Below are 72,089 nucleotides of genomic sequence, written 5' to 3'. Positions count from 1 at the left end.
AGATTAACTTAAATTAAAATAATAATCTAATTACAATTAAAATGACAAGTTATCAAAATATTCCTTCAGATTATACATGGTCTTATTAGTAGAAACAACCATGACCGAGTCCGTATATATTTACGTGCAGGGTCTGTCGATGTGTGCACACTCGTTGTCGGGCGCGGAGGTGGCGGGCGTGCGCGCGGCGGGTGGCGCGCACGTGCCGGCGCCGACGCTGGCCGGCGCGCTGTGTGCGCGCGGCGCTCGCGAGCTGCTCGCCTGCCGCCTGCTGCTCGCCGCCGGCGACGACGCGGCGCTGCTGGTGCAGCAAGGAGGTGCTCACTTATGATATACAGTCCGCAGCAATAGTTGCTAAGCGGGCGAGGTATTCAAATTGATCTCTACGCGACTTCATTGTTAAGAGAATAAGAGCGCGTCAAGGTAATTTTGAACACCTCGCCCGCTTAGCATCTATTGCTGCTGACTGTACCACTGCCTGTGTGTTTGTGTACACCCTCTAAAACATTTAGAAATAGAGTTCTATCTCACCAATTTGCATTTAAAACTGCATACCTGACACATTCCCTGCTTTACATACATATCTTTATATGTAAAACTGTTAGGGACTTAGAGAGTGGTAGTCGCGTAGTCCCATCATATAATTACTAATTAGCCCATAATCACGAGTACACTGTAACTAGCAAGAGAAGATAGAAAACGGAGAATTTAATCAACCCGAGCATAAACGAAAAACTTCATGATGGCATCCACTTTTTACATTTCGGATTCGTGTTTAAAATATGTATTAAATTAAAATCCTGCTACCGAATCTGTTTGGTATTGTAGCATAATGAAAATTGAGCTAGACATATTAAATTTGGTAGTTATATATTTGTGCAATAGAACTGACATTTTAGTACCTAAATAAGATATGAAAACAGGGTTTAACTGTTTCTAACTGTTATTCTATGTCAAAAGAAAGCTTTATTTGTATTAGTCATTGATTTTGTGGTCTAACTTGTAACAGGTCGCGTGCTATGGACGCGCGAGGAGGCGCTGGCAAACGTGGTAGCGGCGCAGTTCGTGGACCTGCCCGTGTCGGACCTCGACGCCGCCATCGAGGCCGAGTTCGACCACAAGGAAGGTATGTTCAGAGCAGGGATGTTGCGGATGCAGATTTTTTGACATCCGCGGATGCGGATGCGGATATTTAAAGGCTCACATCCGCGGATGCGGATGCGGATGTCAAGATTAGGTACTTAGAAAACGTCAAATATTACATTTTTAGTATTTTTTTTATTAAAAAAAACGAAACGTTTAGTATTTGAGCAAGAATATAGGTGCGTTATATTTAATAAACAGTAACTTCGCCGACTTTTCTGGATATAGACGATTTCGTTATAGGTAATTAGTGATGGGTAGGACATCAATTTAAAATGAGTTTGTATGAGTACCTCATTTTCTAAAATGAGGTGTTACAATGTCTTACTTCAAATGAGGTGAGGTACTAGCATATTTTCAGCATCGACTATTCCATTAATTCCAACAGCGACAATTTTTTTATGGAAGGTTTATGTATAATTTGTTAATCCGTGCGAAGCCGGGGCGGGTCGGTAGTTATTATATAGAAGTGACTAACTTACCACCTCAGATTAATGTGATGCGCGCGAGTAAATGAGTAAAATGAATAGAGGAGTAAAGTAAGACATTTTTGCGGTACGAAGTACTGCGACAAATTAACAAAATGAGTGGTACAAATGAGGTGCCTCACGAGTGAGCGACTCAACACTATAGGTAATGACGAAATTACCTAGCACTTACGCTGCCGCTAAGACGTTCCTGTACCGACTTGTTCGACATCCGCATCCGCATAAGCTCCGCATCGATTTTATGCGGATGCGGATACAGATGCGGATGTTGAAAATAATGCGGAAGTTCCGCGGATGCGGATGCGGATGTTCGCAACATCCCTGGTTCAGAGAACAACTTATATAGGGTGGATTTTCATTTTGGGTCAGTGAGGGCATCTACCAGATCACGTGCTGCTACGAGAAAACGGTCTTAGAAGACCTTCCCTCGATTTCAAATTAATGAAGATTGGCTTTTATAGATTTTAGAAAAAACATACAGGGTCTTCTAAGACCGTTTTCTCGTAGCAGCACGGGAGCTGGTAGCTGCCCTCACTGACCCAAAAAGAAAATCCACCCTGTATACTAAGGGCTCATTTATGGCTCCTCTACACGATGGGCCAACGCCGGCCACTCCAAGGGACGCATTTATGCGTTAGAGGGAGCAAGTGATATTGCTATCTCATTCTACCGCATGGCTGCGTCCCTTGGAGTGGCCGGCGTTGGCCCATCGTGTAGCTGTAGAGGAGCCATTAGACGGCGCGCGAACTCGTATACGATTTTAGTTACATTGCGGACCATTGAGGTTACATCAACACAGCCGCCCGATCAAATGACGCAATGTAATGAAACTCGCATGCGAGTTCTCGCACCGTCTAAATGAGCCCTAAGCTAAAAGATACCTAGAAGAAGTGGCTGCCTCCCGCAATAATGTAAAAAAAAACCCTGCGTTATATGCCAATACAATCCATTTCATGACAAAAATGCCTTACATTATTATGGAAAAGAGCTGATACTCTTCAAACTTCTAGGTCGATTTCTATGCTCACTCGCTATGTTTCTATGTCGCAAGAAAACTCGCTTTCACGTAAAAAAATTCGCATCGAAATTGGCCCATCCGTTGGAGATCTACTATGCCACAGACAGACATTGGCGTCAAACATAGACTCCTCTTTTTGCGCCGGGATTTAAAAACCGGCCAAGTGCGAGTCGGAAGGACGAAGGGTTCCGTACCATTACGGTAAAAATCAAGTCAGTTCAAGTTTTTACTATGTACTTTTTTTTTTCAAATATGTAGATACATTTTTATTACCGATTGACTTACTGAGATTCTTTGTGTTTATAGCTGCCAAGATGTATGGTAAGTGTAGTAGTTGTGACTTGTGATGTGTTGTTACTGGTACCCGAGTATTGTAGATATTGGACAAGAGACTCCCAATTGTTATAGTGCTAAGTGCTAACTCTAAATGTGTATTTGTGGCCTTCAATAATGAACAGTTGAACACTGTAATTATTTCTGTTTTACCTTAACTTCACATGTTTACACTGAGACAGTCACATGTGAAAGAGATACATTCTGTACAACTCGTTCTTGTCTGCTCCATGTTTGTAGCTTGACCAGCAAATCATGGCAGAAAATAGCTGTGGAAGTACTAACCAAATTTACCAATATTCTTATCTGATCATCAGTAAACCTTGTCTTTACAATAAGCTTTAGCAGTCCTCAGTCAACGGTTAACTCTTCTTGTTACTCGCGTAAAAACGCTTAGCGAAAACAGTCCCGTCAACCGGGGTGAATAGTAATGGCTGGGGTAAATAGGGACAAAACTTAAAATGTGATTTACCTGTCAATTTCCCACACAAAGTGTATCATTCGATTGAAAATAATAGTAGATTGTGTATGATATAATTCGTGTGCGTAGTTAATAAGAAATTGTCAGGTAAATCACATTTAAAGTAAAATACAATAAATGACTTTTTACTTTTTATTTTACTTTTAATGTTTTGTCCCTATTCACCCCAGCCATCCCTATTCACCCCGTTTGACGGTGCATAATGGTTTGTCCGGTAGGTTCTGTGTGGGGCGCGTTCACCCGCCGACTCCGCACGCAGTACCAGCAGCTGCAGACGCTGCTGCGCGGGCTGAGCGGCGAGCGCGCCGCTAGCGAGCCCTCGCCGCTAGTGCGCGACTACTTCAACCTGCACAAGATCATCGTGCTGGTCACCCAAGCGGGCAAGGTGACGATTTTATTAGTGATTTGTCTCCGGGTGGAGGTGTTTCTACTGAATGTTGCTGTGTTTTTCATGACATTATATGTCTGTAAACATCGTGAAATGTGTAAGTATTGACTTGTGAAAGAGCAGAGCCATTGAGGCCTACTTACAGAGTAAATTTTAGAATTTCGATTTCTGGGGCGTTACCATGATGTCCTTCTTGCGATTCTGTTTAGGACCTAAACTGAATCGCCAAAGGACGGAGCTATATAAGTTATATAGTCGCAATAAGGACACCATGGCAAGGCCCCCGATAGGTTGTATAACTTAGTTGCATTCTAGTCTCGCACGTGCTACGAGTATATCGGTCGATGATTGTGACGCCTCTTACTGCAACTAGATTTGCGCCAGTCGCACCGTACTCGTCTCTTACTAGTTTTATCTTGAAATCAAACAGTATATGTAATCATAATTAGACATTAGCATTTGCCATAGTGGCTGGAATTATAGTATAAATGAACATTAACAACGGATCTGTATCCCCAGATATTTGGCATGGACAACTTGTCGGGCGCGATCCTGTGGCAGCGCTTCGAGCCGCGGCTGGACGCGGACGGCGCGCGCATGTTCCTGCGCCGCGCCGCGCGACACCCGCCGCACGACGCCTGCCTCACCATCGTTGGCAAGCAGGTCAGTTCATATTATGGACAACTCGCCGGGTGCGATCCTGTGGTTCAGCCATTGACTTATATCTCAGGACGGGCCTTACGGGCACTAAAAATGGTACTAGTTCAGCGGTGTCATTCACCAATTAGAGCCAATCGTGCAGTCTAACGCAACCAGTTGCGATCAATAGCGCGTGTGATGCGAACTCATCAACTAATCGCGTTGTAACAGTGCATGTCAGACCGCTGTACTGGCCCCATTCGTGCCCCATTCTTATTGCCCGTAAGGCCAGTCCTCACAGTCCTGAGATATACGTCAATGAGTTCAGCAAGCAGGCGGTGAGTACCTATCTCTTAGAGCAATTCTGAGTTTAATGTGGTCGTTCCTAATATGCTTAACGTGCGACAAACGACTAATAAAGCGTGCTATGAGCCTCGCCGCTGCGATGCAACGAGCGCAGTGTTTTAGAGCATCTGGCGACGGCGGCGTGCGCTGCGGGAACAATAACATCGGTCAGCGCTGGCGATTTATGTTTACTCTAATTATCTCTACCGATTGTAAAGACTGCTATGCTTGAAAAATAGGAAGTCTAACGACTTCATAGTTTCTAAAAGTTGTTAAATAAAAGTTTTACCATTTGAGGAGTACAGTCAGCAGCAGAAGTTGCTAAGCGGGCGTGGTGTTCAAAATTACCTTGAGACGCTCTTATTCTCTTAGCAAAGTTGCGTCAAGTTCATTTTTAACACTTCGCCCGTGTAGCAACTTCTGCTGCTGACTGTACAATATATGTTTAAATTATTTGCTCGTTTTACAGGACCTACCCGGTATACCTAAGTGGATATAAGGCAGAGCCTAGTTTATTACTTCCTGACTTATCTCAATTACGCGCGACTAGCTATGTCTGTCTGATTATGTCTTATATGTTATGTTATTTAATACGGAGCATAGCATAGCATAAAGCTATTAGAAGTAGCTTTTAAGAGCCAACAGGAGCTGAGATTTAAATATTTTAGGTAAATATACCCGTCTCGCTAACGGAAGCGGCTCCTGTAACTAGTGCGATAAGGACAAGGCGAAAAATCCTGCGTAAAAATCTCAAAAACCGAGGTTTCGTACTCGACTGTTTCCTCCTCCAAAACTTAACCAATCGTAACCAAATTTGGAAATCTAAATGATTATGAAATTATCTGTGTCGGACCGTTTTGCTTTTTTGGCTAATCGATATCAGTTTTGAATACCACGCCTCTCATTGCGGCATAGTCAATTAGGCCATTTTGGCCATTTCTGAAGGGCTCTAGCGCCTTAAATAACAAAAATATCAAAAAAAGCAAAACGGTCCGACACAGATATTGACAATATTATTCTGTGTTGAAAAAATCATTGCTCTAGCTTCAAAACCCACGGAGGAAACAGTCGAGCACGTTTGTATGGAGGAATGACCACTCATGTTGGCTCTTAACGATTATACGTTGTACAGGATGACGGCAACGGGCTGGTGATCAACTTGAACCCGATCCGCGGCACACCGACGGGCGGGGGCGCGGTGCCGCTGGACTCGCGGGTGCTGCAGGCCGCCGCGCTGCCGCAGCCCGACCGCGACGGGCTGCACGCGCTGCTGCTGCTCGACGCCGACGAGACGGTGCAGGTACGACTACACTACGACGCGTTCGCGGCCCTGGGGGGCGATTTTTGAATTTCGATCGCTCAATTTCGTCACTCGGAAATCGGGGGAAAACGGCGAAATGCTGATTTTTAGGGTTCCGTACCCAAAGGATAAAAACGGGACCCTATTACTAAGACTCCGCTGTCCGTCCGTCCGTCCGTCCGTCCGTCCGTTCGTCTCTCACCAGGCTGTATCTCACGAACCGTGATAGCTAGACAGTTGAAATTTTCACAGATGATGTATTTCTGTTGCCGCTATAACAACAAATACTAAAAACAGAATAAAATAAAGATTTAAGTGGGGCTCCCATACAACAAACGTGATTTTTGACCGAAGTTAAGCAACGTCGGGCGGGGTCAGTACTTGGATGGGTGACCGTTTTTTGCTTGTTTTGCTCTATTTTTTGTTGATGGTGCGGAACCCTCCGAGCGCGAGTCCGACTCGCACTTGGCCGGTTTTTTGAATTTCGATCGCTCAATTTCGTCACTCGGAAATCGGCGGAAAAAGGCGAAATGCTGATTTTTGAAATACGAGCGATAGAAATTGGGAATCGAGTGATATTGACCACTCGTTATCAATTCTATTAGTAGAATTTAAATGTAGTAGTGAATATATTATTGAACGAAATACACGAAATCGAGCAGTCGAAATTCAAAAATCCCCTGTACTGGAACTGTAATGCTTGTCAGCATATTAAATTATATCATCCATCTGTACATCTTCTATTGCGCTCAATTTATTTTTAATTATATTACCACTATTACCAGTTCCTAATGTAAACTTAATAATCTGCAGATTTTCCCGTTATCCGCGGCGCCGCTAGTCGAGAACATGTTTATGTACGTAGCGGATAGAAATACGGCCAAGGTTCAGGGCTACGCTCTCCGATATGACGGAAAGGTGAGTTTTACTTCTGAATTTTGTAAATATCACTTACACTAATAGGGAATATTACGCAAAACTCTGTGTAGAGGGCGTCACTAGCACAATCATAGTAATAGGGGTGTAGTGTAGTCACAGTTCATACACAGCTGCTATCAGCTGATACAGCTGATACCTATCTCCCACATATGTACTTTACTACTTTACAGAACATTAAGTTAACGATGCCATAAACCTTGACTTACTGTAATTTGATATACAATGGTTAATGACCATTGCCATAACTTCCACTCGATTAAGCCTGTTAAAACTTTAGTATATAAGGCCAGCGCTTTCTACCAATAGATCCAGTATTTACTCGACTCTTGTGTTATCATTATAACCCCTGAACGCCGAACACTTCAGGGGCCTATCTGGGGGGCTTAGAAGCCAACCAGTAATTATATAATTTTCAGATACAGATGCATAACTTCTTGCTACCGTTGTATTATTTGACTTTGCAGACTGTAGTAGCGGAGAAAACGTGGTCGCTGAACCTAGGTGGGTCCGAAGGCTCCGGACACCGCATCGTGTCAGCGGTGGGCAAGCGGCCCGACGAGCGCGTGCACTCGCCCGGCCGCGTGCTCGGAGACCGCTCCGTGCTCTACAAGTACTCCAACCCCAACCTGGTGCTGTTCCTGTCCGAGGGCCCGGACCCGCTGCACAAGGGTGAGGATATAGTCGGAGGAAAACTATCAGTGATAGTCCATGACTAAAACGTGGTCGCTGAACCTGGGTGGGTCCGAAGGCTCCGGGCACCGCATCGTGTCGGCGGTGGGCAAGCGGCCCGACGAGCGCGTGCACTCGCCCGGCCGCGTGCTCGGAGACCGCTCCGTGCTCTACAAGTACTCCAACCCCAACCTGGTGCTGTTCCTGTCCGAGGGTCCAGACCCGCTGCACAAGGGTGAGGATATAGTCGGAGGAAAACTATCAGTAAAGCTTTGGATTCCTCCGAAAACGGTGCCGTCATATTACGGCCGCTATATAGCGTTGACTGACGTCACTAGAACGTTGTCTATGTAAACAAGATGGCGCGGTTTCCTAGACGGCGTTACGTTACGTTGATTGTCAACGTAACGTAAGATGACGGCCGTCATGACGGTGTCGATAGTTTCGTGAACGTTTTATTAGATAGCGGTGACGCCATTTTGAATAAATGACACGAGATTTCAATAAATGATTCCGTACTACGATTATTTTCCTCTTCTGATGATATTTCATCCTCCAAGTAAATTATAGATGATCAAGCAAATCTTGTCTGTAGGAAAAGGCGCGAAATTCAAATTTTCTGTGGGACGTTATCCCAATTTCATTTCCATTCATTTTAGTAACCACACGTACGTATCAAATGCGGATGCATTATGTTCAACTTTTTCTCGTAATATAAGGACACAAACAGTTTATCACTCCCATGGCTTGCCTACTCAAACTGTATAACCCTTATTACAAACAAACTTACTGGCATATGGATAAAAAAGGAAGGACACATTAGTTCCAATTTATACGCATAATTTTGAAGCGCCGTCACTGCAATCTATGAGTACGTTAAAACTATATAACTAAACAGCCCACCCAAATCTTACAGTCCATTTCAATCATGTATTCGCTTACTTTTGCCAAGATTATTATATAATTCAAATTTTCTATGGGACGATATCCCTTCGCGCCTACATTTTTCAAATTTGCCGCCTTTTTCTACTGACAAGATCTGCTTGACCAAGTATACAGTGTGTAAATCCAATACGGGCGAATATTTAAACGGTGGTTAGCATAGGACCTAAAAAGTATATTGAGATAGATTTTACTTAGAAATGCATTGAAAATTATAACCATACAAAATAATTCGGCCCGCAATGTAATACACCACACACGTTACGGGATACGAGCTTTTTAAAGTAACTGTCAACGCTTGTTCGTATCTCGTATCTCGTAATGTCATTATCATCTTGTTTCTTAATGTTTACAGTACATTGCTGCTCGGTACATGTGGAAAAAATTAATCACGGGGTCATAATTAAGTGTAACTTAAAAAAGCATCTTAATTAATGATAAGACGGGTAAATTCTATATCTGGTTTAATTTATTGCCCGTATTTGACTTACACACTGTATTTGCTCGTGGGTCAGTGTTCGCATACCAAATTAGATATTATTTCCAGACGTAGTGGTAGCGACGTTGGTGGACGGCGTGTCGGGCGCGGTGGTGGCCGCGCAGGCGCAGCGCCGCGCGCGCGCCGAGCCGCTGGCCGTGCACTCGGACAACTTCGTCGCCTACGTCTACTACAGCGACCGCCAGCGACGCTACGAAGTCTGTGAGTCCCATTCCCTACCACTTTGTGCACTTTCTGACTGGAATTACACAAGTCTTATGCCGGAATCACACTTCGCTATGCGTTATTTGTTATGCGCGTTATTCGGCCGCATACGACGAAGTGTGGAGGGTTCATTCGTCTATATTTGCTATATTTGCCCGCATAACGCATAAGCGCGAATAGCAAATACGCCTATCCGTCCACCTGTCGGTTTTTTGACACACTTCAAAGGACACGAATAAGCCGAATATGCGTCTCGACTGCCCACACTTCGTTCACTCATTCACTCGCTTACGCTGTTCAAAGTCAAAACGCACCACATATGTTTGGCACACCGGCACCAAGTTTGGCACACCGGCACGAAGTGTGGATGCCGTGTTTGTTGTTCGCTCACATAACAAATATTTGAGCGAATACAGCGTAGTCGCATAACAAATAACGCATAGCGAAGTGTGGTTCCGGCATTAGCTATGATAGATCCATTTCTGCGACTCAATCTGAATCGACGCTGCCTCATTCTTTGATTTTGTAATACAGAAAAATAATATAGAATGATATTTCAGCGACCATGGAGCTGTACGAGGGCAAGCAGCGGTGGCTGCCGGCCGGCGCGGCGTTCAGCTCGCTGCGGTCAGAGCGAGCGCCGTCCGTGGAGCGGCAGACCTACATCCTCACCGCCGCACCCACCGCCGCCGCCACCACGCACACCGAGCGCTCGCTCACCGACAAGCACGTGCTGCGTGAGTACTGTAGGAGCCTACATCCTCACCGCCGCACCCACCGCCGCCGCCACCACGCACACCGAGCGCTCGCTCACCGACAAGCACGTGCTGCGTGAGTACTGTAGGAGCCTACATCCTCACCGCCGCACCCACCGCCGCCGCCACCACGCACACCGAGCGCTCGCTCACCGACAAGCACGTGCTGCGTGAGTACTGTAGGAGCCTACATCCTCACCGCCGCACCCACCGCCGCCGCCACCACGCACACCGAGCGCTCGCTCACCGACAAGCACGTGCTGCGTGAGTACTGTAGGAGCCTACATCCTCACCGCCGCCGCCACCACGCACACCGAGCGCTCGCTCACCGACAAGCACGTGCTGCGTGAGTACTGTAGGAGCCTCCGTAGAAACTTTGCCAGGACCCGAAATCGATTTTGAGGGCGATCGGCCCATAAACGAAAATAATATCTGGGAGACCGAGCTTTGCTCGGAAAACATATAAAATCTCAAAAATGCGCGATTTCCCAGAGATAAAACCTAGCTAGATCGATTTTTCGCCCCTGAAAACCCCCATATAGCAAATTTCATCGAAATCGTTAGAGCCGTTCCCGAGATCCCCGAAATATACATAATAAATATATAAACATATAAATAAATATGCAAGAATTGCTCGTTTAAAGGTATTAGATTTAAAATGACGGCCACATTTTACGATGTCAGTTCTACTTCACGAATTTATATTTGGAAACCTTCAAATGTTGGTCATTAAATTAAATACTATTATGTACTTTTAGATCCATTAACTTAAATTGGTTTATCATTTGTTTAGTGGCATTATCGACGGGCGCGATAGTGGAGCTACCTTGGGCGTTCCTGGAGCCCCGGCGGTCGGCGACGCTGAGCCCGGAGCAGCGCGAGGAGGGGCTCATCCCGTACGCGCCGGAGCTGCCGCTGCCGGCCGAGGCCGTCGTCAACTACAACCGCAGTCTCCACCGCGTCACGGCGCTCTACACCGAGGCCGCCGGCCTCGAGAGCACCAGCTTAGTGCTCGCCACTGGACTCGGTGAGTCTTACTCGTTCAATTAAAATTTTTGTTGCAGCGAGTCACGTCTATGGTAAATTGTGTGAACTTTTATGGTTGACACCACCGGTGAAATTATCGTTGCCATTGTAAATATACTTTCAAAGGAGTTCCAATCTATTTTATGTACGGGTTATTCCCACTAGCTACCACCAAGTTGTTACCAGTGGTAACTACTGGGAGTTTTTTTCCCACCTTTTACCACTGGTAACTACTGGGAAAAATAATTCCCAGTAGTTACCACCAAAATTTTGTTCGAGTTAAATACTAATAAAAACAGTATAAATAGTAGAGTATAAATATAGAGTGATTTAATAAATAATTATAAGTCGATTAGTGTTTTAGTAAACTACCTTGAAAGTGACTAAAAAGATTGAAACAGTTTAACCGGTACTAGTACAAAAACTATAATATACGTAAGATAAATTTGATAATCCATTTAGATTATTTTTACCATACTATTTATACTGTTTTTATTAGTATTTAACTCTAACAAAAAATTTTGTTACCACCAAACCGAGTTGGTGGTAACTACTGGGAATAATTTTTCCCAGTAGTTACCAGTGGTAAAAGGCGGGAAAAAAATTCCCAGTAGTTACCACTGGTAACAACTTGGTGGTAACTAGTGGGAATAATCTTAGGATGTACTTTTAAAAGTTTTAATGATTGGCTAATGATTGGGTGGTGTAGTAGTTATATAATGGTTATATATTTAATTATAAAAAAAACATTGTTTTTGTTCTTCAAACAGATCTGTTCTACACGCGAGTGGCGCCCTCAAAAACATTTGATCTCCTGAAAGACGACTTCGACTACTACCTGATCACGCTGGTGCTCGCCGGGCTCATCGTCGCCACCTACAGCTCCAAGTACTTCGCCTCACGGAAAACCTTAAAGAATGCGTGGAAGTGATGCGGTGTTAAGAAATTTTGACTGTATAGCTGGAGCGTTAGGGTTGAAATTTGAATGATAGTTTTGATTCATATTTTGAGCGTCCGTATTGAGAGTATTCAATACGATGCGCAAATATTGGACTGGATGTGTGTAACCCCTCAGTTAGGGGAATATCAAATAGGGTGAGGTTAGTAGGTGTTATCTTTGTGATACATCAACGGGTAGTTAGTAAGGTATAAACTACTCTGTATGTATAATGTTTCTCCGTTTTGTTACCCAGTAATAGTAAGTGAATTGACTTTGCACCAGCAAAGCCAAGCAGTTCGATATGCAGTGTGCAATATTTATTATCAATATAAAATAAATTCTAAAAATTCGTTATACTCAAAATAACACTTTCATATACATTATCAATGAATAGTATTTATAGCATACATGGTCGACTATATAGCATTACTGAGCACTATTCAAAACACCAAATCACCTAGTCGAACAACGCCATCTAGTTTCATGTGCAATAAGTAGGTACTTTAGACATAAATATGTTTATAAAGTTTGATGAAACTAAGCCTCACGACGGTGCATTTACTTTAAAATAACACTGCCATCTATACAGTCCAGATTTCATTTCCAAAGCAATTATCAAGGTAGAAATTTAACCGCAAGTGTTCCACAAATCGAAGTTAAGAGTGTATATTATTCACTTGTTTTGTTGTAGTGTAGGATGATTTCATGATTATAGTGGAAGCTACGGACTACTTCGGGGCGAAGCGATATTGAAAAAAAGATGAGCGTTGTGAAATGGGGCACAATTCGACATTGTTTTTTGGCAGAACGTGACATCGTTATTCTTGTAAATTATTAGTATGTCAGGAGATTGGTCATATCATATTATTTATTTTCTATGAAATCGAATTATTTGTATCGTTGTTCTGCTTTTAGTTAATGTTACGACCTGTTTCACCTTGTCGGTGACAAGTTGTCACAGACAGTAAACTAGGGCAGTAGCACAGAATAAGTAGTAGTATTATCATACAGAACGGACACGCACCGCCCCGCCCCGACTCGGATTACCTCGCCCGCGACAGGCCGCGACATGAATGTGTGCGTAAGTCGCTCTACTGAGATTCCGTCAGAAACTCAATGACGCGTGTACAGACGTGCCGCGCACACATATAAACGCAAATCATTTTTGATGTATGGCGTGTCCGCCCTGTGGCAGTAGCTAGGATGCCAAAAAATGGCGTGTGCTAGTAAATAGTACAGTTGCAAGCAAACATTAGAAGCATTTTATCCAAGGCAGAACAGCAGCTTGCATAAACGTAATTGGCTACAGTATCCTCCTACCTGCACACTGCACACGCCACTTTGCAGTCTGATCAATTTTCCAATGAAACAGATATTGAATAATACACGTACATATACATGAATACTCCTGACCCAGGAAATAATTGTGCATAACATGAATATTTGCATGCCTACTCGTATGTGTATTCCCGGCTTGAAACAAGCTGAATTGAGCCCCTCACCTGATATGGCCTTATATAGTAACTGCCAAAAATTACTAGAGCGATAAAAGCATGTGACATATTAGTATCAGTTTTATATGTAGTAAAATTGTAATAGTTTAGCTAGCCCAATTTAACAATGTTAAGTTTAAGCTATTTACTATTATGTATTGGCCTGAAAAAAATGATTGGTTCCGAATAGGCAAATATTTAATTTACTTTGCTATCCATTCCAATATGGTCCTAATATCTACTGATTAAAGTAGTCATATTTTAATTTGTGTATAGCACTTCTGACTATCTTATATCTAATATATTTTAAATAATGTTTAGGATACACGCACAGTCTTAACTATCCTGCCTAGATCGACTGTTCGTTTCTGTATATTTCAATACCGCTCATACATATTTGCCAATTAAAAAATAAAGACATACTTTTTTAGGGTTCCGTAGCCAAATGGCAAAAAACGGAACCCTTATGGATTCGTCATGTCTGTCTGTCTGTCCGTCCCGTATGTCACAGCCATTTTTTTCCGAAACTATAAGAACTATACGGTTGAAACTTGGTAAGTAGATGTATTCTGTGAACCGCATTAAGATTTTCAAACAAAAATAGAAATAAAAAACAAAAATTTTTGGGGGTTCCCCATACTTAGAACTGAAACTCAATTTTTTTTTCATCAACCCCATACGTGTGAGGTACCTATGAGGTCTTCAAAAATGATATTGAGGTTTCTAATATCTTATAGTTTTAGACTAGTGGGAAAATATTTATGAGTGGTAACATGTTTTTGTATTTGTTTGGGTGACGATGACGGTCTCCTTATTATATTTACTGCATTCATGAAGTTATGTTATAGTCCCAATATAAATCAATTTAAATTATTCTTAAGCGATATTAGTCAAGCGTGGAAGACGCACTTATGGTTAAATTAACGTAACTTCTTGAATAATATCACTATTAGTATATTGCGATGGTAATACTTTGCTTATTAGGCTCCTGTTCCATATTTTCATATGAACAAAGAATAATTAGATTGCACTGATTTTTTGTTTACTTTGTATACTTAAAACTTATTGTTACAACTCTATATAAATACAAAAAAAAAATAGTGTATCTAAATATCACTATTGCTCACACAATACGTTGTTTTAGTGGTTAAGGTTAAGTATTACGAATTTGTTTATTTATGAATTGTTTTTACGTTAAATAATTACGATTAATGTATTTTATCTTTACCCCACTACGGTACCTACATTATGTGACACCCATACAATATAACTATTGTTATGTATTTACATTGTTTGTGATTACTGATTAAGTCTGAGACAAGTCAGTAGCTACAATGTATTCGTGCGTTCCAGGAAACATACAGCGGCAGCGACTATAACAAATATTTAATTCGCTTTTAACTGTAAATATTTGAATAGACTTTAAACGAAATACCTAGCCGCATGTCTGCCATCTATGTGTTCTATTAGCAAAGTTACGAAAGTGATTTAAAACCTCATAACCAATTCCTAATTTTGTTTCAAATGTTTAACCCCCTTATGCATGAATTAGTTTTATCCCTTTCTTAGAAATACATGTCAAAATGACGGATAAAGACAAACGATTTATAGCTAATTCAGGCTTGTAACGCGTTTATGAATAACGCTATAAGACACTACAAATAGTTAATATTTTTATCGGTTCAAGATAATTAATTGACTTGCTGTACACTACATTTATTTATATTTCATTACTGTTCTAAGTTTATAAACGACCTTTTACTGTAAAATATATAGCATAGGATGGCCAACTTTATTCGATTTAAATATTTGAATATGACACCATTACCGTTATAGACTAAGGGCTCATTTAGACGATGCGAGAACTCGCATGCGAGTTTCATTACATTGCGGGTTTTGATCGGTCGGTTGAATTGGACGTAACCAACAGTCCGCAATGTAACCAAAATCGCATGCGAGTTCGCGCGCCGTCTACATCAGCCCTAATTCGTATGCGGTATCCATTTACAAACGCTCTTTTATCATGCAGTCTATTGAAATAAAAATAAATAATTATATGTATAAAGTTTATGAAATATGCTGTGGTCATTTTAAGCACATAAGGTTACCAATTCAGTTAAGATTTTTTTGCAATTGTACGGTTCTAACGATTCTGCTATGGTAGATTAAGAGTTATATTTCATCTACTTATTTTTCCAAGTTACAGTTGAAATAACTATTATTTTGGAGTTTACAGTTAAACCCACTAAAGAATTTGAAAAACTGAGTAGGTGGATGATAGCTTTTTGTAGTCTCGGTTTTATAAAGATTCGTAATAAGTCTTGACAAAAACTATATGTACCTACAGCTAATCATTTAGTTGGGTGTGGACATGGATCTAAATTGGGGACTAGAGAGTACAGTTAAATCAATAATTATTGAGTAGGTAATATTACTGTGACTACAGATTTTTTATGAAATACAGTTGAATTACCTACATGAAATTGTTTTACTTAATATATCCATGAATTGCCTAACTATTCCTATAATTCTGGACCGTCAGTGCAGTGTAGACTATTAGTGAACATTTATGATATTGACATTACGTTTCTTACATGTTATTCAATGGTTGCGACTCCGCGGGGTAAACATTCAGAGCAAATAGTAATGAGCGACGACGGCCGATAACTTGTCTTATACAGTATGCTACCAGAAAACACCACCTAAATAAAATAGAGTACCTGGAGGTTGGTCGAAATCCTATACACATATTTGTTTCTATTTCACAAATTTATACGTAACGTATGTTATTTTTGCCTTCACGGGCGTCGTTGAACTCGGGGACGTATGAAATTCCACAGCTAATGTACACTTGTCCAGGATACGCGTAGGTATTTCTGGAAATGTGGGCTTTACGAGAGACAATATTTTTCTAAAAATATAACTACATACTGTATTCTAAGAAATACAGTTGCAACTCAAGTTATCTTGAAGAACGAGTATCGTACGTTTGGTTAGTTCAATGAAGTTGATTGTAAATGTTCTTGTCTATTTAGAAAGAGCTATGCACTGTGCTCAAAATTACAAATCTGAAAATGTTGACGAAAAATTACTTCCCCAAATACAGACTGTTGATAAAACTGAAACAGATATTGAAAGAACTAATATTCCGAGAAAAGGGCTCACCGAAAGATTAAAATATCTGAAATCAAACATAACTGTGGAGCCCATTATGGTTGGTCTGGTTATACCAGCGGCCTTGGCAAAACTCGCTATTCAAAATTTAAATTTGGCTAAAGCTTGTCTCGTAAAACTAAATTACGGTCCTGAAATATGTAATCCCTTAATTGATAATCATGGCAGCAACTTGACTGAATATGAGCGAGAAATACAGAAAGTAATTTCGTCGATAGAAACATGGAGAAGCATAATTTCTACCGCCTTGCCAACGCTCGTCGTGATGTTTATGGGAGCATGGAGCGACAGAACTGGCAACAGAAAAATCTGCATGTTGCTTCCTATTTTCGGAGACTTATTGATGACTGTAAGCAGTATAGCATGTACCGTTCTCTTTTACGAGATCCCCGTAGAAGTTACAATGTTTCTAGAAGTATTGTTCCCGGCCATGACTGGGGGTTGGGTAACGTTCTTTATTGGGATTTTTAGCTATATTAGTGACATTACCACCCCAGAGACCAGAACGTTTCGTATTGGCTTGGTGAACTTGTGCCTAACGATCGGGATACTCATAGGAACCAGTTTGAGTGGAATCCTACTAAAATGTCTTGGGTATGTGGGGACATTTCTGATATCTGGTTGTCTATTCTTACTGACAATGATATACGGTTACATTTGTTTAAAAAATAATACAAAACCAGCTAAAATGGAAATCAAAAAGGTAAGCTCTGGTGTTTGTATTATCTATTTATTTATTGGTTCACACCTGAATGTGCAATATAAGTAGGTACTTAACAAATTTGCTTTTCAGTTCAAGTTTTCAGAGTTGCTGTCTCTACAAAAAGAAACCATATCTGTCATCACCAAGAAAAGACAGGGGGACTTAAGATTGATGATTACTTTAAACTTATTAGTAGTTGCTATTATTTATGGACCAAGCCACGGTATGCACAATTTTTTAATTTACGTATAGTCTGGCAAACACAACTTGTCAGTCAGTAAGAACCAGCAAAATTATACTCATCCCTTTCTTTTGGGTGCTAGTACAGTCAGCAGCAGAAGTTGATAAGCGGGCGGGGTGTTCAAAATTACCTTGACACGCTCTTATTCTCTTAACAATAAAGTCGCGTCAAGATCATTTTGAACACCTGGCACGCTTAGCAACTTCTGCTGCTGACTGTACTAGCGTAAGTCAAGTACAGTATGATACTCTCTGTCTAAATATGCTTGAAATGAGACATTCCTGGGCCTATAGGTACGAGTATGTACCTATACTTATGCTCTGCAGAATTAAACTTACCTACCCTAAACTCGCTATGGAAACTTGTCAATTGCAGTTATTGAGATACTTATTACAATAGGTATTTATATAATAAGTTTACATATGATAGTCGTAAGGAGGCTCGCGATTTAACGATGCTGTATCGTATAATAATATAATTTGCTCCTTTTATAGGGGAACACATCGTTACTTACCTATTTGTACGATACCGTCTCAATTGGGATGCGGTCAGATATAGCATGTATTCGACATACAGTCACATATTACATGCATTGGGTAAGTAAAATACATAAGGAGATAAGTAAATAAGTACGTGTTCTCTTAATAACATCAAATTGAAATAGGTAAGTTGTTTAAAGCAACTGATAACTGACCTAATGTTTGTTTAAATATGGACTTACTTTATTTCTTAATATTACCTAAAGTAAAAAATCAAAGGGATAATAACTAGTTTAAAGACACTTTACTTGTTACCAATATAAATTGAACAAGATACCAATATTTTGACTGTATGATTTTTTTCTTCGACTTAGGTATGCCTTATTAGCTCCGTATACTTAATGTAGGTACAGTCAGCATGCTTAAATGTTCACGGACAAAACTATACTGAATAACCAAAATTGCGCTCTTTTGCTTGCAGCTGCTTTCCTGTCAATAAGTATATTGAGCAAGCGATGGGGCCTGGATGACTCCGTGCTCTGTCTCATTTCAGTCACAAGCAAACTAGTCGGTTTTGTTTACATCAATTTCGTCCGAACTGATTTTCAAATGTATTTGGGTAAGTTTCAAACATAATTTGTCTTGTTTATTAGCATTAATAAAAGAATACTGCCCTCCTTTTATATCATCCAAAATTTGCCACTGAAATTTGAACCTAAATAGTAGAAAATAGAGTTGATTTTGCGTTTTTAAAAAGCGATTCTGTTCCAATTGAACATGGTTTACACAGTGGTTTACATCGAACTGAATAGGTACTATAGGCAGGACCTTGGGCCTTAGGAGGCTAAAAGTTATTTCGTAGTAACTTATCAGTTCATTCCGAATCTTTCGCCAACCTGAACATGTACCCAAGTTATAATGCCGGTCACATTGTGAATTTACTCGTACCTAATAGGTCAGAGCGCGGCGCGCTCATTCTTTCTCCGTGGGTATAATGATTGACTTAATTCTAATCTAACACTCGATCGAGTGTAAGATCTTGTATTAAGATTAATTTGTTATGGGGCGTTTGTATATACAATTTCGAATGAAATTTGTACTTGTATTATTTTTTGCAGTTCCCATCGTACAATTTTTGAATGCAACAACATTTACTTCATTGCGTTCAATGTCATCAAAACTAGTGCCAAGTGAAGAATTGGGTATGTTATGTCTCGCGCATTGAGGTATATATGACACCGTAAGATTGTGAACCCGTTAGTTTATAATCTAACGTAGGTTAGGTTAGGTTAGTTTATAATCTCCCTACCGTCAGTTTATAATTTAACTAGCGAGATTATAATCTGACGAGTGTTTACAATTTTACGGTGACATATACAAGAGACGACATCTCGAACAAAATGTTTCCGCACCTCAGAGAAGTGCATGCACTTCTTTGCTTTTAGTACGTCACCGACCACTGACGAGATGCCACACATGTACAGAAAAAAAATAAATAAAAAATGCCTTCGTGCGTGTTAAAAAGTTGCAACAATACCACAAGAAAATATAATAAAAGGGATGGAATAACATTTCACCGGTAAGCAATGGAATAACTGTTGATTTACTATTATTTAGTTTTCAAAGTAAATGTTTGGTCGTAGAAAAAGTATTGTATGCAACGTTGTTTAACTGAGTCAAAAAATACTCGTGGCGTCTTTATTAACAATTTTCGGCTTCGCATGCATGCATGCACTTCTCTGAGGTGCGGAAACATTTTGTTCGAGATGTCGTCTCTTGTTATATACCTCAATGGTCTCGCGTTACTGATGGCCTAATTGAATTTAGCAAGTTAGGTGATTTTTAAGTTCTACCATAATTTGTTTCCAGGCAAAATGAATTCCCTATTCAGTCTAGTGGAGACCCTCGCTGCGCTCGTGTTCGACCCAGTGTACGCAACCATATACGCCCAGACCATGAAGCAATTCAGTAGCGCGGTGTATGTCTTTAGTGCTGGGATGGCTCTGCCCGCCATCATCATGTTAATGTATGTTTTCATCTTCCCTACGTGTTCTAGTCAGTGAATGTGTTAAGGTACAAAGAGCTGGTACGGCACCACTGCCGGTTTGTCTATTAATATAGTCTTGAGCAATGCAAGTAATTTACCATCAGCATGAGCAATTCATAGATACATATATGCAAGTGAATTGTCTAAGGGTGGGTTCGGATGAACAATGAATGGACTGATAAACCTATTTTTTAATTTTACAGATGGTTTATTATCAGGAACCGTCAGGAGATAAAACATCGAGCCGTAGAACTAGAAAACTTGCCAAAGGAATCCAGTCTACCTACCTAGCTAAGTGAAAATGGGTAATATTTTTATAAATATAGCCTATATGTAGAAATATGCATCCTATATGTATGTAGTGTGTTTATGTCTAGGTAATGTTACATGTAATAAAATATTGCAATAAAATGTACGTCTTTTTTAAAGAGGATGCAATGAATCATGTTATCATTATTTGGAAACCTAGTCCAAAAGTACTTTTAAACTAGGTACTTGTGTGTCTATAATAAAAAAGTAATATCATCAAAATTGCATCTTTATTAAAAAAATTATATACCCACATCTATTATACTGACTAAATAACTATCTACAGAGATCCTAAACATATATAAGGGAACATTTATAATGGCAAACATTCTATACAAAACGGTTTCACCATTTTTTGACAATAATTCATCACATTGAGACGTACATCCAATACATATACATATTTTGCTGGCTGTACTTAGCTATGCCTACTAGCCTTTAAGGACTTACGTCATTATTATTCCGAAAATTTTACTAATCATAGTAGGCGGAAGATCAATTTTACAAATTTGAAACATCTCGTATCAAAACAATGTATTATTCCAATCCGTTCGTATTTAGCGCGAATAGCAGAATTTTAATGATACACTTATACAGTTATCGTCAACGTTAATGGCCAGATTCCGCCAAGTAAAACCACGCCATCACATTAAGCTTTCAAGTGTGTAGTGTGTTTTTATCTATCACGTATAGATTCATCCGAATCAGTTTACCGTGCAAGTTTCCGTTTGCCGCGTCTGCATTTCCGCAGACACGGCGTGTGCTAGCCGTGGCGGTGTTGCCCCGCGAACACTAGCGCCAGGTTACGCTCGAGATCCTTGTTGGTGGGGGAGTAGGGGGTGCCGACGACGGGCACCAGGTCTATGGCCCTGGACACAAAACAGACACAGTACAGAAATCAATCTACATACAAAGTGCGCTCGAGCAACGCACACATAGACACTGCTCACGGACACGATATCTCGGACCGGTTGGGACCAGTCCGAGCGCGAGTGCCATCCGCTTGAGGCACGCGTCTGTGAACTTTTTTGTGCAATAATGGAGAAACAAAAATAAAGTTATTATAACTGTTCAGTGGACGGATGTTTAAATTCAACATTAAACGGTTTTTTAAGCTACCAGTGGTTTACGAGAGGTAAGTTGGTATCTGCTTGTATTTCGATGGTTCGTTTTAACGTTAAACAGACAGTTAGGTAGGTAGGTAAGCACCCCGCCCCGGCCACTACTAGATACGAGTGCCACTACCACGATAGTTTTTTGTGCATAAGTCATAGTTGCCAACCCTAGAGCGACCGCCGAGCGTAGGTATGAAAAGTGAAGTACATACATGTGATTGACTTCTGTACTGTATCTGTCTTGTGCCGTGGAGTCGGGCGGCGGCAGCACGCACTCGTTGTCGGCGAGCGCGCGCAGGTGGTACCAGGTCGCGCCGTAGTCGTACTCCAGCATTGCTTTGAAGAACTTCACAGCAAGCTCCTGGGTGTAAGATTGTCATTATTTATTCTAGTATAGTTATATACTGCATGATGAGGGGTACATTGACCTCTCATATGCTAAAAGGTGGATCCACGTTCCGGCACATGAAACCTTAAAATCAAATCTCTCAGGCTCAGGCTAAACAATAATTTCTCCATTGATAAAGATTGCGCTATCTTTACTTATTATTATATAATAGCGTCGACTGTATATGTACACAAACCTTGTGTACGTGTATTCCTTACTAGCTTTTGCCCGCGACTTCGTCTGCGTGGAATTAGTGACAACAACTAAAGTATAGCGCCTGCAGAATGTTAATAGCAATCATTCAATTCATTAACCGTTTTAATTCCACCCCCCTTTGCATTCTCTTCAGGGATGATGTCCGACATAAAAACTATCCTTCCTCGGGACTCAAATTATCTCTATGCCAAATTTCAACTAAATCGGTTCAGCGGTTTAAGTGTGAAGAGGTAACAGACAGACACTTTCGCATTTATAATATTAGTATGGATTGTTGTTTACCTATTGGTAATGGCAGTACAATTTTTTTTAAATACATATATAAAAAAATCAATGGATATAAAATTCAGTTCATGAACCTCCAGAAATTATACCTGTAGAGGCTTGGGCTGCTTGCGGCTGAGGTAGTCGTCGACACACGCCATCGCGTCCTGCAGGCGGTCGTTCTCCAGCACCAGGTCTGACGCCAGGGTACGGAGAGCGTTGAGCGCGCTCGCCTGCGATTACATACATTATACATGCTTCTAGAAAACATAACATAACATCGGTCTTTCTCCTTCGAACGGAGTTAAGGGATTTCCAACTTTAGGCACGGTAGGCTACAGTCGCAAATCCCTTATCGCCTCCAAATGGAGTTGAGGTTTGTGATTTTAGCGGACATGATTCTGCACTAGTGACAAGAAAACGACTTGCTGGACTATGTTGGCTATAAGAGGTAATAAAAAGTATGGTGTGAAAGGTTAAAGGGATTGTGCTAAATAGTCAGGTCTTGCAAACTTGCATTAGTTGCATTTCATATTAGCCCTGAGAGACATGATGACACTGACACTCGAAACAATTGTCGACTCTAGTGAGCTAAAAGGGTTCACAAAACTTTGCAAACCTTTGTCAAATTTTGTCCCTTTCTAATTATCAAGAGCTTGTTAGACTTCACATGTGTTTATGAAAAACGCCATAAGACAGCATCACAGCACGCAATTTTATGTGTCTATATCAGTGTGTGCCTGTCTTACTAAAAGTTACCCTTTGTGACCTTGAAAAGTAACTATAGTTTATAATCACGAAATGATCACGTGACTTTTCGTTCGCATCTGTTAATCAGCATATTTGATCATTTGGCAGGTCATTTACATTATTTTTATATTTATTAATAAAGGTATTTACGGATTGCGGTATTTTAGATTTTCTTATTGGAATTTTTAGTATTTTAGGCAGGTCTAGGTTTACCTAGGTAGGGTAAAATAGGGTTAGTTGAGTAGAGAGAGAGGTGGGAGAGTGTTACAATAGACGTCACGTTCAAGGCAGCCTACCTCTGTTGTGACGGGTTACTACGGAACCCTACACTGAGCATAGCCCAATATGCTCTTAGCCGGTTTTATTATTAACTACAAATCCAGTACTCAAAATACAAATAATTTATTATCATAAAAGAGGTTGTATACATGTGCAGAAATAGTAGTTTATGCAACAGTGATATAATAAGGGTTCTTAAAATTCAAGGGTCGAAGTTACAAAACGAGACGTAGTCGAGTTTTGTAAAAAATGACCCGAGAATTTTAAGAACCAATTATGAGCTGTTGCATACATTACTTTTTCTATGACAGCTGCAAAAAAAAAAAAAAAAAAAAAAAAAAAAAAAAAAAAAAAAAAAAAAAAAAAAAAAAAATAGTTATTATTTAAAAAAAAAAGAGTTATTGTAAATGAAAACATACCTCTTTCAATCAAGATGATCGGAACTTGTATCTTTAAAAAAAATAAAGCAGTTGTATTATACTCATAAGATGACTGCTAGCAGTCATCTTATGAGCCTATAGACAAAGCATTCAAATGACATTGCTTTAGATATCACTGTCAGTCATTTAATTGACACATTTAAGTGCTGGAGTAGAAAAAATATATTATTCATTTTTGATTGGCGTTTGTCAATAACCGACTGGCATCTTGGCTACGGTCCTCGATGTTGTTTGTTTTGTCGTTTCGTGTATTACCTGTAGCCGGAATGCGGCAGAGGTGCGGTAAGCGGCGCCCGCGTCCTTCAGGTGGCTCTCGCGCGCCGACTTGTGCAGGAACACGTATATGTGAGGTAACACGTCCCTGAAAAATTTTTGAAGTGAAAACTTCTTTAGCGGCGCTGGGCACTTTTTGAGGTGGGGAAAAAATGATAAACTCGAGACAGCGTAAGGCGATCACGTGACCGTAAGGGGCGTAAGGCGATCACGTGACCGTAAGGGGCGTAAGGCGATCACGTGACCGTAAGCCCCGTAAGGTGGGCCACTCATAATTTAAATGGCATTTAAATCAATAAAGAAAAACTCAATGTTATTTGACATTTATGTTGCGGACTCCTTTTCAAGACTCTTTACCTATGTTCAAATAATTTGACGTCGTCATGGCAGTATGTAAATAAACATGTCAATGAAAAAGTGTGATCTTATTTAGAATGATAATAATATATAATAAATAAATAGAATACCTCCGCTTAACGTATGTATCGTGTTACCGGGCGTCGGTAACATAGTGAGGTGAGTTTTCACTTCTATCGGCACTCCCGGAGTACAACCGTTGTTGCTTGTTATACTTTCAAACCGCGGAAAAACCCAAACATACAGACAGCTAATGTTTTTTCTAGGTTGGGTAGTGAATTTTATAATTTTAAGTGCACTGAAGAAAACTGGTTCCTGCTTATTAAAATTAGTAGGCGAGAGAGTCTGCCACATTAATGATATAAGACCAAAAACTACTTCAGACTGTATATTTTTATTTTATTTATTAAGTACAAGTACAACCACATCGTATGTATTACATATGTTGCATTACAATAGTCCCAAAGTACTTTACCTGATACAATACGATATGTATCGATGTGATGTTTAATATGAGGAAATCATCAATCAATCAAGATTTTTATTTCGTTCAGATATAAATAATAATTTTATCATATACAGGGAGCAAACAAGGCCTGGCCATATTGTACGAGTATTTTTTATAGGATCTAACTCAATACCGAACAAGCCAATATACCCATTGAATTTTTAAGAAAGATATAAATAATAATTTTATCATATACAGGGAGCAAACAAGGCCTGGCCATATTGTACGAATATTTTTTATAGGATCTAACTCAATACCGAACAAGCCAAGATACCCATTGAATTTTTAAGAAATTTTCTATAGTAAAAAAATCACGCCTTACGAGTTCAAAAGCTTAGGTAAAGGGCACTGTACGGTGCCATACGTTTTGTGGGTCAACCAGAGAATTACTGCTAAGATTTCAAATTGATATTTTTCGACTGAACGAATCTTTGAGTTAGAATTAGAAAGTACAGTGAGCAGCAGAAGTTTCTATGCGGGCCAGGTGTTCAAAATGATCTCGACACGAATCTAAGAGAATAAGAGCGTGTCAAGGTAATTTTGAACACCTCGCCCGCTTAGCAACCTGCTGCTGACAGTAGGGAGACTTACGTAGCCGCCCGTTGCCTGAGGAAGTCCTTAGCCAGCGCCGCCATAGTAACAAGGAGTTCGAGCGCGCGGCGCAGCACCACGGCGTCGTCGCCGGCGCAGCGCGCGGCCAGCGGCGCCCAGCACGAGTGCGCGAGCGGCAGCAGCTCGTCCGGGTACGCGGCCAGGATCGGGAAACCCTCGTTTAGGACCTGAACAAACCAAAATAGTTATTTTCGATACAAGTGCGAAAAAGAGGAAATTCGAAACGAGTGGCGATAAATTAAGAGCCAACAGGAGCTAAGATTTAAATATTTTAGGTAAATATACCCGTCTCGCTAACGGAAGCGGCTCCTAAAACTAGTGCGATAAGGACAAGGCCGGGACAAGGCGAAAAATCCTGCATAAAAATCTCAAAAATCGAGGTTTCGTACTCGACTGTTTCCTCCTCCAAAACTTAACCAATCGTAACCAAATTTGGAAATCTAAATGATAATGACATTATCTGTATCGGACCGTTTTGCTTTTTTGACTAATTGATATCAGTTTTGAATAGCACGCCTCTCATTGCGGCATAGTCAATTAGGCCATTTTGGCCATTTTTGAAGGGCTCTAGCGCCTTAAAAAACAAAAATATCAAAAAAATCTAAACGGTCCGACACAGATATTGACAATATTAATCTGTGTTGAAAAAATCATTGCTCTAGCTTCAAAACCCACGGAGGAAACAGTCGAGTACGTTTGTATGGAGAAATGACCACTCCTGTTGGCTCTTAAAACACGACCGAAGGGAGTAGCCTGGACCGCGGAAAAGTAGCCCCATATGTACTGTAAATACCTTTACAGTACATACGGCCCTATTTTCACGCACTAGTGCGTAAAATATGTAGCACTTTTCGTGCGATGTCAAAAGTTTAAAGGGCCATATGTACTGTAAAACGTTGTTCGATACACGTGCGAATAAGTAATTCGCAACTCGTGTCGATTTAAAACACTCCCTTCGGTCGTGTTTTAATTTATCGCCACTCGCTTCGAATTTCCTCTTTTTCGCACTTGTATCGAGAATAACTATTATCACAACCATTCTGTGCTCAAATTTCAAAATTTGGGGAGCTATACTAAAGGCATAATGACACTCTAGTTCGTTTTTTTAGCATTAGAAATAAGGTAAACAATTTTGACGTGTCTTTTTATTGAAAAACACGATTTAAAAATAAATAATGGCAAATATGTAACAATTATGAATCTAATACAATAATTTATATTCTACTGCTTTCATAATTGATCTTACTGATTTTTAAAAAGCGTTTTTCAATTAAAAGACATGTTAAGATGGCTTACCTTCTTTCTAATGCTAAAAAAAACAAATGACTACATAGAATGTTGTGCCTCTGGCTGACATCAAAACCTCCGCTAAGGTTGATAAAGGAGCACTTCAAAATATTGTATAGTTCATAGCAGTTTTTAATCGCTCATTATGTATTAAATAGAGTTATCAAAATGTTTAACCTACCTGCAGCGCTAGGATGGCCACCTCGGTATTCTTCGACGTAAGGAAGTTGAGGCACCGCTTCAGAATAGTTCGCGTCACGACGATATGCCGCGGCAGGGGAGGGGTTTCCTCTGAAATAATCGTCCTTATTTACTATTTGTGAGCATTGTATTTTTCTTATTTACTCGTAATGCATGTTAATTATAAGATGTAACGTTATGAAAAGATGTGTCCCGCCGAGTTTGTTGCCGGTCCCATATTGGGATACCCTCCTCCAATTGAGGGGGGATTTAAATCTTCTCGAGGCAGAGATGTAGGGTTGGAGCCGGTGTAGCTTTATTTGACGTTCATAAGCGCATTGTAATATGCCTACTTGAATAAACTATCTATTATCTTATCTTATCATTATCAAATCTAACAACTCTTAACACTATAACAGATATTTCGATTTTTTGATGCTAAGCCGGATGGTATGTTTCTTTAGACAAGGTAAATGCAAGGTAAGTGCTTTCCCATAAAAGCCATAAAAACTCAAGATTTCACTACAACAATTCGAGATCATAAACATTCACACCCGTCGTTTCTCTATTAGAAAATAAAGGCAAAGGATGGCGAGCATTTAATTCACCTAACATTGTAATTGAAACTTAATGACAAAGAATTAACTGACAAATACAAGGCAAGATACAAGAAAATAAAACAACCTACCTGTAAACACAACTTTGGGAACAAATAAAATTATTTTCTTTAATATATGACATCTAAACTCAAACAAACAAACAAACTCAAACAAACTCAGTTGACAGAGAAGTAGCGTTTAAAGCGCAAAAAAGATGCATTAGATCGTTGTGTGGAATTCAGCAACTGGGTTCATGTAAACCATATTTAAAAAAATTAGGAGTATTAACTCTACCTTGTTTGTATATTTTCGAAATTGTAATGTTTGTTAAAAGCAATCCCCACTTATTTCAACAGTTTAAGAGTATACGTCTTAGGAACAGAATAAATTCAATGCCTTCCAAAACAGCGTTATATAGGAAAAGTATATTTGGAATGGCTCCTCAAATTTTTAATAAAATTCCGAATGAATTAAGAAATTTAGAAGATATGACAAGTTTTAAAAGTAAAGTATTTAAATATTTAGTTGACATAACATATTATAGTGTAAGCGAATTTTTGTTAGACTATAATTAATGGTAACTGTGCACCACAGCATGTATATAATCACAGTCCATTAATGATAAAAAAAATTGTACGCCTCACGGCACAACATAGTGATACAGTAATATTATAAGATCTGTACTTATGTACTATTCATACCTATGTTGGACAAATAAACGATTTTGTATTTTGTATTTTTTTTTTGTATTTTCTATTTCAGTTTATAACCTACCTGTAACTTTATCATCATAGTCCAGAATTCCTTCCTCCCTAATTTTTTGATCTTCTTTATACATCTCTTCTGCGCTTTGTGTCGTCTCCGCCTCGTTGGTCATCAGCCTGTCCATCTCCTCAGTATGCGCCAGGTATTCCATCAGGTCCTTCAACACGTCAATTTCTTGGTCCTGTTCACTTTTCTTTTTTTCTGCCGTTTTTGATTCGTCCTCCGCAGGAAACCATTTCCGGATACGGGTGATGAATGTCAGGAACACTTGAAGGTACGCTTGTAAGTTTTTCTCGTGATATTTATCCAAACTTTGGACTAGAACCTATAATTTAGGATGTATTAGGTGAATTGTGGGTCACAAAGTACCTATACCTAATATTTATGTTGTTTTTAGGGTTCCGTAGCCAAATGGCAAAAACGGAACCCTTATAGATTCGTCATGTCTGTCTGTCTGTCTGTCTGTCCGTCTGTCCGTCTGTGTGTCCGTCCGTATGTCACAGCCACTTTTCTCCGAAACTATAAGAACTATACTGTTGAAACTTGGTAAGTAGATGTATTCTGTGAACCGCATTAAGATTTTCACACAAAAACAGAAAAAAAACAATAAAATTTTGGGGTTCCCCATACTTCGAACTGAAACTCAAACATTTTTTTTTCATCAAACCCATACGTGTGGGGTATCTATGGATAGGTCTTCAAAAATGATATTGAGGTTTCTAATATCATTTTTTTCTAAACTGAATAGTTTGCGCGAGAGACACTTCCAAAGTGGTAAAATGTGTGTCCCCCCCCCTGTAACTTCTAAAATAAGAGAATGATAAAACTAAAAAAAATATATGATGTACATTACCATGTAAACTTCCACCGAAAATTGGTTTGAACGAGATCTAGTAAGTAGTTTTTTTTATACGTCATAAATCGCCTAAATACGGAACCCTTCATGGGCGAGTCTGACTCGCACTTGGCCGCTTTTTGTTTGTTTATTTTATGAACATTACGATTATCAATGACAGAAGTTGGCCACAAGATTTATAAGTCTTAGGGCCTGTTTCACAATGTCCAAGTAAAGTCCTGAATAAGCTACTTGCCACTTATCTGGCGAATAAAGTCATCGTTGGCGTTTCACAATCTTCAAATAAGCTTAACTGGTAAATAAAGTGCTAAGTAAATTATAGGTTAGATCACCTATCAGATAAGGAAGTTTTTTGGCGGTTTAAGTTATTTGACAGATCGATTTAAAAAGTTTTGTATGTCGTGAAATCGAAAAATACTAAAAATGAATCTATCTAATGAGTTTTCAGACGACGAATTAAATGATTTTCTTGATCGCTTAATGGAACCACCCAGAGATCCCGTGTATCGACAACGTTCTAATCACATGGAGACATTTAATGATGAAGAATTCAGGGTTCGATTTCGCTTTAATAAAGATACCGTGTACTATGTCCATTCATTAATTCAGGACAAAATCTCTTCTACTACAGAAAGGTACTGAAATGTCTATCTACTATACTACCCACAGTATTTCTAATAGGTACTTACAGTCAAGTGTAAAAATATGGTTGCACACAAGTTACACAAAAATATGTCTCATAGGTAGCTGTTAATTCGCCTATACATGACTGCATGACCCATAGTTTTACACTGACTGTACCTCCATCTCGTTTATTAAAAGAATCGCGGCCATATTTTATGTATGGCCGCGAGGGCTATTGTTTTGTAGTACCACCGACCAACTACTAACATTAGTTAGGTAAGTACATGAATAAATCATTGTTTCAGGAATTATGCTATATCATCTATGGATCGACTACTTTTGACATTGCGATATTATGCAACTGGAAGTTTTCTGAACGTAGTTGGCGATTTTTCTGGTGTGAGTAAGGCATCAGCTTGTCGGATTGTGAATGTCGTGTCACAAGCAATCGCACAATTACGACCACAGTTCGTCAAGTTCCCAGACGATATTGCTAAATTACAAGGAGACTTTTACGAGATAGCAAGATTTCCAAGGCTTATTGGCGCCATTGATGGCCCCAGGTTACAGCATCACTCTTCTTATTTTCAAGAATGTGTTTATTGACTTCGACCAGTTTGATTAAAATGTCAACCTCCTCTCGCGTGAAATTAATGCTCCTCTCACGTTTTTGAGACATTGTTGTCTTTGCAAAACTATGAAAAACTAGGCCAGCAAAATAATTAACACAACGACAAAACAAACCCAACCAAGCACGCGTTTTTTTTTTCTTTGACATTTGAATTACGTTTCGTTCGACATAAAAATTAGTGATTTCTAAAATAATATTTTCGGATCATTATAATTGTTACAGGATATGCATTTAAAGTATATCAATACGTAACACAAAATAATGCATAAAAGATGCACTTTTAATACTTTTCAGAGTGATGAATTTAATTTTTTTTTATATGCTCTCACATGTTCCGTAAATCGAAACGTCAAAGTGCGATGTTGCCATCTGTAACTTAAAAGTAGCAAACTGGCACATAAACTTAATGGGTAGACGTTTGTGAAACAGGAACTATTTTATCAGGAAGTTTTATCTGGCAGTTAATTTATTTGTTAATTAGCTATCCAACACTTTACTCAGACTTTGTGAAACAGACCCTTAGAGAGAGTTACTATACTTACGTCTTCCACTATTCCATAAAGACAGTCCAGTATACTGGCGTCACTGTACTGCATGACCACGGACAGGATTTGAAGTGCTGACTCGGTGTTCCAAGCCTAAAAATTCGAGATAAGTATTATAAAAAAAAAAATACATTGAATCCCAAAAAGTCTGGCCCAAAAGACTGTCCGCGTCAAAGTCGTAAAGTTTCGCATTTAGCGATTTAGGGCCAGTTGCACCAACCATTAATAGACTGATTAATGACATGTAACAGAAAACTATGAAACTTCCCATACAGTCAAGCGAACGCTTTAACCTTTTAACCGCCAGACGGCGAAGGAATATGCCGTGCACCCGACGCCAGGCGATCGCAATTATTTAAGCGAAATTGAACTTTACGGAGTCCCGCGTAAATCCCTATTACATTGGCGAAGTTGTCGGCTGTAGCCGTCGTTGGCGTCCGTGGCAAGACTTTTCGATCACGGCCACAGCCGACTGTGGCGATCAATGGGTTAAAGCTGAAATTTGGCGGATGGAGTCGGGGCCGCACACCGTCGCGATATCGCTGACGGCTACCACTAAGTACCACCATGTTGTATATACTACGAGGGGCGGCTGAAAAGTTCGCGGCCTTAGAAAATAAAATGAAAGTAAATATTAATTAATAATTTTTAGTAATGGCGGCAATATTTAAACAGCCAAAGAGGCGGGGAAAAAAGTAGCATAGTTTTTTTTTCTAACTTAGGCCGCGAATATTTCAGCCTCCCCTCGTAGTAGAGGATTACCTTTTTGAGCCGGACGGAGATCTGGTGCGTGAAGTAGTCGGCGTTGCAGCGTATGAGGTCGGGCACGGAGTCGGGGCCGCACACCATCGCGATATCGCTGATGGCCACCACTAAGTACCACCATGTTGTATATACTAGTAGAGGATTACCTTTTTTAGCCGGACGGAGATCTGGTGCGTGAAGTAGTCGGCGTTGCAGCGTATGAGGTCGGGCACGGAGTCGGGGCCGCACACCATCGCGATATCGCTGATGGCCACCACTAAGTACCACCATGTTGTATATACTAGTAGAGGATTACCTTTTTGAGCCGGACGGAGATCTGGTGCGTGAAGTAGTCGGCGTTGCAGCGTATGAGGTCGGGCACGGAGTCGGGGCCGCACACCATCGCGATATCGCTGATGGCCACCACTAAGTACCACCATGTTGTATATACTAGTAGAGGATTACCTTTTTGAGCCGGACGGAGATCTGGTGCGTGAAGTAGTCGGCGTTGCAGCGTATGAGGTCGGGCACGGAGTCGGGGCCGCACACCATCGCGATATCGCTGATGGCCACCACTAAGTACCACCATGTTGTATATACTAGTAGAGGATTACCTTTTTGAGCCGGACGGAGATCTGGTGCGTGAAGTAGTCGGCGTTGCAGCGTATGAGGTCGGGCACGGAGTCGGGGCCGCACACCATCGCGATATCGCTGATGGCCACCACTAAGTACCACCATGTTGTATATACTAGTAGAGGATTACCTTTTTGAGCCGGACGGAGATCTGGTGCGTGAAGTAGTCGGCGTTGCAGCGTATGAGGTCGGGCACGGAGTCGGGGCCGCACACCATCGCGATATCGCTGATGGCCACCACTAAGTACCACCATGTTGTATATACTAGTAGAGGATTACCTTTTTGAGCCGGACGGAGATCTGGTGCGTGAAGTAGTCGGCGTTGCAGCGTATGAGGTCGGGCACGGAGTCGTGGCCGCACGCCGCCGCGATGTCGCTGATGGCCACCACTAAGTACCACCATGTTGTATATACTAGTAGAGGATTACCTTTTTGAGCCGGACGGAGATCTGGTGCGTGAAGTAGTCGGCGTTGCAGCGTATGAGGTCGGGCACGGAGTCGTGGCCGCACGCCGCCGCGATGTCGCTGATGGCTACCACCCCGGCTACGTGTAGCATCTCGTACCTACTACCTGCGGGTACACTATCAGGTATAGTATGTTTTTCGAATCGAATCGAAATCGGTGTTGTAAAGTGAACTTTGTTTATCCTCATCTCTCTCAATAGGGTCACCCATACATAATATGTTAAATCGAAAAATAGCATACAACAGGGTAAACAAAAATAATAAATTGTTGCAATATCTTTACTTGCACTACGGGAGTAAGAGGGTCCGACGGTGAGCCTAGATTAGAGTGGGTTATATTATACCTTGTGCACTCGTATTTGCGTCATTTGACACATGACACTGACAACAGCAATAGAACGTAAAATATCTTGCACATCGAAATTACTAAGGAAGACAATTGCACTGCGAACGTTTACGTTCTACGTCTTTTTTTTTTAATTTAGGGTTGGCCGGACACCACCGTTATGAATCAGTAGTCGTCTATGTAAATCGATATAAATTTTTCATTTTAGGTTGCAACGATTCAATTCAATTCAATGTTTTATTCATAAAATATACATTTTAAACGTCAAATTTTTAAACATTATTAAATTTAGGTAAATTTTGTTATAAATCATTCATATTACAATAGTTATTAGATATTTATAACAAAGCATTATTAAATTTGTTATATCTTCTTATTATTATTTATTAACCATATATTCTAGCTTTATTTAAATCTCTATTTATTTATTCATTTATTTAAATATAAATTCATTAAACGTCACAATTCGATACCTCAGTCTAGGTGCCATCCAATCGTAATCGCTTGCTGTGACAATCGATTTGGGTTAGTTACATTACATCTCTATATTGGCAAGGTGCGAAGTCGGTGGAGGGGGAAGTGGCGCTGATCGTCACAAACACAGGTAATCTTATGGAATGGCCGCCATTAGTACTAGCGGCAGCCGCTTGAACTAATTTTACTCCATAAGATTTAACGTAGAAAGTCTGCCAAAATGCCAGCACCAGTCGTGCACCTAGCGAATACGTCAGTCATAATGTGTCAAAAGACGCAAATAACAATAATTCCACTGTATAAGGATGGGATCTTACCGACTCTCTCCAATATCATGCAGAGCGTCTTGAGCAGATAGGGCTGGAAGTGGTCCATGAGCCTCCTCGCCGCGAGGCCGACGCCCTCGGTGAGGATGCAGGCGAGCGCCATGTTGCGCTGCGCCTCGCCGAGCGTGGCGCACGTGCCGGCGGCGCGGCGCGGCGCGCGCGGCGCCGAGTAGCTGATGCCCGTGTAGCGCGTCTCAGTAGCGCCCTCGTACAGGCCTGGAGCACAAAATAGATACAGTACAGAAGTCAATCACATGTATGTACTTCACTTTTCATACCTACGCTCGGCGGTCGCTCTAGGGTTGGCAACTATGATTTATGCACAAAAAACTATCGTGGTAGTGGCCGGGGCGGGGTGCTTACCTACCTACCTAACTGTTCTGTTTAACGTTAAAACGAACCATCTAAATACAAGCAGATACCTACTTACTTCTCTGAAACCACTGGTAGCTTAAAAAACGACAATTCACCGTTTAATGTTGAATTTAAACAACCGTCCACTGAACAGTTATAATAACTTTTTTTTTGTTTCTCCATAATTGCACAAAAAAGTTCACAGACGCGTGTCTCAAGCGGTTGACACTCGCGCTCGCACTGGTCCTAACCGGTCCGAGATATCGTGTCTGTGAGCAGTGTCTATGTGTGCGTTGCCCGAGCGCACTTTGTATGTAGATTGATTTCTGTACTGTATCTGTTTTGTGCCTGGAGAGACAGCAAGTCAGTGCCAGTTGCACCATCACACTTGACGGACTAATCAACGATGACACCCTCATCCTGATGACCAGAGAGCCAAACTCTGGTGCCGGTGACGTCATTATGACGTTAAGTCGCATATAGGATGTTTTTTTTAAAACAACATTGTAACACCTCAATAGTGGTTTTGGCCGAATACCGAATATTCGGCATGACATGCGAACATTTTGAGTCACAATTATTATGAAAACTGATCGCTAACAAAGTTCAACGTTAGATGACGTTAGCTAGGATATATTTTTGTTGAACAGCATTCATGGATAGAGTCAAACAAAACAGACTCATGATAAAAATAAAATGTTTTTTAATCAACAAATGCTCAAAAAAGGGTCTTCGTATTTAACAACTTTCCAAGAACACATTCTAAATATACCTACATAGTTTTTGGTTACCTATTTTTATTGTGCAATTTTTCTTTTTAAGTAGCTGCAACAGATATTCGGTATTCGGCCGAATACCGAATATTCGGCAAAGTGGCCGAATACCGAATAGTTGCCGAATATTCGTGGCATCTCTAATAACTACACTCTGTATTTAGATTGACGTCATACGTCTGTCATCGGCACCAAAGTTTCGCTCTCTGATGATGACCCTTACGGTCGTTGGCACCAAACTATCATCGTTAAAGAGTTCGCTAAATTGTATTGTATAGAAAGTTTCATAGTATACCGCTGCGGGTGACGTTGATCAGTCTGTCAGGTGCGGATGGTGCAACTGGCACTTAGTATATTCCTTGTTTTTTTATTGTTCAATTAATCAAACAGGATATAGAAGGATGAACTGTAAACTGCGCGCTCCTCCCCACGGCATCAGAGCAAATATATTAAAACGGGTCCCTCACGTATTTTAAGTCAAAAATTATATCTGTCTGTGTCTCACGGAAAATTTGTTATTAAAGTAATATAATAACTTCTTTCCGTGTACGAGGGGAGGCTGCAATATTCGCGGCCTAAGCTAGAAAAAAAACTATGCTACTTTTTTCCCCCGCCTCTTTGGCTGTTTAAATATTGCCGCCATTCCGCTCCGGTTCCGCACCATCAACAAAAAATAGAGCAAAACAAGCAAAAGAACAAACAAAAAAACGGTCACCCATCCAAGTACTGACCCCGCCCGACGTTGCTTAACTTCGGTCAAAAATCACGTTTGTTGTATGGGAGCCCCACTTAAATCTTTATTTTATTCTGTTTTTAGTATTTGTTGTTATAGCGGCAACAGAAATACATCATCTGTGAAAATTTCAACTGTCTAGCTATCACGGTTCGTGAGATACAGCCTGGTGACAGACGGACGGACGGACGGACGGACGGACGGACGGACGGACGGACGGACGGACGAACGGACGGACGGACGGATGGACAGCGGAGTCTTAGTAATAGGGTTCCGTTTTTACCCTTTGGGTACGGAACCCAAATTATTAATTAATATTTACTTTCATTTAATTTTCTAAGGCCGCGAACTTTTCAGCCGCCCCTCGTACTGCTGTCTGTACCTGGCACGCTGTCCTTGGTCCAGGCGCGGGGGTCGTACACGGAGGGGTCGAGGGTCTCGTGCGTGGAGAGCGGTTCTTCGCTACCCACCTCCAGTGGCAGGTACCACACACTATCCTCCGTGTACGCGTTGAGCACGCGTTCCGCCAGTTCCACTGGGGCGTCTGGAGCTGCAAATTGATCATTTGTGTTTGTATCTTTAACTCAAGAATACGCAACAAAACACGCGGTGCCGCCGGTAGACGTCGAATAGTCACGCACAAGAAAAAACATTATTATTCCACATTTTGGCTTCGCCTATCACTACATAGTATAAAACAAAGTCGCTTCCAACTGTCTGTCCCTATGTATGCTTAGATCTTTAAAACTACGCAACGGATTTTGATGCGGTTTTTTTTATTAAATAGATAGTGTGTTTTCACATTTTGCTGGGACATCAGTTAGCCGAGACCACGACCAATGAAACCTGTGTCGAAACGTCGGTAAATAAAGGTAATAAAATAAATTTCGCGATAGACCCGTCTATACATGTGAGTTAATAGATAGAGTGATTCAAGAGGAAGGTTTATGTATAATTTGTTAACCCGTGCGAAGCCGGGGCGGTTCGCTAGTATTATACTCATACTCATTCTTTATTGGTGAATTACATGTCAACTTACATAGCTAGTACAAATAACATAATAAAAACAAAAAACCGGCCAAGTGCGAGTCGGACTCGCGCACGGAGGGTTCCGCACCATCAACAAAAAATAGAGCAAAAAAATCGTGTTTGTTGTATGGGAGCCCCCCTTAAATATTTATTTTATTTTATTTTTAGTATTTGTTGTTATAGCGGCAACAGAGATACATCATTTGTGAAAATTTCAACTGACTAGCTATCGCGGTTCATGAGATACAGCCTGGTGACAGACGGACGGACGGACAGCGAAGTCTTAGTAATAGGGTCCCGTTTTTTACCCTTTGGGTACGGAACCCTAAAAATTACAAAGTATTCTAAATAAAATAAATAAATATTATAGGACATTATTACACAAATTGACTAAGCCCCACGGTAAGCTCAAGAAAGCTTGTGTTGTGGGTACTCAGACAACGATATATATAATATAATATACAAATACTTAAATACATAGAAAACAACCATGACTCAGGAACAAATATCTGTGCTCATCGCACAAATAAATGCCCCCAGACCGCGAACCCAGGACCGCGGCTTCACAGGCAGGGTCACTACCCACTAGGCCAGACCGGTCGGTAAATATTAAAGTTTATACAAAAAGATAAGCAAAAAATGTGGCATACTTGAGACGAGGAGGTTGGCCAGCGCGGCGCTCTCGGGCTCGCGCGGCTCGAGCCGGTCGAGCAGCAGCGAGGCGCACTCGGCGCCGCCCAGCAGCAGCGCTGTGCTCCACAGCCGCGCGGCCGCCGCGTCGTCCAGGTGCCGCAGCCGCAGCCACGGCGGCGATAACGGCGCTGTTGCGGGCACGTCTGCGCAATTAAATTAAATTTTAATATTATTATTATAGTTTTTTTTATGTAATTTGACATTAAGAAACCTTATACATCTCTAAAGCTTTGGATTCCTCCGAAAACGGCGCCGTCATATGACGGCCGTCATATAGCGGCCGCAAAAGACGGCCGTCTTTACGGTGGCGACATGTGGAAAGTACCACGGCGTCATAACACACCGTCATCCACCAAGGTCAAAGCGGCAAATTTGAAAAATATAGGCGCGATGGAATAACGTCCCATTGAAAATTTGAATTTCGCGCCTTTTCCTACTGACAAGATTTGCTTGATCATCTATAATTTACTTGGAGGATGAAATATCATCAGAAGAGGAAAATAATCGTAGTACGGAATCATTTATTCAAATCTCGTGTCATTTATTCAAAATGGCGTCACCGCTATCTAATAAAACGTTCACGAAACTATCGACACCGTCATGACGGCCGTCATCTTACGTTACGTTGACAATCAACGTAACGTAACGCTGTCTAGGAAACCGCGCCATCTTGTTTACATAGACAACGTTCTAGTGACGTCATTCGACGCTATATAGCGGCCGTCATATTATGGCACCGTTTTCGGAGGAATCCAAAGCTTAAGTAATTGTATTACGTTAGTTTGATTTGGTAGTTGCAGTTGTATTTTATAATTGTTGATGTATTTTTTTTGCTTGTATGTAAATTCAATGTTGACGTGTAAAAGTGCCCTTGTGGCCTATTTGCTGAATAAATGTTGAAGTTTGAAGTAAAAGTTATAAGGTAATCCTCGACAACATTACCATATTAACCACTTAGATGGTTGGCAGTCCTCAACTGTGCGTTTCTCAAGAAACTTCCTGTGTCGCACAGTTAAACTGTGGAATGAACTGCGATATTTCTGGACCAATACGACCTTCAAACCTTCAAGAAAAGAGCGTACTCGCATCTTAAAGGCCGGCAACACACTTACAACCCCTCTGGTGTTGCGGGTGTCCATGGCCGGCGATAATCGCTTACCCTCAGGTGATCCATCTGCTCGTTTGCCTCCTATATCATTAAAAAAAAATCCCGCGCAAGTCAACCTAATGTTTACTGCACGAGACCAGGCCCCTATTTCACCACGGTGACAGGTGCGACAATTGTAAAACATCACTGTTGCTGACGTCACAGGCATCCATGAGCTACGGTTACCGCTTACCATCGGGCGGGCAGTATTCTTGTTTTGGCGATATAATGGAGTTACGTTATTATTAAAATGTTGGTGGCAAACAAGCACCCTGCCCGTAAACGGTTACCGTAGCCTATGGAGGCCTGTGACGTCAGCAACGTGATGTCGACAATTGTCGCACCTGTCACTGTGGTGAAATAGGGGCCAGGCGTCATAACGTGTACTAGTCTGTACCAGGGATGTTGCGAACATCCGCATCCGCATCCGCAACCGCGGAACTTCCGCTTTTTTTTCGACATCCGCATCTGCATCCGCATCCGCATAAAATCGATGCGGAGCTTATGCGGATGCGGATGTCGAACAAGTTGGTACAGGAACGTCTTAGCGGCGGCGTAAGTGCTGGGTAATTTCGTCATTACCTATAACGAAATCGTCTAGATCCAGAAAAGTCGGCCAAGTTACTGTTTATTAAATATAACGCACCTATATTCTTGCTCAAATACTAAACGTTTCGTTTTTTTTTTGTAATAAAAAAATACTAAAAATTTAATATTTGACGTTTTCTAAGTACCTAATCTTGACATCCGCATCCGCATCCGCGGATGTGAGCCTTTAAATATCCGCATCCGCGGATGTCAAAAAATCTACATCCGCAACATGCCTGGTCTGTACCTCTCGTGTGGCGCGCGAGCAGCACTAGGTCGGTGTGCAGCGCGGCCGCCTCCAGCAGCGCGGACACGAAGCTCTGGAGCGAGTGCTCCGTGCTGACAGCCGCGGTCAGCGTCTGCGTAGTATAGTCTGTACCTCTCGTGTGGCGCGCGAGCAGCACTAGGTCGGTGTGCAGCGCGGCCGCCTCCAGCAGCGCGGACACGAAGCTCTGGAGCGAGTGCTCCGTGCTGACAGCCGCGGTCAGCGTCTGCGTAGTATAGTCTGTACCTCTCGTGTGGCGCGCGAGCAGCACTAGGTCGGTGTGCAGCGCGGCCGCCTCCAGCAGCGCGGACACGAAGCTCTGGAGCGAGTGCTCCGTGCTGACAGCCGCGGTCAGCGTCTGCGTAGTATAGTCTGTACCTCTCGTGTGGCGCGCGAGCAGCACTAGGTCGGTGTGCAGCGCGGCCGCCTCCAGCAGCGCGGACACGAAGCTCTGGAGCGAGTGCTCCGTGCTGACAGCCGCGGTCAGCGTCTGCGTAGTATAGTCTGTACCTCTCGTGTGGCGCGCGAGCAGCACTAGGTCGGTGTGCAGCGCGGCCGCCTCCAGCAGCGCGGACACGAAGCTCTGGAGCGAGTGCTCCGTGCTGACAGCCGCGGTCAGCGTCTGCGTAGTATAGTCTGTACCTCTCGTGTGGCGCGCGAGCAGCACTAGGTCGGTGTGCAGCGCGGCCGCCTCCAGCAGCGCGGACACGAAGCTCTGGAGCGAGTGCTCCGTGCTGACAGCCGCGGTCAGCGTCTGCGTAGTATAGTCTGTACCTCTCGTGTGGCGCGCGAGCAGCACTAGGTCGGTGTGCAGCGCGGCCGCCTCCAGCAGCGCGGACACGAAGCTCTGGAGCGAGTGCTCCGTGCTGACAGCCGCGGTCAGCGTCTGCGTAGTATAGTCTGTACCTCTCGTGTGGCGCGCGAGCAGCACTAGGTCGGTGTGCAGCGCGGCCGCCTCCAGCAGCGCGGACACGAAGCTCTGGAGCGAGTGCTCCGTGCTGAGCGCCGCGGTCAGCGTCTGCGGCTGCGCCGAGTCCATCATCACCTGGATGTAGCCGTATAGCCTGTTGAGCGCTGTTAATTTGCGGCCGGAATCTAAAACAAACAGATAAATGTTAAGTAAGCATTTGCTAAAGCAAGAGTTCGAATAATATCCATCATTATTATATTTATAGTATGTATTTTATAAATATGTGGTAGTTTATATATATTTTATTTATTTATGTAATTTATAAGTATAGTTTGCTTTTTTTAACTCACTCAATATATTTTCTCTCTCTGCACCAATTGAAGGTATCTCTGTTTGGCCCTATGGTTGACTGGTAGAGAATGCCATTTGGCATTAAGTCCGCCATTTGTACATTGTTGTATATATTTTGTGCAATAAAGTTTAAATAAATAAATAAATCACTACATAGTATAAAACAAAGTCGCTTCCCGTTGTCTGTCTGTCCAGGTATGCTCATATTTTTAAAAGTACGCAACGGATTTTGATGCGGTTTTTTTCAATAAATAGAGTGATTTAAGAGGAAGATTTATGTATAATTTGTTAACCCGTGCGAAGCCGGGGCGGGTCGCTAGTAGTATACATTTGGCGTTATAGTCCTCAATCCATATATTGGGCTAGTGTGGGGACTAGGGCTCAAAACGTCTTGTAATTGGAAGCCCCCTTTCCAGCAGTATTCGGAGTAGTATCTGAATGGGGATAGCTGGAGGCAATAAGTATAATTTCAGTCGATAACAAGACTCAGATTATTATCGGTGCCACTCTAATACTGCTCAACCTCGGACAACGCTACTAATGATGGTCAAGCAAATCTTGTCAGTAGAAAAAGGCGCGAAATTCATATTTTCTATATCCCTTCGCGCCTACATTTTTCAAATTTGCCGTCTTTTTCTATTGCCAAGATCTGCTTGACCATCTATAATAGGTCCAGTGCGTGCGAGCGAGACGGCTGCACCACAAAACAGATACAGTACAGAAATCAATCTACATACAAAGTGCGCTCGAGCAACGCACACATAGACACTGCTCACGGACACGATATCTCGGACCGGTTGGGACCAGTCCGAGCGCGAGTGCCATCCGCTTGAGGCACGCGTCTGTGAACTTTTTTGTGCAATAATGGAGAAACAAAAATAAAGTTATTATAACTGTTCAGTGGACGGTTGTTTAAATTCAACATCAAACGGTGAATTGTCGTTTTTTAAGCTACCAGTGGTTTACGAGAGGTAAGTTGGTTTACGAGACTTCTGTACTGTATTTGTTTTGTGGCTGCACTCACCGACGTTGTTCAGCACCCGCGGCAGGCCGGCGACGATGCCCGCGAAGTTGTCCCGCAGAGTGTCGGCCGCGTGCTGGCCGCAGTGCGCGCGCACCGCGCTCGAGCAGTACTCCGACACCTCGGGGTGACAGTCGCCAGAGAGCGCCACCAGCTGGTCGAGTGCGATGGAGACGGATGGCTGCATTGTTCTGGCAGAAATTATTACAATATCTATCATTCATATATTTATATGTATCATTTGATACGATTACGAATTAAGGGAAAACTTTACCATGTATTAGAACAAATTAAATTATTTTCAGAAAATATTTTAATTTGTTTTTATTTCAAGTAGACACACTAGCCACCACAACACACAAGTAGGCACCTGCCGCGATAGCAGAAGACGCTGGTTCGATTCCAGCCTGGGGCACTGGAGGCCTTGGTGACTTTTTCTTTGTATATGACATTTATTTAAAGTTTATAACTTTACGATACGTGAAAGTGAGTAGGTACATTTTAACAGCCGTACATTTCTGTCAACAACTCCACTCCACATATTACCTACAGCAAAAATCTTTTTGTAGTGGTCAATACATTGTCTTTAACGTCAGTTTCACTCTATTGTAATATCGGAAGCTACCGTATTACCCTAGGTGTGCCTAAAATATTTTAGGAGTTTAGTTTCTATGATATGAAGTGCTAATGTAGGTAAATAAGACAGTAATATGAGTAAATTCACTGGTGGCACTCACTCAGTGAGGCCTGGCGCAGAACAAGCCAGGTTCAAGGCGCACTTTAGGGTGATCGTCCGTGATCAGCTCGGACACTCTTGCAGCGGTCGGCAACCTGCGGCCCGTGAACCTGTCACTTGCGGCCCGCCAGCCTCCCTGGCTATTTTGTATGTAATATTGACAAACGACAATGTCTGATAAAGTCATAACTATTAACAAAGTACGGCCCGCGTCAACTTCGTTAACTACTATGTGGCCCTTGGCTGCTAAAAGGTTGCCGACCGCTGCTTGCTGATTAGCACCAGCTTCCTGTCATCGAGAACCACTGAAGAAAACGTTTGTATATCTAAAAGATGTCAAACTCACTGGTGGCACTCAGTGAGCAGCCTGTCGCAGTACACGCCAAGTTCGCGGCGCACTTTAGGGTGATCATACGTGACCAGCTCCGACAGACTCTTGCTGATCAGCACCAGCTTCTCGCCCGCCATCGCGAACCACTCCGCCGAACGTTTGGATATCTCCTTGGGGATATTAACTCTGTGACTAAAGATGTCATAAGACTCACTGGTGGCACTCAGTGAGTAGCCTGTCGCAGTACCTACACGCCAAGTTTGCGGCGCACTTTAGGGTGATCATACGTGATCAGCTCCGACAGACTCTTGCTGATCAGCACCAGCTTCTCGCCCGCCATCGCGAACCACTCCGCTGAACGTTTGGATATCTCCTTGGGGATATTAACTCTGTGACCAAAGATGTCATAAGACTCACTGGTGGCACTCAGTGAGTAGCCTGTCGCAGTACACGCCAAGTTCGCGGCGCACTTTAGGGTGATCATACGTGATCAGCTCCGACAGACTCTTGCTGATCAGCACCAGCTTCTCGCCCGCCATCGCGAACCACTCCGCTGAACGCCTGGATATCTCCTTGGGGATATTAACTCTGTGACTAAAGATGTCATAAGACTCACTGGTGGCACTCAGTGAGCAGCCTGTCGCAGTACACGCCAAGTTCGCGGCGCACTTTAGGGTGATCGTACGTGATCAGCTCCGACAGACTCTTGCTGATCAGCACCAGCTTCTCGCCCGCCATCGCGAACCACTCCGCTGAACGTTTGGATATCTCCTTGGGATTCTTTTCTGAAACAATCTTCATGTGAGGAACCTTTTCCATTTTCTTTTTCGTACATCGATGGTGAAAATAATGGAACTAAGGATAAATAACCAATATGTTTAATACATTTTAACATTTTTTTATTTTAGTTTTTTTGGCAGCTTGCTATGCAATATTTTGATTCTATGGAATTGTATAATTGGTCGACGGAGTCAGGTGGCTTTTCGTTCACCTACATTCTTTTGAGATCCGAATAAAACAGACTAAAAATGCTTTTGGTTTACTTCCTTGCAGTTTCTTGACGATTTATCATTTAATATTGCATGCAATGCAACAATATAAAACAAATACCTTGAAAATGTTAAATGATACTTTGATGAAATATTCTAACTGAAAAATAACTAACCAATAAACTAAATACATAAAACATAGAAAATGCCTTAGAAATATCAATTACCCTTACTGCTTACTTCTTTGTTAGGTTTTCGCTTGTCTATGACCATCTTAGCGAAGTGCTCGGCCGTTATGTTCGAGTGCTTGAGCAAGTATTTGTCGTTCATCGTGAGACACAATATGCGGTGTATCGCGTCAATCGCTGCCTGAAAAGTGTATGTTAACTTAACAATGCGTACACCACATAATCAAAAATACTTGGATTAAAATGTTTGACACTGAAATACAAAAATTGTAAGCTTGTACATTTCCTATGCAAACTTGTAGTTCTATTTCGTTACCTACAGGTAGTATTTGGTCCGCATTTCACACAAAAACCAAGGCCGCAAAAATATCTGATACGATCTTATTTGTAGAGCCATAGGAGCTTGTCACATATTTTTGCGGCCTTCGAAGAGTAACATGTTATTGCAGATGAGATGACTGTACAGACTGAATGAAGTCTGTTTCTAGTGTGTCCATGCACTTTTGCAGCTCGTACAGCTGTACGTTGTGTAATTTTTGTTGGGGAAAATCACGGAGGAAAATATAGTAGACATTCGCGATATGGAACAATGTGTCAATGAACTTTGATATGTGAAAGCTTTTCTGAGTTTGTATGTATGTATTGTTAGGCGAGTTTTATAATTGCATGTTACTAGGAATTTAAGTACTGTAGTTTAGAGGACTGATATTTTACTATAGATTCTAGTAGAATATCAATCCTAATCCAATAACTGCATCTTAGTCAAATAGGGGTAAATCGTTACCACTATCACCGCGTGTCCGGGATTGTCGTGGCAGGTGGCTACGTCCTGCAGCGCGGCCAGCACGCCGGGCAGGATGCTGGCCAGCATGTCCACCACCAGCGCCTCCAGCGGTATGTCCTTTATGTGGTACGCGTCCGTCAGCTGGCGGTGGCACGCGGTGTGCGCTGTTACGGAGTCGATAGCTGCCAGTCTGATGACAAATTGTGGGTTTTAAACTCAAAAAATACGTTTACGTAGAAAAGTTGCCAGGACAAAACAAACGCAGTCATCTGGAAAAACCTGGGTGTTTTGACAGTGAATGGGGGTAGAGATGGGTAAAATTTATTCGAATGACGAATAACGAATAAGAATAACAAAATTTATCGCGAATGACGAATAAAAATGTCGGATGATTATTCTTATTTGAATAAATTATTTGTCGAATAATTTATCCGCGAATAATTTATTCGTCGAATGAATTACCACGAATAATTTGTTTATTCGAATACCTTCTTAACTTTTCACGGTTTAGAAAGATTGGCAACTGTAATGTGCAATGCAACTACCTAAATAGTAACTGTAAATATAAATGCGTTGTGAGATTCGCTCTGAAGAAAACAACTGCTAAGAAAATTTGGTGTTCTCACTCTTTTATTATACAGCTATCTCTTTCTAGGTCAGGCCAGAAAGTTACTAACTTTGTGTGTGAGTAATTCATTGTTCACGCTAGTCCTTTTTTTATTATACTACCTGGGCTTAGCGTTTAACCATTAACAATCTTTAACTTCTGAACAAATATACAGTAAAAGAACAAGTCATATGAAACGTGCTATTATTCGTGTTGTTTATTTGAATGGAATAAGCCAAAAAACTTAAATATTCTTCGTGGATTTATTCGAATGAAATAACGAATTAATCATTCGTCATTTGAAAAGTGTTCGAATGATTCATCCGCGGATGAATTATTCGCGAATGAATCATCCGCGGATGAATTATTCGCGGATGATTCTTCTTCTTCTTCTTCTTCAACCTAGCGTTTTCCCGGCCTAGCGCCAGGGTCCGCTTTCCTGCTTAGTCTTCTCCACTTTGCCCGGTCTTCAGCATCCTCATGTGTGAGATTGTTCTCTTGCATGTCCGCTGTCACGACGTCCAGCCAGCGCTTCTTAGGCCTACCGCGGCCGCGTGATCTAGGGCCTTGGACAGTGAGATTCAGGCATCTATTTCCGACGTAGTCTACCGGTCGCGGATGATTCATTCGCGAATAATTCAAAAAGTCGTGAATTATTGTTTATTCGAATGATTATTCCGATAAAAGTTTATTCGAATGATGCCCATCTCTGAATGGGGGTAGGTTCAACACTACTAGTGCTACAGCTGAAATTTAACAGAGACTAACCTTAGCGCCCTGAGCCTCTCCAGCTTGGCAAGATGGACGGACACGAAGACAGCCTGCGCGATAAGCGGCACCTGCGTGCGAAGCATTTTCTTGCGGACGCAGTCGTCGATGTGCAGCATTAGCACTGTTAGGCACTTCATAACAGAGTGCTTTAGCTCTTCTGGTACATCCGCAACTAAAATTATAATTTAAATAAAATTTTGGTCGAATTTGAACTGTCCTGACGTGTTGTAGGTACAGTCACCTGCAATAATATGTTACACAACGAAGGCAGCAAAAATATCTGACACGATCTTATTTGTAGAGCCACAAGAACGTGTCACATATTTTTGCGGCCTTCGAAGAGTAACATATTATTGCAGGTGACTGTACTAACATTAAAGCAATCTTACGCTTCCGCTCCGCGTGTCGCTGTTGTGACTAAAAATACGTAAATTAAACCATAAATAAAATTTGGTTTTTGCAGTTGTGAGAGAGAAAACAGAATTTCTCCCCAAGAATAATTAAGCTTTGATTTGGATTTGGCTGGAAAACTTGACACATCAAAGGGACAGGCGTCATCAAGCTGGTAGCCTGGTCTCGGAACCAGGGGCTCAACATATTCACACATGCGACATGTGCGGCAAGAAGTGCCATAAGCAGAAATGCATTGGCCATCTCAACCGCTCTTGACACAGTGTTGCAACAATCATCCATCAGGGATGTAGTGGCCATTGATGATGATAATGATTATTTCCATGAAATTGAACTTAACCTCCTAATGGCAGTTGTTTTTAAAACATAATGTAACGAAAATCAAAAAAGCGGCCAAGTGCGAGTCGGATTCGCCCATGAAGAGTTCCGTATTTAGGGGATTTATGACGTATTAAAAAAACTACTTACTAGATCTCGTTCAAACGAATTTTCGGTGCAAGTTTGCATGGTCATGTACATCATATATTTTTTTTAGTTTTATCGTTCTCTTATTTTAGAAGTTACAGGGGGGGGGGACACATTTTACCACTTTTGAAGTGTCTCTCGCGCAAACTATTCAGTTTAGAAAAAAATGATATTAGAAACCTCAATATCGTTTTTGAAGACCTATCCATAGATACCCCACACCTATGGGTTTGATGAAAAAAAAAATTTTTTTTGAAACTCAAGTTCTAAGTATGGGGAACCCCCAAAACTTATTGTTTTTTTTTTTCTATTTTTGTGTGAAAATCTTAATGCGGTTCACAGAATACATCTACTTACCAAGTTTCAACAGTATAGTTATAATAGTTTCGGAAAAAAGTGGCTGTGACATACGGACGGACAGACAGACAGACAGACATGACAAATCCATACGGGTTCCGTTTTTTGCCATTTGGCTACGGAACCCTAAAAAGGTTATGAAAGGTAAAATCTACAAAGAGTCATATAATTAGAATGGTAATCATACCCATGCCAGGCTTGGAGTTGTCGAACACCAGGCTGAGCAGCCCTGTTTCTATCTTGATGCACATCTCGAAGCTGATCACAGTTACTTTTTCCAGCACCACTCGCATGGCATCTATTATCCTCCACTGGAGCTCATATTTTTTCCTAAAACATACAAATATATAAAGTTTTAATGTCCTCTAGTTTGTGAATTGGAGCAGCAACCATAAATACATATATCTTATTAACTGAAATAAATGTCATATACTAAGAAAAAATTACCCAAGCCTCTAGTGCCCCAGGCTGGAATTGAACCAGCGTCCTCTGCTATTGCGGCAGGTGCCTGTTGCCTCTGGGCCACCGGGGGACAGCGGCATTGGTCGAATTTTTCCAAGTATATGCACTTCATACTGAAGGCTTACAAATTAAAATATTTTCTGAATAATAATTTAATTTGTTCTAGTTTTATTTATTTATTTATTTATAGCCTTATTTCAGAATATTTTTTTTTCTTTTTTTTAATTATATCTACAGTTTTCCTTAATTTACTACGGTAACTGATTCTGTGTGCCTTAGGGCAAAGGCCTCCCCCAATCTTCTCCACTCTTCCTTATTATGAACTAATCTGGTCCATGTTTTTGTTTTTGTGCCTGAGATGACATGGCTGGATGTCTTCAATTTCATCGGACCATCTTTTAAATTGCCTGCCTCTGTTTCTTTTATGCCCTCTAGGGTGCCAGAGTTGCTCCATTTATCTCCTCCTCTAATAGTATGTCCAGCCCACTTCCATTTTAGTTGTTTTGTTTTGTATGTAACATCAGTAAACCCTGTTTTGTCTCTTAAATTCTTGCAACTTATTTTGTCTATTCTTCTTTTCTTTAAGATGCTGGCAGCCATATGTGAAGATTGGTAGAATGCATGTGTTGAAGAGTTTTCTTTTGATGTGCATACTTATTTGGTTATTTTTCATGACTTCTTTCAGCGACCAGTATCTCTTCCACGCATTTCCAATTCTTCTGTCTATTTCCTTTGTTGTTTAGTCATGGTTGGATATTAATTGACCTAAATATATATATTCTGTTACATACTCAATGTTGTTGTCATCTATTTTTATCTCTTTGGCATCCATACTATTAGAAATGTGCAGTCAAGTGTGACTCGCACTTAATGTACGGAACCCTTGGAACGCGAGTCCGACTCGCACATGGCCGGTTTTATTAAATACCTACCATAAACATTAAATAAAAAGTTGTGTTATAATAGTGGAGATAAGACTTTAGTATGGAAAATGCAGAGGGTAAACAATATTTGTGACTTACTCAATTTCAGTAGACTTTATATGTGTTATGAATGGGAACAAGAGGTACTGTTGCAGCTCTTGCACGGCCTCCTTCTTCAGCTCGCCCACGCGGCTGGTGAACTGCGCGATGGAGTCCGCGTTGGGGCACATCATCACAATATCGCACACTGGCTTGATGCGCGCAAACGTTTGCTTTAAATCCACGTTCATTGTGTTCATTTCCTTTGGGCATCCCAGATTCTAGTAGCAGTAGCAGTTCAGGTAGTCTTTGCTCCTAAATAATCTGAGTCATCTTCTACGCGTCCATTAGTAAAATACTATCAGTTAATTTCCACTTCTACAATGTAAAACCTTAGAACGAAATGGGAATTAAAATGAAAGCATGAGCAATGAGGAGCGGTTTGACAGGAAAGGCAAGCTGATATGTAAATAAATCAACGTGATTGCCTTACAAGTAATTAAAACCTGAACTAGAGGCTTTGCCAAAATAATCAATTATTATAAATTTGATTTAATTTATGCACTTTTCCAATTTTTATGAGATAATAGGAATACCTTTAATTTTTTATAAAAATACCACTGCAATGTCCAATTGTCCAAATGACATTGACACATGTTGTCGGGAATGTTATAGCCGTAACACACTATCATACCGCACTGCGACCTTGGTGCGTCGCACGCATAAGTGAGAACGAGAGAGATATTCTGTTTCTCGCTCTCACTTATGTATGCGGCACACAAAGGTCGCGGTGCGGTGTAACAGTGTGTTATGACTTTATAGCCGTACCATAACACATTACCGCACCGTTTAAGGTCATGGTGCACCGCACCAATAAGTGAGAGCGAGAAAGAGATATCTGTGTCTCGCTAATTTTTTTAATTCTTTACCGTAAATTGGTATGGATTATAGACATTATGGTGGGCAACAAATAAATTCGACCAGTCATAGTGTCGCATTGCGTATGTTTTGTCCAAAGAGTAGTATAATATATATACTTGGTCAACCAAATCTTGACAGTAGAAAAAGGCGGCAAATTTGAAAAATGTAGACGGGAAGGGATATCGTCCCATAGAAAATTTGAATTTCGCGCCTTTTTTTACTGACAAGATTTGGTTTACCAGCTATATATCCCTCATGGATGCACGCGTATACCATATCTATTAGGATCCTATAATCTATGGCTTGATCTGCTGTCCTGTCACTGTCAAAGTCAGATGTCCACCGACAGAGTACTGTCAGTATTATAAAAAAACGAATATGAAATTAGCGATATACTAATTAGATTATAATAACAGGAATTATGTTCTAATAATTTTGAAAAGTGTATCAAATAGTCAAATATGTTCTCTCCGACGGGTCAACGAGTCTTACATAAGTGCCTCAAAATTTTGAGGTTAACTTTTGTTGATTATAGCAGTTTGCCCGATTTGAATAAGTTAAATATTGTCAGAACTGTGGAAAAGACAATAGATAACAAAGCTTCTGAGATCTTTGTGGAAAGCCCCATTCATGTGAAAGTGCAGCCAATTGACGTCAACGACATAAAAGCCCACGACAAGCTGACTATGATATTGTATAGTAAAGGCAAAGATACAGGTGATTTTCAAGTAAAACAATCTTCTAAGCGCCTTGAGCTGCTAAATAAAAATAAGTCTTCAGACAGAGATGACGTCTGCCTGATACATGTTCCATATCAATTAAAAGTTCATGTTACTACCACTGACAATGCTTCAGTGCATCTGGCCAAATTAGAAGGAGAGGAGTTTGTGGTGAAGACTCAGAAAGGAACAGTAAATGTCGCGGATCTAAAGGCACAGAATATTAGAGTGGAGAGTGTGCAGGGTCAGATCAAGACAGAAGGCAGACTGGTAGCAAGCAATATAGAATTGAAAACAGGCAAGGATGCAGTAATTGATTGCAACAATGTTATGGCAAATTCTTTCTCCGTCACGTCTCACGCCGGCTCCATCAGCGTCAAGTCCTGTTACAGTGACAAGTCCCACTTCACAACTGCTATGGGTAATATATCATTGGACCATCTCCATAGGGCCGTGACCATAGATGTGATACAGCAAGGAAATCTGCGCATCACAGGTTTCTCGGGTAACCTGCAAGCTTCCTTAAAGAGTGGAGAAGTATTTATGCATGCTTCCCAGTTGATAGACAAAAGCAGTATTTTCATACATGAAAAGGGAAAAGTTGAGTTACTAATTCATGACATTCTTAAGAATTTGCCAGCCACAAATCTAATAGCAGATAGAATAACAGTAGATGAGAAAATAATGAAGCTGGGACGGTTCATGGATGACTCCCACCCAAAGCGGTTCAGGTTTGAGGGAGAGCCACATAATGAATTGCACATAGTCTGTAAGAATGGCTCAATTGATTTGAAGGAAACTAACTTACCATTTATTTTATAATTGTAATTTAATAGTAAATTTACTGTTGCATATTAAATTAATGGAAAAAGATATTTATTAAAAAGACATCTTAATAGGATTTTATAGCATTTATTATTTCTGTATTCTAAATTTGAACTCTATTGTACCCATATCATATTAGTATCATATTTTCTATTATAATCTCTGGCTTAGCAGTGTAAAAGTGTTAACTAAAGCATGGGTAGTAGAACCATGTATTGTAATCTAATCATACTTATGTTTTTCAAATTGTTTCATAATAAGTATGATGAATACCTATACTTATAACTTTTAGAGTTACACCTAACTTGACTAAAAAAATTTTTGTTTATGTTTTTTCTTAAGTAAATTTAGACTTAAACACTCTTTGAATTTGTAAATGTTAAAACACATCATTTACTTTGAATAATAAACGAAATACATAATATAAAATTTTAGTCTTGCAGAAAGGCATTTACTTTGAAACAAATTTTAATGATTTGATTTGACTATTTATGAGAGTGCCTAAATGTTAGTCAATCTGCTTGTTACATTACATGTTATTTTATTGTTTTTGTTTGAGGCTTTTGATATTCTTATAGCAATTTTTTGGTTCATTTGCCTTTATAAATACCTATATACAATACTGCAAAAAATCTGGACAGGCAAATATTTAAGGAATTTTATGTTTGTAAATACTGAAAAGTATTGAATTTAAACTGTTGTGAGACATACTAACATTGAATAATTTTACGGTTTAGTTAGACTCACTTGTTTTGAGTGTCTTAAAACAAGTGAGTCTAAACCGTAAAATTATTCAAAACTGAAAAGTATTATTAAATAAATTGATATGAGGTACATTGCAGCAAGTACCTTCCTTATTTACATTTGTAAAATGCTCTGACACAAATAGCATTTTATCCGTTCACTGCATTTCTATAATTCCTATTTTAAATGTTACTAGTAATAATGTTTTATGAACTTCACAAATAGGAATTTAGCTTTGATAAATGAAAGTTGAATGGTCTTTATTTCAAATCAAGTGCCAAAATCGGCTGAACCCATCGTACGCAACTTCGAATTAGTATGTACAAGTTTTTGTACTTTTAAATGTGTATTTTAAGTACATAATTGTCATGTGTGTTGATGCAAGTAGATTATATGTATATACATTTAACAAATTGTTTCTTGGCACGGTACCGAAAGCTTTCGCCCCTGCCGTACTTACTCGAAAAAGCTACATAAGTAATCTCATCTCGTTATAAGCAGATAAGTCTGCGTAAATTCAGCAGTGACTTCGAGTAATCGGCCCTACCCTATAGATACGTGCTTGTGGGCATCTTGTGGGCTGGGAGTAGGTACCTACCTAGGTAGGGACTAGGTACCAGGTACAACCACAAATATTCTGTAAAATCATTATTTAGAATTCAGAATGAGATTTTAAAATAATTAATGTTATACTATTGTATAGGTTGTACTACCTACTTGAAATTGTTATTTATTAGTAGTGAAATAAATTAAAACTTCTAAAGTAATTGTGTATGTGCTCTACCTGGCCATAAGTCCATAACTAATATACCCATTTCTCACTTGCGTACATTGAGCGATAATTATTACGCCCATTTAGTGGTACCTTCACAAAAAAGAATAATGTCAAACGGTTTGACTCAAACCTTTGCAGTTTGCACCATTCACCGAATTCGCGTCCTAATTAATTATCAACTCATTATTCTAATTCAATTTCAGTATATTTGTTTGTTTTCGATCTAATCTAGGTAGTAGTTAATTGGGTGCAAAGATGAGCGGCGGGCGCTCGGCGGGCACGTTGATAACGAGGTAGTTTATATGCAGCGGCTTGGAGCGCGCGCGCCAGTCCCGCCGCCATGCCCGCCTGCGCGCCCGAGTACTGCCGCCTCGCGCGCTCTAACACAGAGCTCGTGTTCTCTCCGCGCGTCAAGCGCTGCTCGCACCAACCGCCGCCCTTCACCGCGCTGCGACGGTCCTTCTCCTCCACATTCTCGCTTATTCCGGAAGAACGTGCCATCTCCCCGGAGCGCCCGCTGCCGCTACCCCGCATCATCAGAATACTCACCTGGGGGCCTCGACTCTTTTTCCGACCGCTCTTCGCTCTGCTAAGTATCATTGCACACCCGGCTTGGAAACAGATTCTCGTGGTATTGCCGACACTCTGGATAGCCGCGTCGCTGTTTATTTTCTGGAAGTGCATACAGTGCCCAATAGGAGTGATAAAATTGATTGCCCGCGCTCTCCGCTCAGAAAAAATCACCAAGCAGAGGACCGTCCTCATCAGTGGCGGAAGTTCTGTTCAAGCGTTGCACTTGGCGAGAAATTTCCACTCAGCGGGGGCAAGAGTCGTCGCCTTCGAGTTGGAGGAGCAATTTACTTTGCTGAAGTATTCCGCAGCCGTCAACAAATTCTACACAGTTCCACGACCCAACCCGGCGGACCCGTTAGCCTATGCGCGCGCCTTGCGTGAGATAGTGGACAGAGAATCTGCGGTGTTTTATGTACCCGTGAGTTCCTCGACCCCGGCTTATTATGACGCACTGGCCAAACCATATCTAGAAGTAATGGGCTGTCAGTGTTTCGTGCCTAGTGCTCGTGACGTCGTAACTTTGGATGACCCTTTGGAATTGATACGGGTGTGCCGCGCGGCCGGGTTGGCGACACCGGAGTTTTGGGTAGTGGCCAGCGAACACGACGTTCGTTCGTGGTACGAGAACTATGCCTCCAGGGAAGGCCGGTATTATATCGCTAGTGCTGGAGCGCGAGGTGCAAGAGACCGGCTACGATTCGTTATGCCAGAAGACAAATCAAACTTCAGATTTACACGCGAGATAAGCGCAGAGAAGCCATGGGTTATTATCAAAGAGCCCAAAGGAGAAAGAATTGTAACTTGTACAACTTTAAAGGAATCTCGAGCGGTGAACAACGTGACATGTCGCGTAGATTCCGTGAGAAAAGGACTGGTACCGCAGAAAGACGAAGAGGTCGACCTGTGGGTGCAAAAATATGTGTCATCATTGTCACCGTCGAAGCCCATGACTGGTCACATGTCATTCAGACTGGTACGCGAAGAAGCGTTGACAAACGGCCATGGGAACAGGATAGTTGCGATGGCAGCTCGCGTAGGAGTATCACTGCCTTATTTATGCCAAGCTTCGACGAGTCGATGTGGGCACACGGCTACTGTGGGGAAGCTGTTGGATTCGGTGTTGGACACACGCGAAGCACTGTTCGCTTTCTGGGATCCGCTGCCATACTGCGCGTACTATCGTTCCCGGCGGCCTGAAGAGCGCCGTCCGCCTTCGCCGGAGCCTTGCAAGACACCCCCTAATGTGCCTCTCTGAACTGAAATCAGTGCTGGCATAACAATAATTTATTTAAGACACTCTGTACCTGAAGAGTCGTGAGTGAGCTCTCTGTTCGGCTGAAGCCATGTCCAAGGCGCGCCTGTCTGTTGTTCTCCCCGTCACCGATGGACGGTACCAGGGACGATACGATATGTTTGTAACTACTAAGTAGATATCCATACCAAATGTTATTATTAAGTTATACTAAGTATATTATAATGTTGGATAAAGGAATAAAACACGGTCGACTAAAGTCAATATTTTATTTACGCCTGACATATTTATGCTTCCAAGGGTCGTCATTATAAATCACTATTCCATTCACTTTGCGATACTTACATACTATATGTGTACTGCGTTGGTATTAATGATAAGGCAAAGTACTAACAGTCAATCGTATCTACCAGCGGTCAAAATATTTGTTTGATGTGCTGTTCATGGGCAATAATTATGTTTTGATTAATACAAAACCTAATAATAACAAACCATGTTGCTCTTAAATAGAATAGGTAATCTATGAGTTTCTTTCCTTTTCTAAACTTTTTTATATATAATAGTATGGGGTAGGTAATCATGTAGATGAGCAAACTGATCTTGCGACCAACTGTAGCTAAATATAACAAAACTAGTTAGTGGTGCCGAGTTGCTTAAGCCTCTCATATAAGTACTTACTAAATTATACTATTATTCCAGAGAATTCACATGCTCTATGGTCGGAAACATTCCACAGAGCGAGTTACAGGCGGTAATTACTAAGCAAAAAATATATCGCTTCACTAATTCCTGAGATTATCTCAAAGGCACAACACTATACCAATTACTTGCTAACTGTTTATAAATAGTGGGTATGATCCAGGCCGGTGCACAGCAGGGAACTAGCGAACGAGAACGTAACTTACTCTTATGGATTAATTTAAACCCGTAGGTATAAATAGGACTTGGAAGCTTTTAAATTCCTACGATCTATTCCGGTAACTTATTGAGGAATTAACTCTGTACTAAACTTTTTATTTATTATCATATCTGGGACACTTGTTAAGGACACTTGTCAACGTGCGCACTAGCGCCACTGCTAAATAATCGTGATTATTTCAATTTAACGAAAGATAATTATTTAAAAAAAGGGGGCCGCTACGTACTGTAGGTATCTTGTATTGAAGTACCTTTTGAATACATCAAACTAGTTTCTATGTTGCTGTATTCGTCAATCTATATAAACTCAAAACAAAAACGGTCGTTTTAACTTTGGACGCATAGATTGACGAATCCAGCAACATAGAAACTAGTTTGATGTAGGTACTCAAAAGGTACTTTAATACAAGATACAGTACGTAGCGACCCCCTTTTTTAAATATATTTTGTTAAATTTAAATAATCACGATTATTTAGCAGTGGCGCTAGTGTGTACGTTGATGGGCTTTTAATGAAATTACGTAAGTAGGTATATATCTACTTTATAAATAAATAAATGATGCTTCCTTAGGTTTCCATTTATCTAGTTCCTTGGGATTCCATTTATCCAAGTTTCACCCTGATACTTATCTTTAGTGTATTCCCAGAGATGTGAAAAATACTTTATAAAAAGTATTTAAATACAAAATACAAATACTTCCTTGATATACTATTTCAAATGCAAAATACAAAATAGTTTTTGAATTTGTATTTAAAATACAAAATACGAAATAGGTATTTTCAAAATACTTTTTAAAAATACAAATACTTTGCGATAAAAGAAACTCTGAATAGTGAATACCTAGTCTGAATTAAAAAGTATACTCAGAATATCCGAATTGAAAAGACTATTCATTCTTTGAAAACAGTGTGTCAATCAGTCCTCTATCTAAAGTGCAAATTTCTAGTTGTTTGCTCATATTAACCGGAAGGATGGATGGATGATGGTTTATAACGGACAATTTTTAAAAGCATTAATTTAGATTTGTAATGTTTTACAGCTTGTATAATGCCTCTCGTTAGTGTGATGAAAACGTCTCGTTTGTGCAGAAAAGTTTCATCAGGGCAGAAAAGTTTGTTCTCCTCTCGTACATTGAAACCCTCGCAACACTCAAGATTCCACTTTTTTAACCACTCGCTACGCTTGTGGTCATGTGCGACGTTACTAAACAGATTCAACAGTATGAGAGAGTTGCCAGGATTGTAACATCAGAAGAGATTGTAACTCCTACCTACATTACCTAATACTATAAAGTATTTTGTATTTTGAAAATAGAAAATAGGTCCCAAAAACTATTTCAAATAAAATACAAAATACTTTTCTTCAAAAGGTATTTAAATACAAAATACAAAATAGGTATTTTGCATTTAGTATTTGCATTTTAAATACAAGTATTTCAAATAAGTCACATCTCTGTGTATTCCTTGGGGGGAGTCCATTAATTACGTGAGCGTGTAAAAGTGCATTAAACAACTGTACCGATATTCGGAACCTAAAGTAATATATTGAGAGTGGCAACACTGTAGTTAGTCGTATTGTCCTTTTCTAGCATATACGTCCATCTCTCTCCCACACCCCCACCACTTCAGGCAGTTGCGTTTGACAATTTTGACAGTTAGAAACAAACGCAAATTACCTCATTGGCTTGCTGTTTTTCCATCTGGAAGGTCGTGAAGCTAAACTGCTGGTGAGTTTTTGAATTTGTACCCCAGTTTAGCTGACTATATTGAAAAACAGTTTCTAACGGCTTTTGCCGTTCGAAATAAATATTTAAATTTAGTTGTCCGTTAAACTATCTAGCAAATAAAAATGATCCGGAATAGTGATGTGCAAGTGTTTTCAAAGGCTGCCTGCGCGCACCGTGGCTATGCCAATGAAAATACTAAAACACATGGTAGAAAACACATCGAGCTGGTAAAGCGTGCACGTGTCACCATTATAATTTAATTTTATTAAGTCTCTTCCGAGTCTTGTTAGTTTAAATCTTTGTGTGTGTATAATAACGGTTGAAATTATATAATACTTAAATGGTGATGTGTGGAGGTATACCCTTTCAAGTGATTTGTGTTTTCGAATACGAATGGATCGGATAGTTAATACGTGTTACGTAGAACCTACGTATTAAGGTAGAAGCTTATAGACGTGTAGGTTTTTTATCTGTCCAAGTATCTATCAGCAATTTATCTTTTTATCCCGTTCCGGGTTAATATAATATTGCAAAATTAATTTTTTGGTAATAAACTTGCTGATAAATAACGAACAAACCTACATCGCAAACATTGCATTTATTTTTGTGGAAAGTGAGTACTTCGGCAGTACATAAACTTAAATCTGACTAGACATAGAGAGAGATTAGCATGGCTCTGCGCAAGAATGACATGCGAATTCGTGAAGTATTTCACTCTGTAACTATCAACTTATATCTCTCCAACTAGATCTTTGATTTATGTAGGTAGGTACCTACTTAAATATATAACTTAGCAGGTACTTACAGCTTTAAAGGTTAAGGAAAAGAACTCTTGCATGTAGGTGCTATATGTGCTTGTGTTATTTTGAATTTGAATAACTTGATTATTAATTCTATACGTAACTACATACAAGAGGGTCAATTCTTAAGCCTACTTACCTACCTACATAAATAGTACACTTAAATTAAACGTTTCAAATAAAATCGGAAGCCTGTGACATGGAAGGGCATTAACGATACGGGAATCTTTAGATTGATTCATTGACGAAGACGCATGGTTTGGTTCATATTGTCAAATTATATTAGTTAACTGTAGAGTTAAAGTTTAGTTTTTGGCAAATCTGCGCGTCACCGTGAATGACACTTTCTAAAAGTGCCTGTTAAAGCCGGCGTAAAGCCTTTCACCTTGTCGAGCAAGGAACCCGCAACTTAGGGAATATTACCCATAAACTTTTTGACATTTGATTTGAATGATACTTATTCTTAAACTTACGTCTGTTATGGTTCCACCTGCTAAGGTGCGCCTAAGAGAATCTTTTATTCGTTCACAAACTAACGTCAAGTTATTTGTGATGAAACCAATATATTATGTACCTATCTAAACCTGCGCAAGGCTGCCATGTTTACACCTGCGTAAGGTGTGCCAAAAGAATCTTTGATTCGTTCACAAACTAACGTCAAGTTATTTGTGATGAAACCAATATATTATGTACCTATCTAAACCTGCGCAAGGCTGCCATGTTTACACCTGCGTAAGGTGTGCCAAAAGAATCTTTGATTCGTTCACAAACTGACGTCAAGTTATTGATGATGATATTATAACCTATGTAAGCCTGCGCAAGGCACGTCAGACATATTCACAGAAATATAAATGATATGGTCATAACACAGGCGTGCGAGTAGACCACAATCACAAAAATATTACAAAGATTAAGTTGTAAATATCTCTTTTTAGAGAAAGTAAAAATGGTTTAAAATAATGTTTTGGGTAAAAATCAGTCGAAATAGGCTTCGTTATTAGAGTTTTCATTTTTGTTTACCAATCTATTTCAAGGGTCCCGAACACCCTATTGGCTAAACCCGAAATTGGGCTAATTAACTGTGGTAAAAGTGAAAACTGCTTTCCATTTACATAACATTTCTAAAATTATAATAGGTAAAATAAAAACCTAAGATTCCAGGCCTATCTCGACTCATTTTTATTTTAAAGATGAAAAAATCTTTGCACCCTAATATAAAATTGTGGTCTGGAGACGCTAAGCCTCATAACTTGGGTGGCATAGATAATACTAAGAGATTTAGTCACCTAATTTCGACTATAAGCCCAGGCAGAATATTGATAATTAGAATAAGGAGTGGTCAATCCTCCAAGGTCCATACAATCTGTGGACTCTAATTAAATCAGGCTCGGTAAGCTCACGACACGACAGAGCTTACGATTCCATTCTGAAATAAGCTATGTTTACAATATATATTACCCATGGTGTGAAACAAACAGCCTGCTCAAGGTGTACAAAGGGTCCGTTTAACGGCCCTATAAACATCTACAAACCTTTGAAGTCTAGTCCTGCTACAATATGACAGACTAGAAATAAATACATATGATCCCAATGTAAGAGCAGCTCACAGTTGCATAAATTATATTTGGCTGGAGAGCACTTGTCTTTCAGTTAACATGTTTACGAGTACCTACCTATGTACACGACATGACCAAGGTTACCTACCTTTTTTACATAATTATTATATCCCTGACTGCCATGGTATATTAGGAAAATTATCATGTGCTGGCGGTGCTGCACAAGCATGTTTGAAATAAAATATACAAAACTGGCCTAACGGGCGTTTATGAATTATGTATTTTACACCCTTGTGTCTGTATTGTGACCCTGGAAGTTTTAAACCACCTGTATCGTAAGTGCTCCTATGCACGGATTAAGTTTATAATAAACTACCCATGCCCTAACCTCAAGGGCAAGTGCTTCTATGCACGGACCAGATACTGTTATCACTTATTTCACTTATCATGACTTGTCATAGTTTGATACTACACGTTTAATAAATTTAAGACCGTGGAATGTACCCACTACAAAAGGTTTTTAAAAAATAGTGACTGAATGGTTTGCACGAACGGTTCTAGCACAGTTTCTGGGCGGTCACGTCTAGGGCATGACCCTCTAGTTCTCAATTTATACAAAATTATAGCATTGTGATACTGTTCGCTTTGCACAATAAAATAGGGGAACAGGAGCACGCCTTGCGAAAAGGCGAAGCTATTTTGAAACGCAAACCTTTCAAAAATAGATTGAAATATATAAATAATTATGTTTTTGGTGTGGAACATGTAATTGTACACCCAAACAAATGCAATCATTTATTATATGTTAGCAAAACTCTGCCAAAGTGTTAGTCTGTCTCTACAGTGTAACCTGAAGGCATGAATGCACATGAATCTCTTGAAACATGGTGGATTAACTAATTTACACCCCGTCTGTGTCTTGCTCCTACCAAACCCACAAGTTGAGGACCTCAACCTATCTAGGCACCCTTCTTGCTCGAGACCTGAAAAAATAATCTCATGCAGTCAAGTGTCGGAAAACCAGGTCCACACTCTTAGCACTACCGTGAATATATCTAAGAAGTCTGTATACTGCCTTCCAGGAGGCGGGATGTTAATAGACTAGCCTATATAGTAGGCCAGAGATATAGTATACAAAAGCACACTGGCCCAAATCCAGTAATATTATATGCACTTCAGAATACAAAATAATTGACTATTCTGCGTATATTTGATATCAAAAAGTTACAATTACCTACCCTTAGGTCATAAGGAGGATAAATATACATAAATATCAAATATATTCGACAAAGTGTTGACCCTAGCATTGGATAAAATAGAGGTTCCTCTTAAACGGCATCTGCGCTGTTGGCTTTGGGCCCACGGGTGCCCGGCAAAAGGTCGGGGACCCCATGGTTCCGCACAGTTATTGCAAATAATGTAAAATCACAAAATAAACACAAATTTTCATTTTGGTTAAAAACACATATGCGATGAGCTAAGGTTTCGAATTAAGTACCTTATTCTTAATCTGGAAAGAGAAGACTGAATATTCAGAATTAAGCTATGTCTATGAATGGTTTACATAAATTAAGCCACTTTAGCGTTCAGAAACAATCAAGTTTATGTCTACTAGTAGGCACCAGATAAGGTAAACTACTCATACTGCATATATAGACAATAATGAGTACAATTAAGGTCACTTGATGATAGCTAAACATGAATATAAGCAGAATGAGCTGCACCTATACAAATATCATTGATAAAGCTCTGTGGCAATTCTACATTTACCATTTGAACGCCAAGAGCACCAAAAAGCGTCGTAACTAGTGCCCACATGAGTATTATGATATGGCTTAAGCTCTCAAAGTAACCTTCACAATTTCAAGTAAGGTTTGTTTAGGTCCATTAGCTCGCGTTCGCGTTAGTAAAGCGTACAAACGATTAAATGCATTTTATAGCTATAACCAAATAAATAGCTCACACTGGCTCACAGTCATTAAAAGAATTCAGTAAAATCATTAAAAGTATTCCCTATGACATTTTATTAAGTACCTACCCAATATTAACTTTGTGGGTAGTGATAGTGATATAACGAATATTTAAAATATTCGTCTACTTAATCCTGAGGGATTCTGGAAATAAGAAAGGTCTTGTCCTTGTTATATCCTGCAACTGCTTACCTTACTAGATAATTATTATCAAATTTGTCAATAATTGGGAGTTATAAATAAAAACTACTCGAGTACTTTATGATTTTTATCTTTTCATATTTTAATTACATCACTCCATATCACAGATGTTGTATGCTCCCTGAAGAGTAGACTGACTTATCTTCTTTTACATAGTCTCACATACATATAATTAAGTACTATAGCACCCTTGTGGTGACTCACTTATTTTCGTTGAAAATTTATAAGTACCTACATTAAATACGTATATAAAATGGAAAGTTAGTATCATAATATAATGGTATATAAAATTGTATGCTTTACTAAATACCTCTCTCCTCACATGTATTAAAATAAAGGGTGTACTACATAATTAATTAATTAATTAAACACTCCTAATATAATAATATTACATATACATAATATGTAAGTACATGTATAATCACATTGGCTTGGCGTCTTCCCACCACCAGGCGATAACAAACACGTCTCAATATATTACTTTAGGTTCCGAATATCGGTACAGTTGTTTAATGACAGCGTTTTACACAAAAATAAAACGCTAATTAAATAACTTACCATATTCGGAACCTAAAGTTTTAATCCTGCCTGGTGTAAATATGTATAATTTTGAGACAATGAGGTAATTTGCGTTTGTTTCTAACTGTCAAAATTGTCAAACGCAACTGCCTGAAGTGGTGGGGGTGTGGGAGAGAGATGGACGTATATGCTAGAAAAGGACAATACGACTAACTACAGTGTTGCCACTCTCAATATATTACTTTAGGTTCCGAATATGGTAAGTTATTTAATTAGCGTTTTATTTTTGTGTAAAACGCTGTCATTAAATTAAATTAGGTTTTAGTAAATTAAACAGTAGGTAGGAACCTAATGTTTCGAAACTAAAATAATTATGGCGAAATCTACCACAACCCTCCAAATACAGGAAGGTTAACAAAAAAAATACTTACCAATGCAAATTGTGTTTATTATTTACCCTCAACATATACATTTTGAGAGATCTCACATGAGGTTAATAGGGGTGGGGAAGGGAGTCGGGGCAAATTTCACGTCTCACGAAGGGAAAAAAACATTTAAAAACCCCTTACGCAATTAATGGACGCTCCCTTACACGTTAGGACCTTTACCTTGTGTTGTAACCGGTTGGGAGTCTATTTTTGTCTCCGTTCCCGACTTAATGGGCAGGTGCTGAACCGAGACTTTTTTCTTACGTTTCGACTGAACAGGTTCCTGCAACCTACCATTTAAATTTACCCGTACATGTCTACATATTTATCTTATATCTAAACCTGTTTTTGTAAACAATCATAAGTTACTTAATGGCTGTGAGCATTAAAACGAACGTATATCTACCTATACCTATTATATTTAATATTTACGTAATACCTAATAGTTAATTAAGTATGTACCCAAAAAGTTGAATAGAGTAAGACCAAAGAAAGTCTGCAGCGCTAGATTAAAAGTAGTTTTTAAACATCGGTATGTGACAACACCACAGAAAATGGATTATATAGTCTTGATACTTGTGAAATTTCTACCATATTTTACCATTTGTTTTTAATTAATATGTAGGTTGGGGGACTGTGACATTTGGCTTCATAAAAATTATTGTACCGCGAACACCGAAGTTCGCAAATTGCGGGCATCTTTCTCTTTTACTCCCATTAAGGCGTAGGTAGATTGACAGAAAAATTGCCCGCAGTTTGCGAACTACGGTTTTTGGAAAAACGAAATAAACCATTAAAACAATAAACGTTATATTAAATATAAATTTAAGCTTTAACTAGCAGGTACCCATGCCGTGAGCATAAGCATGAAGGTTGTGGGTTCTAGCTCGAAACCCGGCTAGTACCAATGAGTTTCTCGAAATGTTAGAGGAAGTTCATAAGGTAAGTATGCCTATATCTATTAGATGTGTTCAATTTGCTGTGAAACCTTAGTCTAAACCTATATTATATTATCTACATATGGTGCAAGTAGGTAAGTATTAAGATGTATCAGTCCACTTACCCGTCATCAACTCCAAATTTTGTAAACATTGTCGTTTTTGAGCTTGAATCGCCTCGTTCTGATTATTTACTAGTGTAAAATTATTCGTCATGCGGAAAAATAACTACCGCATGCCGGTAAGTAAGTTGTAAGGTTTCACCATGTTTTTTCCGTTCATCACAAAACACAACGAATATTTAAACGATTTTGACAAACACATACCATACTGACTGCTAAAAAACATTGCCATATATAGTTTTTTAATTCGCTGTCAAATTATTGCGCTGCAGACTTTCTTTGGTCTTACTTCTAACTACATGGTACTTTACCTACCTTTTTTTTCTTTTTTTTATTAGGGGGGGGGGGGGAAATTGCATTCCGCATACCACACGGGTGCGAGGGGTGACCCGAGTGGTTATGTGGGACTCCCGTCTAGGCTAATGAGGCCCACGGTATACCCACTAAAAACCCCCCCATATGCCGCCTCGCCGCACTATTGGTGGGGTTACGGGAACGCTTGCGTACTCATCCGCGATCCCACCGGCGGTAGTCACCTACGAGCGGCTCCTTCGCGAATGCCCGAAAGCCCTTCACGTTAGGCGCGCCAGATGGTTCGACGCGCCTTCCTCCTCGGCCTCCGTTCTGCACTGTAGCGGACCCCCCCCCGAGCCCGCCACAAGGAAGCCACGGACGCCAGAAAATTCCCCGGCGCCCGGCGACAGATCAGGTCTATGGTTCTGCCGCAAAACCACAACTCGGCTGCAGAGGATAGGGAGAACGGCTCATCGTAACACCGACACTCCTCTTCCTCTGCAGCCCCACCAACGCCGCTACAGCGGAACGGCCCCGCCAAGTTTGCAGGGGATAGGGAGAGTGGCGTATTGTAATACCAACACGCCTCTTCCGCTGCGATCCCACCTCGGCCGCCGAAGATAGGGAGAACGGCTCACCGCAATACTGACACTCCTCTTCCTCGACGTAAGCGGGCTTAACAAGCCCACTTGGAGCGTCCTCCTCGGGCCAACTCGCACTTCAAACGGGCCGGCCCTGGTTGCCTCTTCGCTTCACCGTGGGTGACCAAGCCACGGTTACTAAGCCCCTCCACCACGACAAGGTGAGCAACCTGCGGGGGGTACTTTACCTACCTATTCTAACTAATACTAAGGAGTTAATTACTTATTAATAATTATAAATAAGACGCGTATTGTCTAAAAACAATTTGACAGCTAAAGTAGATGTCGCTATACGGCCCGGTATATAAAGGTTGACGTTTAGTTTACAACAAAACATTAACGCCATCTAGTTCGGCTGTTCCATTCGAGCGCGCGATTTCATCTTAGACTTTAGACCTCTTCTACAATTAGTAACTCTTTGCTAATAACTACCAAATACTTAATACCTATAGCTACATTGTGTTCGGCCTAAAAAACTACCTAAGTACTTACTTAACTAACTTTACCTAGGTTAATCGGGGCATTCGGTGGTCTTCACTTGACGTGACAAATTGTATTTTCATAGTAATTTGAAGTTTATGGTACAATTCCACATATCGTCCCGTGAAGTGTCAATGTTAAGTTTAAGTTTCCGATTTAGGCCACAAGATGGCAGACCCTCCGATGTGCATGGTCCCTTGCGCGTTATGAATAACGGGTAGGCCCCTATTTGAATCGAGATATTGACAGCATGTGACGCGGCAATACATATTAGGTACATTATTACCTAATAGTTTTATAATAGGTACCTAACTGGCAATGTCATAAAATCAAAGAATGGAGGAACTTTTTTTGTCGTCGTCATCAGACCATAAGTCGATATGCCCAATGGCAAAGTTGACTCAGACGTGACATCGCCGTAAGTCACAAAAACAGCAATAAAATACACCGCACCGGACGGCATGTGCAGCCATATGGCTACGACATGGCAGCTACGTCTGTTTCGTACGACACTTTTTTCGACTAAATCTAAAATATGGGCCTAGACGCACTGGACCAAAATATGAGGATCACCGTGCAGGTTAACACTTTCTCTGAGAGTAATAGCGTAAGTATCAAGTATCCCGCATGTCGACGTAGGTACTATCAGCGAACGCGTTAAACTGCATATTTGATCCCCATAATTATGCAGCACATCAACATTGTAGTCTAGGAGACTCATATATAGCTAATAGGTACAGTATATGGTAGACCTAGAGAGAGCTCTAGGTTTAGTTACAATTAACCGCCTGTCGATATACTCGTATGTATTACTTATCGCTGAAATCACGCAGCGTTGCCGTTAAAAGATAACCCCTTGGCATGCGCATGTGATCGTGTTATCTAATCCGAAACAAGCTTACGGTTTAATTCACAAAACACTAGGATAGTTAGTAGGTCTACACTAGTATAATTTGGCCTAGCGAGGTCTGATAACTAGGATTAATTGAAACATTTATAACAATACATTGGGATGAACTTCGGAAACGGGACTTAATTATGATATTTTAGTCTCTAAATGCGGTCAAGAATACACCTTTAAAATCTGTCGGGTTACTCGAGCCTACGCGGTGTATATCTATAATACCAATCTGCTTATATCTAGAAATTCGGGATACTCTAATGCTCAAGTCTTACAACAGTTACAACCGTTACGGCTCGGGCACGACATTGAGCGACTTGCGACGGCGGCAGCGACAACCTTTATAAGGTGGGAACGAAAGGTCCGATTGCTGTGTCTCTCTCCAACCTATGGTTATCGCTGCCGCCGTCGCAAGTCGCTCAATGTCGTGGCCAGCACGTTACCGTAAGTCGCCCGTCGCCAAAATGTAGTGCTAGTGCTTCTATGTTAGATCTACAACTTTTTGGGGCTAAAACTATTTTAAATAAGTAGGTACTTAGGTATTTAATTTTTTCTTACTTTAAATAATGAATTGCACGCAACTTAGGCCCGCAAGATCGCGGTATGTAGACCATAGTTTAGTTTAGTGCATGTATTTTGCGATGTAATAAAATCCCTTCTCAAAAATAGTGTTTCTATGAGGTTTCTATACTGGTCAGCCTGTCCTGTGGAAATACAGTAGTGGTATATTGCTGAATAAAGTTCTATGTTCCAGCATGCTATGCATGAAGTACTAAGGGCAAGTCTCGATCTAAATTAACTGTGCATGAATGGAAGAGCTCGATATCGTGTCATTAGGAGTTTGAAACCGCGAACCACAATTCAAAATACATGTACCCGGTATACTTATAATATAAACCAGAATCAAAGTTCTTTAAAAAGGCTGTAATAAGCGCGTAGGTAAGTATACTAAAGTAATTTAACAGAATAATGTTTGAGCATATATAATCTCACCCGAAAAATAGGCTGTGACAGACGGATACGAGTGATCCAATAAGGGTTCCGTTTTTTCCTTTTGAGGTATGGAACCTTAAAACGACAAATAAAAAAAACACGTGGGCGCGCATGGTGACTGAATATTATCACGGGCCTCATGCGCCATCCAGGGTTAGCCACTTACTCGGGGTTAACCTGTTAAACCCGGAATTACCAGTACAATTTAACCCTATGTTAACGGTTAACTCCAAGTTAGTGGCTAACCCTGGATTGGTGCATGTAGCTTTTAGTTAGGGGAATGGCACACGCCGCACACTGCGTCCGATTCGCACGTCGCTCCGAAGTTTCAGCGAGACAACGGTACGCGCGTATTATAGCGACGTCCCGCTCGGACGCAGCGTTCCAAGCATGAATCTATACTATCTATCTATAGTGTGTCAAAGGACTGTCTTATTTCAAACATAGACAGAGAGAGTCACCATAAATTAGTATGGGTTATGGTGGACAAAATCATAGTGTCGCATTGCCTATATGTTTTGTCCCTCACGGAGGCACGCGTATACCACTTCTATAGGATCACCTTCTATGGTTCCAAGCCCCTATTAGGTTATTGTTAGACGTGTAAAGCCGGCTTCCCACGGCCCGTGTTTATTACAGGCCAGGCCGGATCGCGCCACGCCTGTGGATGCCTGTGCGGTTGATTAAGCCGGCTTCCCACGGCCCGTTTCTTCACAGATCTGACCGCGCCTCTACAGGCCGACAGATCGTGGGAACGGTCGCATCCGACGAGGCCTGTGCGCTGTCCCAGGTGAAATTAACCGACGCAGACGCGCCCATAGGCACCGTCGCGCCGCGCCGCGACGCGCTTTTGAAGTTACCGACTCCCGACGGATCGGACGGGTGACGACAGGCCTCGTCGGATGCGACCGTTCCCACGATCTGTCGGCCTGTAGAGGCGCGGTCAGATCTGTGAAAAAACGGGCCGTGGGAAGCCGGCTTAACATTAGTGCAAAGTACGAGCCGCAAGCTGTGAAGTACAGATGGCGCTGCGGAACCTTTTGGCGCGAAAATTTGTGGTTGTCATATTTTAAATCTGGATCTTGAGACTTCATTGATGAGAATATAAGTAATTACAAAATTCTAATAACAGACCTAGGCAAGAGATACATCCGGTTTCCTTATATGTAGGTACCTACATATTAATTAAGTAACTAGATATGTAGGTACCTACATATTAATTATCTATTGGTAACTGTTAGTGCTTAGTGCAAAATAAGGTCATTTTATCAGTATTATTCATTTTAATTGTGTCTTATTTTAGCACCTTATTTTAAGAGTTTGTCAACAACCTTAAGGATGATTCACGCTAAAACGGTCCGGGTCCGGGCCGGGGCTTCCGACACTTTATCCACCTATTATAATTTACATACGTAAAGTAAATTAAAAGTTTATTGTTACCTTTGTCTACTTAGATATTTTGTGTTTATTAACTGAAGTTCCTTAATTTTTCTTTTTTTAATATGTATTTATTTAATTATTTTAAACATGAATTAAGTAGCTTTGGTGGGAATGCAATTGTACAGTGTGCACTTAAGTAATAACATTTCTTGCTGGTGCCGCATGAAATACTGTTACCGGTCTACTTATAATAGTTGGATTATAAAAGGTCATAAGTACCTACACATACACATTGTACAAAAATAGAAGTATAGGGGGCTAAGTATTATAAGTTGAAATTACGAGTCCGATCAGTAAATCATAGTTAAATTGGCAATTTGGTAAGGTACCTGCACCAAAGAATGCCCATTGTTCTTTTTATATTTAACATTTTTATAATAAGTACCTAGTTAGTAGGTAAGTAAGCACTTTATTTGCGTTAAATGTGGTTAAACAAAAGGTCTATAATAAAAAAAAGTTTTCTATGTTAGGTATCATTTTTTTTATTTAATTAATATAGGTATAATAAAAATTTATTCTATTTAATATGAACTTGTAGTTTTGTCTTAGTTAGATTTGTCCTTCCAATTAGGCCTAAAATTTGGTTTCCCTAGAAGCAATAAAATATAATTATTATGCATCGTAATGAGCAGTGTGTTTGCTCTGTCGATAATATCTGAAGCACATTACTTATTTGTGCTGCACTTGATATCGTATCTCCGTCCGGGTCACAGACGAGCGGCCAAAGATCACACCTTTTTCTCGTGGAAAAAATATTCATAAGTTAAGCTTAGCTAAAACTTGTATCTCTCTCTCTCTCTGCCTAGCCTTATCCCATCATTTGGGGTCGGCTCTCCTAGTCCTTCTTCGCCAGGACGCTCTGTCCCGGGTTGTCTCAGGTGTGACATTTGCATCTTTCATGTCTTTATTTAATGGTAGCTATTCATGATTGGCGGGGTCGCCCTCTTCCTCTTGTTGGCGCCGGAAACATCTCGAGTACTTGTCGGGTCATGTGTTCGGGTGGGCGACGTATTACATGCCCGTACCATCTAAGTCGGCCTTCCACTAGCTTCTCTTGGATCGGTTTTACCCTGAAGCTACCACGGATGAGGGTATTTCGGATGCGATCTAGCAGCGTTACACCTCCAGCCCAGCGCAACATACTCATTTCAGCGACATGTAGTCTATTCTCTTGTTGCTTTTTGAGGGGCCAGCACTCGGCGCCATACGTTAGAGCTGGTCGTACGGCCGTTTTATAGACTTTGCCTTTAATAAGCTAAAACTTGTATATTTAACAAAATTGTCACGCAATATATTGGACAAGTGGACCTATTCGACTTTGATTTTTAAGCCAATATTGTGGAGGATACGATGCGAAATTGACGCTCCTAATACTAGGTACCATTTCGGCACTACTTTGAAAATACTCTTATCTTGTTCTGTCAATCAAAAGAAAAATGCGGTATCTATGTATGGGATTCATACAGAGTTACTGCCTTGCAATTTTGAGTAACAGTGTCAGATACGAGATTTTTTACAAAGTATTGACGATTTGTGTCTTTTCATAGTTTCCATATCAAAATTTTGTTATCTACCCACTTAAATACCTATAATTTACGTTTTTTGTATAAAAAACCGCATTTAAGCGCCAATTAATTTCACAGCAAAATTCAGATCGCAATGTCACAAGGTTAAAAAGTCGAATACCTACCTACCGGACGAAAGAAAAAATTATGGCGCCTGTACCATGGACCTAGAATATTACGGACAGAGTTTCGCTTACAACACAACTGTGATTCCAACATCCACCAGTTTCATAGTATTTACGCGTGACACACACACATTGACAGCCCACATCCACCAGTTTGCCGTCAGACGAATCGAAACATCATTGAAGTAAACATGTCGAAGAAAAATATAAAATATGCCAGCATGCGTAGTTAAATCCTGCTAGAATTGTACCGATAGAAACAAAAAAAGTCACGGAATAACTTTTCATACTTAAGTTTATCAATTAGTACGTAAAATCACGATAATTTGTTGTTTATAAATTATCAAACTGCAAAACAGGAGTGTGACCAGTAACATGAATAGGGTAATTTCCCGAAAGTAGGGTAATTGATACCCTTCTTATTAAATCATTATGTATTAAGAGATCATTTAGGTAAATGGTTAAATTATTGATTGTGCATTTCAAACTAGGTCGGTATGGTAATTTCCCGATACTAAGGAGATTAGACGCTTACAGGCATGTTTGATAGTTAACGTCTGTTTGTTATGTATTATAATTTTTTTGTTGAAAACCAGGTATGTTTCAAGTTAAATGTATAAATTAAAAAAACATGACGAACTGATTTCATTACGATGCTAAATATCATTAGGTATTGAAAATAATGTTTGCACAAAGTAATTGTGCAATATTGCGCATTTTCAAGACCTATAAAATCAGATACGTACACACTTTTTTTAATGTCTAACGTAAAACTGTTCTAATTTTTTTATTTGAAAACAAGGACGATATTAAAAATAATTGTTTCACCATTAGGGGAGAATTTGTGTTACATGGTAACACTCGTCTACACGCACACATTCAAACCGTCCGCCATTGCAGTGTCACAGTTTGTCTTCGGTGACAGTCCGTCCGTAATATTCTAGGTCCATGGCCTGTACACGGTGCCGCCGCCGCGCCGCCGCCGCTCCTTCGCGCTATGTACACGAGACGCGTAAAGCCCGCCGCCGCGCCACCACCGCACCGCCGCCGCACCTTCGCGCTATCCACACCGCGATATAATACATTCGGTAGAAACACACTGAAAGAACACGAACTAAAGGACGTCGAACTCAAAGATGTCCTTCTGTTCTGCAGGAAAACAAGAAGATTCGAGGAGAATAGTGTGGGAATGCCGCCGGGACAGTAACCTGCAGCTCCAACTCCAGGGAACAGGGCTGAATGAACGCGACACGCGATCGACAGCCCGCCTGCTTCCGGCCGGGCGTACCTACACTACATCTACACCTACATGTACACAAGACGCGTAAAACGCGGTGCGGCGGCGGCGCGGCGGCGGGCTTTACGTGTCTCGTGTACATAGCGCGGAGGTGCGGCGTCGGTGCGGTGTCGGCGCGGAGGTGGTACCGTGTACACGAGCCCCTGCAGCGGCGGTGCGGTGTCGGCGCGGAGGCGGCACCGTGTACACGCGCCCCTCTTATCGTA

The 72,089-nt window shown here is 40.7% G+C and overlaps 5 protein-coding genes and 1 non-coding gene across 7 annotated transcripts in view; 5 read left to right on the top strand and 1 right to left on the bottom strand.

The window, feature by feature from the left end:
- The window catches only part of LOC134659506 (ER membrane protein complex subunit 1), a 17,187-nt gene extending 4,597 nt beyond the window's left edge, over nt 1-12,590 (top strand). Inside the window, exons 6-17 of one of the 2 annotated variants that reach the window (XM_063515157.1) lie at nt 131-317; nt 1,010-1,126; nt 2,956-2,970; nt 3,682-3,848; nt 4,371-4,514; nt 5,968-6,135; nt 6,949-7,053; nt 7,539-7,743; nt 9,233-9,385; nt 9,949-10,125; nt 10,937-11,170; nt 11,940-12,590. In XM_063515157.1, the coding sequence (XP_063371227.1) occupies nt 131-317; nt 1,010-1,126; nt 2,956-2,970; nt 3,682-3,848; nt 4,371-4,514; nt 5,968-6,135; nt 6,949-7,053; nt 7,539-7,743; nt 9,233-9,385; nt 9,949-10,125; nt 10,937-11,170; nt 11,940-12,100 (1,833 nt within the window). In that variant the 3' untranslated portion in view covers nt 12,101-12,590. The remainder of the gene's footprint in view (nt 1-130; nt 318-1,009; nt 1,127-2,955; nt 2,971-3,681; nt 3,849-4,370; nt 4,515-5,967; nt 6,136-6,948; nt 7,054-7,538; nt 7,744-9,232; nt 9,386-9,948; nt 10,126-10,936; nt 11,171-11,939) is intronic. The other variant, XM_063515167.1, reaches the window with a different exon arrangement.
- A 5,605-nt stretch (nt 12,591-18,195) lies between these two features.
- LOC134656550 (uncharacterized) lies at nt 18,196-20,537 on the top strand. Its single transcript, XM_063512113.1, has 5 exons — nt 18,196-18,316; nt 18,681-18,818; nt 19,318-19,401; nt 20,069-20,225; nt 20,450-20,537. Exons 1-5 carry the CDS (start codon nt 18,280-18,282, stop codon nt 20,535-20,537), a joined length of 504 nt encoding a protein of 167 aa, XP_063368183.1. The 5' UTR covers nt 18,196-18,279.
- Nucleotides 20,538-21,254: 717 nt separating this feature from the next.
- LOC134656540 (TELO2-interacting protein 1 homolog) lies at nt 21,255-49,515 on the bottom strand. The gene is made up of 23 exons (XM_063512103.1): nt 49,220-49,515; nt 47,923-48,065; nt 46,500-46,674; nt 45,125-45,314; nt 44,380-44,521; nt 43,780-43,948; nt 43,602-43,724; nt 43,451-43,552; nt 43,179-43,349; nt 42,100-42,287; nt 39,797-40,909; nt 37,772-37,957; nt 36,475-36,642; nt 34,224-34,448; nt 33,050-33,192; nt 31,242-31,337; nt 28,598-28,913; nt 27,226-27,335; nt 25,737-25,924; nt 24,263-24,368; nt 22,649-22,771; nt 21,902-22,031; nt 21,255-21,416 (listed from the first exon to the last, which is right to left on the bottom strand). The coding sequence occupies exons 1-23, from the start codon at nt 49,417-49,419 to the stop codon at nt 21,319-21,321; spliced, it is 4,605 nt and encodes a 1,534-aa protein (XP_063368173.1). The 5' UTR covers nt 49,420-49,515; the 3' UTR covers nt 21,255-21,318.
- An 887-nt stretch (nt 49,516-50,402) lies between these two features.
- LOC134659239 (uncharacterized) lies at nt 50,403-51,642 on the top strand. The gene has a single exon (XM_063514883.1). It carries the CDS (start codon nt 50,542-50,544, stop codon nt 51,619-51,621), a length of 1,080 nt encoding a protein of 359 aa, XP_063370953.1. The 5' UTR covers nt 50,403-50,541; the 3' UTR covers nt 51,622-51,642.
- Nucleotides 51,643-53,297: 1,655 nt separating this feature from the next.
- LOC134659231 (uncharacterized) lies at nt 53,298-55,227 on the top strand. The gene has a single exon (XM_063514871.1). It carries the CDS (start codon nt 53,484-53,486, stop codon nt 54,969-54,971), a length of 1,488 nt encoding a protein of 495 aa, XP_063370941.1. The 5' UTR covers nt 53,298-53,483; the 3' UTR covers nt 54,972-55,227.
- A 3,003-nt stretch (nt 55,228-58,230) lies between these two features.
- LOC134662256 (U6 spliceosomal RNA) lies at nt 58,231-58,334 on the top strand. Its single transcript, XR_010098058.1, has one exon. It is a non-coding gene; the product is annotated as a U6 spliceosomal RNA (small nuclear RNA).
- Nucleotides 58,335-72,089: the final 13,755 nt, after the last annotated feature.

This window comes from Cydia amplana, chromosome 2 (assembly GCF_948474715.1).
Source record: "Cydia amplana chromosome 2, ilCydAmpl1.1, whole genome shotgun sequence".
Classification (NCBI taxonomy): Eukaryota; Metazoa; Arthropoda; class Insecta; order Lepidoptera; family Tortricidae; genus Cydia; species Cydia amplana.
Note: the sequence above shows the minus strand (reverse complement) of the source record. Positions and strands in the feature narration are given on the sequence as shown.

What these genes read in the sequence shown, in the direction of transcription:
- LOC134659239 (XM_063514883.1), top strand. Translation starts at nt 50,542, where the DNA reads ATGTTCTCTCCGACGGGTCAACGAGTCTTACATAAGTGCCTCAAAATT.
- LOC134656540 (XM_063512103.1), bottom strand. Translation starts at nt 49,419, where the DNA reads ATGAACACAATGAACGTGGATTTAAAGCAAACGTTTGCGCGCATCAAG. An exon ending in GACCAAGGACAGCGTGCCAG is followed by an intron (nt 34,449 to 36,474) that starts GTACAGACAGCA and finishes TTTGTGCTCCAG; the next exon opens with GCCTGTACGAGGGCGCTACT. An exon ending in CTATGATGATAAAGTTACAG is followed by an intron (nt 27,336 to 28,597) that starts GTAGGTTATAAA and finishes CGATTATTTCAG; the next exon opens with AGGAAACCCCTCCCCTGCCG.
- LOC134656550 (XM_063512113.1), top strand. Translation starts at nt 18,280, where the DNA reads ATGTATTCGACATACAGTCACATATTACATGCATTGG. An exon ending in TGATTTTCAAATGTATTTGG is followed by an intron (nt 18,819 to 19,317) that starts GTAAGTTTCAAA and finishes TATTTTTTGCAG; the next exon opens with TTCCCATCGTACAATTTTTG. An exon ending in AGTGCCAAGTGAAGAATTGG is followed by an intron (nt 19,402 to 20,068) that starts GTATGTTATGTC and finishes ATTTGTTTCCAG; the next exon opens with GCAAAATGAATTCCCTATTC.
- LOC134659231 (XM_063514871.1), top strand. Translation starts at nt 53,484, where the DNA reads ATGCCCGCCTGCGCGCCCGAGTACTGCCGCCTCGCGCGCTCTAACACA.